This window comes from Pristis pectinata, chromosome 13 (genome assembly GCF_009764475.1).
Source record: "Pristis pectinata isolate sPriPec2 chromosome 13, sPriPec2.1.pri, whole genome shotgun sequence".
In the NCBI taxonomy this organism is placed as follows: Eukaryota; Metazoa; Chordata; class Chondrichthyes; order Rhinopristiformes; family Pristidae; genus Pristis; species Pristis pectinata.
Genome location: NC_067417.1, coordinates 27724954 through 27785901, shown reverse-complemented (window position 1 = coordinate 27785901; position 60948 = coordinate 27724954). Strand labels below are relative to the sequence as shown.

At 37.7% G+C, this 60948-nt stretch overlaps 1 protein-coding gene across 2 annotated transcripts; it reads left to right on the top strand.

Annotated features, from left to right (window-relative positions):
- The first annotated feature begins 233 nt into the window (after nt 1-233).
- Nucleotides 234-47775, top strand: uri1 (URI1 prefoldin like chaperone). 2 transcript variants are annotated; one of them, XM_052028200.1, is made up of 11 exons: nt 234-582; nt 9752-9786; nt 12688-12766; nt 14712-14847; nt 30984-31072; nt 33278-33353; nt 34271-34451; nt 39490-39775; nt 43440-43582; nt 43694-43940; nt 47097-47775. In XM_052028200.1, the coding sequence occupies exons 1-11, from the start codon at nt 499-501 to the stop codon at nt 47289-47291; spliced, it is 1551 nt and encodes a 516-aa protein (XP_051884160.1). In that variant the 5' UTR covers nt 234-498; the 3' UTR covers nt 47292-47775. The 2 variants fall into 2 exon arrangements, with proteins under 2 accessions (XP_051884160.1, XP_051884159.1); XM_052028199.1 differs by having other exon boundaries at nt 34244-34451.
- The last annotated feature ends 13173 nt before the right edge of the window (nt 47776-60948 follow it).

The window sequence follows — 60948 nt, the reverse complement described above, 5'->3', positions numbered from 1 at the left end:
ACCCTTCTTTATGCTGGTCCTTGCCTAGAAATACGTGTTTATCTCCCCCATGCCTTAGGCTATCCCTCCCATGTGGCATAGGCTGCACTCTGAGCATACCCTTCCTCAGTGCCACATGCTGCCACTCTGAATGTAGTCTGCCCCAGTGCCACAGGCTGCCCCTCCCCAGCCATGTGCTGCCTCCCTCCCCTCCCTTCCCCCGCCGCTTGTTTTGGTGCGTGTGCTCCCGGCATTCTCCGGGCGAGGAACATGGCGCGGAGCTGCAGGCGGTGCTGAGACCCGGGGATTCCTTGTCAGCGCCGGGCTGGAGCCCGTGGGATAATAATGCGAGTGTGAAATGTTTCCTGCTGCTACGTCGTGGATGAAAACGCCTGCTCCCTCTATGTGTGCGAGGAGTGAGGAGCTCCGCGGCCGAAGCTTCCACATACACAAACATTTCTTTAGGACTCCCAGTTCCTGAGTGTCTGTGGCTCAGCCGCCCGGCCCGGCCTGAGGGAGATGGCGGACTCGCTGCCCCGCTCCGCCGCCGCCAAGCTGCCCCGCTCGCAGCCACTTTCACGACTCCGAGAAGAGCACGGCAAGGTAAAGGCCTTCGGTAGAGGCTAAGGCAGCAGGTTTGGAGAGCGAGGAGACGGAGCGGCGGCCTTGGTCGGAAGGGGGCGGGGGCCCCAGAGCTGGGCTGGTGTTTAAAGGGGCCGCGCAGCACCAGCCCCGGGTCCCGCTGCAAACAGTTCATTGCCGGCGAGCTCGGAGCAGCTCCGCTACCCTGTGCCTGTCTTCCTCTGGGTGCAGTGCTTGTTTTGTTTTTGCACCCATTTAAACTGTTTTATTTTCGCTGGTTGGTCAGAAATGTTCGATCCGTGTCGCTTAACATTTGATTAAAAGTTACGCATCTCTCTCCCTTTAAAACGACACAAAAATTTGATAGATTCCAGTCGAAACGGTAACTGGTAGGCACCAATTCAATTGCACTTCAACACATTATGCTTCATTTCCGTTTTATCTGCATCGTCAGCTGGGCTGACGAGCAACGTGATGCTTAGCTTTCAATCCTAAATAAAAACACCGGCTACTATTGATAGCTAGTGGAAAGAATTGTATATTAGTATTAGCCTGTAGCCGTGTACGTGAATAGTTTTAATGAAGATAATAGTTTGTGTATTTTAGATATTAGATACTTGCACGTAGGTTACACATCACTTCTTCAACAATTATTTTTCTTTCCAATTCACTTTCTAAATATTTATTATTTCGTTTTTGTTTGAAGCCACTGCTCGACATTTTATTGAGAGGCCCTTTTATTTTAGTGATACTTGCTACGGAGTTTCATGTAGAAACTTGCTGCCAGCCAAATAGAACAGCGCCTTCTGCAGGGCTTCTGCGATTTACGACTGCGATCTGTACAAATAACGATGTATCCACTTAACCAATCAGAAGAACAGGATCGGAACCAGGAAGTGTCAAGTTCATGTAGTTAATTGAAGGCAAGGGAAGGATATTATTGGTCCTGATTTTGCTTTCAATGGTAAAGAGCAGGGTCTGAAACAACAGTATAGGCGACTTCTCTTCCTGATGTATGGCTCTCTGGTGCTCTGTACCAAGCAGGCTCACCGGTAAATCAGATTGAAGCAAAATCAAATAAATGTAGATGCTGAAGATTTGAATTAAAGCAGGGAATGTTGGAATTATTTCAGGTCAGTCAGTGTCTTTGGGAGAGAACCATATAATATCTCAATCCTATTAACATTTGTGCCCTGATTCAAAATATTTTTTGAAGAATTCTTACAGGGGAATAATCCCTAAAAGATGAAATTCTCAACAGTTCAGAGATTTCAAAAAAAATTCCATCTGTGCAGATTTCAACATCACATCCTGTTACTGATGGTAACTTCTGACTGCTCAAGCTTGTAGAAGCATGTTTTTTCACAGAAATTCAGCAGAACCAGTTTAATCATTTTTGTAATCCTAGACTCTTGTGTCTTGGGTGTTTGTATGCACATATATTTCCATGCTAAGCCTATCCAGCAGAGCCTGATCTCTCATCATCTTGTGCCTGATAAGATTAGGGTAGCTAGTGTACCATAGCCACCCTACATTAAAAGAATTAATGCACAAAGTATCTTCCAGTCCTCAGAAGTGGAGTGAAAGTAAGGTGTCCCTGACTGTAAGGGATTGCCTAAAACGTTAGGATGACTCCAGTAGTTGTCAGTTTCATAATGTAATGATGGTGAGTGCTGACAGTTTCATTATCATTACAAGACAAACCTTGGGTCATTTGGGTTAAGTGGGAGGGTTACACAAAAGAAATAGAAAAGTAAAAATATTTGTAAATGTTACCATGTTTGAAATTGCCACCAATTTTTTCTGTCTGGCTTGTTGGTGCCAGTTGAAAAACAACACCTCTGCATAATTCCACAATCCAGCATGAGATCCATTGCCATACAAGTCACAGCTCTTCAATTATTGTTTAAATGCATTGAGGGGTTTCTACAGCTACTACCTTTTAAGATGGTCAGTTCCAGAATCCTATCACCTACTGAATGAAAAAGTCTTACTTTATCTCCACGTTAAGCAGTATACCAATAACATTAAATCTCTGTTTTTGACCCCTCTGGTAAGGGAATTATGCTTTTTCTTATTTATTTCTATCTGGGCCCCTAATAGTTTTATACATCTCAATTAGGTCATCTTAATCTCCTCTCTTTCCAAAGAAAGTATCCAATATTTCTTCATAGCTACAGTTTTCCAGCCCTGACAACATCTTTATGAATCTCTTGTGTACACTCCCCTTTCTTGTAAAGGAAAGACCAGAACTGTATTATCTACTTAAGCTGTGGCCTAACTAGTGTTGTGTTGAATTCTGCCGTAACCTTCCTGCTGTTATATGATACAGATTGGCTAATAAAAGATAGCATTCCTATAGCTTTCCAAATATGTTATCTCATTAATACTTGTCTGCATTAAATTTACCATTTCTCTGTCCAACTTTCCAGACCATCTATATCTTCCTGCAGTTTAAAGCCATTTTTTTGTATCTCTGCAAAGCTTTTTAATCATGATTAAAATCATTGAAATACCTTATTAAAAATAAGGAATTGAATACTGAGTGGAAGCTTGTAGTGGCAGCCACTCAGCCACAGAAGCACCCATCAGTAAGTGCTCCCTGCCACTGAATCAATTTTGGATCCAATGTGCCACTGGTCCTTTAGATCCCGCGGGATATCACTTTTTTGACCAGCCTGCCATGTGGAATCTTGGCAAAAGCCTTGCTAAAATCCATGTAACTACATCAAATGCTCTACCCTCATTGACTCATTATTGCCTCCTCAAAGAATTTAAATGCATTAATTAGATATTACTTTCCATGAGCAAATCTATGCTGACTGTTAATGATTAATCGGTGCCTTTTTAAATAAAGGTTTATACTGTCCCTTAGAATTGGTACACCAAGAAAGTTGAACAAATTGGCCTGTAATTACTGTGTTTCATCTACCTCCTTTATATGTTTGTGTTAGCAATTCCCCAACCCTTTGACACTGCTCAGTAGGCAGAGAAGACTGGAAAAAATGTCAACCTCTGCAATTTTCAACTTTTTTTTTCTTTTAACATGCTGGGATCTTTTCATCCAGGCCTGGTGATTTATCCATTTAAAAAAAATGTTAAACTTCGTAATACTCCTCGTAATATGTTTGTTCTATTCAGTATTCCACAATTACCTACCTTAACTGTAAAAATGGTATCTTTCCCCTCTTTTTTTTGAGGATATTTGCAAAAAAAATTCATTCAGAATCTGGCCCACATCCTCCACCTTCATGCTGTTCAATACGTTTGAATGGGGAGTTAGATGGCAAGATATGGTTTTTTGGTAGCTTGCAGCAGAATGTTGCAGGTTCCATTTTCTGGCAATTAACTGTGCCTGTACAGTCACTGGAAGTTGTTGTTTGATTTTCACAGGCATGAAGGTGAGCTCCATTGGATTTTACTGTTATTAACCTGGGGAAATTTAGTCTATAAAGTTGTAGGTTACAGTTTTCCCAGAGGTAATTTTTCATCAGTTTGTTCACGTTCAGTGGAACTGCTGGTCAACAACCTGAACTGAAAATGGAGTTAAGTTTGTGCTTTGTAACTCAAAATTGATGCCTTTTCTAATTGTAAGAAGGTAACCACAACATATGCTCTAGAGGTCATACCTTAAACATAAAAAAAGCTTCATGGATTTTGTATACACTTACTGTTTTTGTGACTATTGTTGAGTGCCATGACAGGGTTTAGAGAAACAGGAAACTGATTTGAGGGAATTACTGATCTGTATCTAAGGGAGTTGATGTGCAAAAAGGAAATGATGTAATAACTGAAATACTTGTATTAATGAGTGACAATAATTTTCTTAACATTGCAAATAGAAGTTTGATTTTAAATCATTAGAAAATATACTCATAAACTGGCATTTTTCTGAATGGAAGCAACTGAATTGCAATTTACCTGCATAAATAAGGTGGTTCCACTCCATCAATTGTTGCCAATTAGACGATTGTAACATGGGGTATACTGTGTCAGGTTTATTTGGTAAACTATGTAAAAGTAAAAATGTGTAAAGAATGGACAACAAGCAAAAAGGGGCACAACAATAAATGCAAAACTGGTGCCAAATTTGCAGTTGCTGGAAATCTGAAACAAAAATTTAAAAAAAAATGCTGGAAGCAGTGAGTAAACAGGTCAAGGGCACTTCATCTCAAGGCGAAAAGTGAAAAAACAAACACAATTTAAGTTGCAGAGAGGTGGAGGGTTGGAAAGAATGTTTGTCATAGGGTGCAGACCAAATTTGTTCTGTGTTTTCTCCACCCTTCTCTCTCTCTGCAGCTTAAAATATACTAGTCTTCTCACTTTACCAATCCTGATGTGGGGACCATGACTTGAAATGTTGACTCTTTTACTGCCTGCCCTGCTGAGTGGTTCCACTAAATATAGAATGTTCTGCATTCAAACTTGACAGGTTACCAAAGTAATCAATTTATTGTGGCATATAAATAACACAGTTAACAGTTGTTTACTTCCTTTCGTTGTGTAGCTAAGTTCTTGTACTATTAGGATCTTATACCTTGTTTATAATGAATACAAGTTAAATTTAGCATCCAATTTCAAGAAGGCCCTTAATTCATGGCTTACTGTAGAGTCTCTCTTCACTCATTTACTTGCATATTAATTATATACAGACTTTCTGTGTAGCATTTATGGGGTATGGATGGCCTTGGAATTGTTTTTGTGGCATTGAGCTTCTAACATACTGGTTTGACCAAAAAAATGTGCACCTACATTGTGTCATTTCAGCATATTTAGTTTTATTTGTATTACAAATAACATATGGTGAAGCTGTAGGTGTGGAAATTTATTTTGTAAAGATTGAGCTATCTCAATAATGATTTCATTTAAAAAAGAAACCTTTTTGCTCAGTTTTGTTTGTCAACATTGTTTGAAATGTGCATTTAACCTATTTACAGTGAATAACTAAATACATAATATAGAAGACAGTTGGTCTGGTCCTGGTGTTCATGACATATGTATACTTAGAAGTTCAACAATATGTATATTTATTTAATAGTGCAGTTAAAGTTACAATACAATGACCTTCTTTCATATTGGAAGCATAATTCTAACTTAAATATGTTCTGTAGCTTTGTTATAATTGGTGTTAACTATTTGGCTGTTTAAATAAGATTATAAGTTAAAATTCAGTTTACTTTATTTTTTTAAGATTTATCTGCTTTATTTTGGAGTTTTCTTGCAACTGACTAATTGCCTTCAATGCATTTTTTTTAGCTAAACGAATAGGGTTTTACATCAGAGATCTGTTTCATTTGTGCATTGATACACCTAAGCTCTATGCTGGAGTGAGTGTCAAACCCACTCAGAAATGAGAATGTTGCAAACTGAGCCAAGACAGTTTTATTGAGCGTAATGTTGCATCCTTGAAAAGCTTGGTGATTGAGCTTGATTGATAAGTAGTGGGCATATGTGGAACACAAAAGTCCCTGTGTTGTTCCTTGGTCTGTTTTAACAAAGGTGTTATTAGATTTGCTGCATTTCCTTGTCACCTGGACAAGTTGGGAAAAATAGGCATACATGCACACCCCTCATAATTATTCAGTAACCTGTTTGGAAGTACATCAGGTGAAAAGAATGGTTACTGAGGAATAGTGCTGGGATTGATCATCACCCATTGAAGTACGTGCTAGCAAACAATCAATGCCTTTAGTGTCAAGATGTAGTAAATTGATAAGGAGTAAAAAAATAATCAACTTGAATATTAACAATTGCGGTAGGCAAAAGTATTTTACCCGGTTTCACATGTATATCCAGACATTGTACGCAGATAGACTTTGTGTTCAGATTTTCTTGCCATTGCCATACTTTGCTTCTGCATATTTCTTTCTGAAGGGGAGTTTGGTGCTAGCATTTTGTATGATTTAGTTTTTTTTAAATTTAATAGCTGTACCATAGGATCAGAACTGGCTATTAAGGTTGTGTAAATGAAACTTGATTATGCAGAAAAGTCAAAGCAAAAGATATTTCCTAATTAACATTGTATGGTAAGCTGTCACTGATGGTAGCAAAATTCCCTTATAAACATGGACGTTTCAATTATAGCTTAAGCATATTTTACAGTTCATATTTAAAAAGTACATTCTGAAAGTAACATTAAGCACTTGATAAGTAAGGCGTGACTGGTTAGCAGTCCTACATACGGCTTTATAACTGCCTTCATTTAAATTTCTTCCTTTAATGGTTTCTAACAACAAGAAAATACATTGGTAAACAATATTTCAAAGACTTTCATTGGTGGTACTTAGAAGTAGAAGGTGGAATACTTAATAATCAGAAATGGAAGGGAAATTCAGATTTATACCAATAATAGAATGCTATAACACAATATGTTGAAGATTGAGTTGTGATTCACTTCTATATTATTAGAAATATTGATAAATTACATTTCCTTACTCTACTTCATTCTTATCACAGCAAATGACAGTGAAGTTTTATCTCAGACTCCACTATAATTGAAAGAGTAACAGCATTTATATCCCATCTTTCACAACCTCATTATCCCCAAAACTATTTCATAGGCACTAATGTAGTTTTTGAGGTACTCAGTCAGTCCTTGTTATCTGTACAGGATAGGGGCACAGGTATACCTGTTGATAAAAGAAAATGCAGATGACAGTAAGGCCATCTCCTATGTATCCAATAAACCTCCAAATAAAGATAAAAATATCCTGTAATGTTTTAAAAGCGTTAACATTTATAATAAACATGTTAAAGCAATTAAATGCTATCTTAGTTGGAGTCCACCCTCAGATGTAACATGTCTTTATTCACTCTGTGGTGCCAGATACCTTAACTCTAATGGAGTCAGTGGATTTGTAGTAGATTTTAAAAGTTGTGGGAGTTAGTGGGTTTGTAGTAGTCCAGTCCAGATGAAGGGTCTCCACCCGAAACAGCAGCATCCTCCATCGATGCTGCCTGACCTCTTGAGTTCCTCCAGAGTTTTGTATGTTGCTCCAGATTCCAGTATCTGCAGTCTCTTAAATCTAAAATGTCTTGTGGTTCTAATGCATGACCCACTCATCTATTGTTTGCTTCTATCCATGGCTTTTCTCAGCCACTTGGCACATTTCACACCTCTCTTTAGTACATTGTATAAATAGTGTTCAATTTCCAAACCTCTTGTGTGAAGTTGCTGCCTGCAGTCTTTGTTTACACCTTTGCAGCTTGTGATTTCAAAACCCACATCACTGCTTGTAAGTATCAATATATTCATTAGAAGTAGATTGATGGCTAGTTTCTATATTAACTATAAAGCCTCTGGGAAACTATGTGGGATGGGATCTGGGACTGACTTCATAAGTATGTGGATCTGCGGATAGCAAATCCATGGATAACGAGGACTGAGTGCAATGCTTAAGTTTTGAATGCTTTCCTTTACTGGACTACTACTTATATTTGGGTTATTTTGGACTAAAGATGGAGAACAGAGCTTGGTTGATTAAGAGGGGAGTTCTCAGGCACACTATAGAAGCCATTGTGTTTCTACAAGTGAATGCTGATAAGGACTGCATTAAATAGATTAACATAGTTCTTAGGTACACTAGACTAAGCATTGTGCTTCTGTGAAGGAATTCAGATAAGGATTGTATTAAATAGATTGGTGGCCAGAAAAAAATTCACTCTTGACAGATGAGGGGAAGAAGTAGCAAGGTAGGGTGAAGAGGAAGGCTAGGGGTTGCTTGGTGTAAGTGCATACTTCTGTATAACCCAGATTTATATTTGGAAGTTAATTATAGTCTTCCTTTGGGAAGCTCTGGATAAAATTAGTACACCAATAGTATGCTAATAGTACGTATCATTTTTTTTCTCCCTCCTAAGATTGTTCTTGTAATCCCACAGATATCTGTCCTGTTTAGAGCAATATTCAGTGCCATATTCAAGTAGCAAATGTTCATACGAGTCCAGACAGTGATGTCAGCTGTTTAATCACAGAAGGCATTGCAGCTGAACCAATCCTGTCATAACTTGATATCTACATATGCAGTAAGATTTATTGAATGTTGATTAAAACTGGAGTTGTTTTTTTCCCTCCCTTATTTACTGAGGGTTGAGGCCACTTAGAGCCTTCTCCTTCAGCCAGTTCAGTTATGTCGTAACAAATCAGCAATTGAGCAAGATATTATTTAATTCAGCATTTTAGAAAGAATACAATATGGTTTATGTCCTCATGTTGATATGCTATATAATGAACACATTTTAAATCATTTGAACAAGGATCTAATTAACAGACATGCAAGCTTTTGACAGTGCACTGAAATCTTGTGGCTGAAGGACTGTTTATGGAGGTGATGGTCATGAAATAATTTCAAGCATATACAGCTGTTTCGTTTTGTTGTAGGAGGATTTGATGCTGCTTTCCTCTGTGACACATCTCAAATTCTGAAACTTCTTGATCCATGCACAACCTTTTTGGTTTGTTTTTGTTCTTTCTCTAGAAGTTCCTATTCATTCTCTTCCTTTCTGTACAGAATATAAATGAATATAAATCGTTCTAAGGCACTTGTACATATCTGTTATGGTATATATAGAATTTATTTGATAATACACAGGCACCTTTTGTAATTTGTATGCAGCAATATGCTTCTAACCTATTCCTTGTCAGATATGAATGCTCGATATCACCATGCTTAGGATAACAACTAGTTAATAATTTCTTTCTCTGTCTGGATCTTCTATAAAGTACACAATCAACAAAAATGCTGTAGAATTTTAATTGTCAAGTGGTAAATCGATTTACAGATCGTGTGTGGTTTTAATATAGTTTTAATATAACTAACAGGTTGAGCTTATTACGCCAATCAGCATTAACCTAACTTTTGCCTAAAATCTCACTTAAATGAAGTGGCGTACAAGTATTGTAGGATTAACCCTTTGTGAAATGAAAGGAAAGTGGCTTTGCTTCAATAAAAAAATTTCAGTGCTCCAGTAAAATTGATAGGCATATATTTCTGTACCAGTTCTACTGAGGCTTGTTAAATTAATTGAATTAACAAGGATTAGGGCAGACCCATTTGCATTATTTAGTTAAAATCACCTTGAAGATTAATATAACTTCAGATTAAGTTGCAGATTTTTTGTATTTATAGTATGAGCAGTCTCCAAATTCTTAATGTTGCTTTTCATGAGCAGTTGTCTATTTTAATAACAGGTGGTCTCAAGCTGCAAGGAAAAAATCCAGCACTGGTAAGTCCAAACATTTCTTAGTGTTTTTGTTGATGATTTTGCTTGTCAGGTACAAATGATATAATCCTCTTAGTAAATGAATTGTTTTTTGAAAAAAAAAGAAAATTATTGTGTATTTTATGTAGATTAAGTATTGTACATCTTTTGCTGTTTCCTCGCATTTAAACACAATAATATCTTCCCTGTGCTTTACAGTAAACTAGATATCAGTTTATATTATGTAGTGTAGATTATATAAATCAGCATTAATATAAATAATAACTCACCTCAATATTTCTTGTCTAATAATTAATGTCATGTGTTTTGCAAATTGCATAAAAGTTTCAAAGCAATTAACCAAGAAGACTGGCTACTAGTTTTGAATGCTCTTTGGATACTAGAAATAAACACACAAATAAAATATAATTATTTGCAAAACTAACCAATTCATCTTGATATGGAAAGCAGAAATGTGTGTTTCTGATAAAACTTCTGAGATCTATGTTTGCTCTGCATGATGCTAGCTGTTCTAACAGATTTTACATTGCATTAATGACCTACCTGACTGATAATCACAAAATTAACTGGTTATGAAGCACTGATATCATTTCCCTGGCTCACTCCATTTACAGTAACTTTTTATACTGTCTTTTTTTGATACAACTTCACCCTAATGACACTAACATTTTCTTAAAAAACAATTAGATTCTTGGAAAGGTGCATCTCAGTACAGGCCTGCTTAATGGTTACTTTGCCATTGTTCAAAGCACCAGTGTGGTGGACGTATTTATTGAACAATATTACATCTGAGGAGCTGTGAATCATCCAAACCTGGATACATTACTCTTGCTCTGTTCATATCATCTGTATCATTTCTAAATAGCTGAGGCCACTGCCTTGCTTCTTGTGATGTCCTATGTAACAGCTTCGAGCATTGAAAATGCCCACTATTTTTACCATTTCTTGTGAACATTCCTCGAACCATGTTGATGTATTGTCTCAACATTTTGTGCCCCTATTTTGTGTAACAGCCATTATGTGAGACTTTATCAAATGCCTTTGAATTTTTATTTTATCCTTCAATTACCACTATTCTCAGAAAAAACCATTTTTTTTCAAAACCCTCTGCCCTTTTATGAAATCATGTTGTCTCTGCCTAATAATGATCATCTGGATGACTTTTTACTAATCATTTTACAGGAGATTCTGGCATTCCCTGAGAAATGATGTCAGAATAACATTTTCCCTTGCCCACCTTTTTGAATAATGGTACCTTCCAAACCCCTGGAGCTGTTCCAGAACCTAGGGAATTTTGAATAATTGCAATAAATGCATCTATTCTCAGTGCAACCGTCCCTTTCAGAACACAAGTCCAAGGGAATGGATGGGGTTTAGTCTCATTTTTTTTTCTTACCTATGTTAATTATTAAGTTCTTCTCTCTCATTAGCATCTTGGTTCCTCACAACTTCTGGAATGAATGGTGTCTTCTACTGAGAAGACGGAAGTCAGTACTTTCTCCCCATTATAATTTCTCCTATCCCTGCCCTTAAGGGTCACATGATCAAATTTTCTACTTGTACGTTAGAAGTTCTTATAAATTTGTTTTTGTATTTCTTGCTAATTAACTCTCACTCTACTTTCTCCCTCTTTTTCAACTATTCGATTGTCTTTTGTGTTGGCTAAAACCCCCAATCCTCATTCTGGCAACATTACAAGACTTCTAACGTTGTCCTTTCATTGCATCTTTAATTAGCTACAAATTAATTATTTTCCTAAGTACTTAATGACAATAATTCATGAATCAGAACCTTTGTCTCCCACAACACTCTTCAACCCACAAATTTTGAAACTGATCCATTGGCTACTATGCCAAACATTTGGCTCAGGTAGTAATAAGTGGATATTTATTATTATTATAGATATAGATAACCATTGCTATTCTCATTTGGACCAGTGTACCTCAAACTCTCTTAGGAGATGTTCATTCCTGGTTTAACCTTTTTTTCATTCCCACGTTACTGTAATTTCCATTTTATACTCTTTCAATACCAATCACGAGGCGATATCTTTAATTCAAGCACTGGACAGGCAAGATGGCCTTGGGATTCCTGGTTCCATTTGCTGTGGAGAGTGTCTGTACTCCTTATATTAATGGCAACCATTATTGCATCCTTTTTCAATCCCTTTGTTTAAAGATTTTGTTTTAATATCCGGTAAGATATTGGAGAAATCCTCATTCCCTGCTTAGAGGGGTTAGTTGTAGAAGTCTCACTATTAAGTTAGCAAGTCATTTTTTTTCAAGCACTACTGCAGATTTTAGAAGATCATTTAGGTTGACATTTCAATGTGGATGGAGAATGGTGCCCTTACAAGGTCCCATTTTAAACTGAGGCATTAAACTTGGGTATGTCTGCCTGCTTAAGTAGACATAAGCTATAAACTGTTGATCCAATCAGTATTGTAAAACAGCCTGACAGAATCAGCAGTCTGACTGTTCCTACCTGGGTTTCAATTGACTCATATTGCATTGATATAATTGACTAAATTCATCTTTGTTGTTACATTTAAAAAGCAGAGTTATTTCCCAATGTCCTGGCCAACACTTATCCTTCAATAACATAATTTGAATGGTATCTGATCATTAACTTAATTTTTTGTTGTTTTTCACCATATTAAACCAGGTACTCTGTTCACAAAGTGTTTTTTCGTATAAACAAAATTCATATTTTTATAAAAATCCCTTGTGGGCATGTTACTAATCAAGCTTTAATCAATTTCAAAATGGGTGTAATCTCCAATGTATAATTTCCATCATAAAAGCAAGCCCAGTCAAATAGGATTTATAATTTATATTGTACTTGTATAATTCAGTTTATGAGTGCAATTTAAAAAAAATCAAATGTTAATATTTCAATATTTAGGGTTAAAGTACAAAGTGACTATGAAGCACTTCAAGGAAGGCTTAAGACCTTACCTGATAAACTGTCTTATGATGTAATGGTGAGTATGAATTCTTTCAGAAAAGTTTTTTTTCTCCCTAGGGAAATTCTGAAGATATGTTCTGTTTCTTTCTCATGATTGCTTATCTCCCTATAAAAGCTTCTGTTTGACTTTAAGACTTCTAAATTAGGAGCCGTAGCAAGCTATTATTGATTTCCCTGATGAGCTTGTTTGTGATGTGTCAAATTATGCTTTTGTTAGTGGGGGTGGGGGGGTGGAGAGGGAGAGACAGCAGTTTTTCTGAGCTGTGGAGGCGAAAAAAGATGGAAGTCTCCGAGGAAGAAAACAATAGGCTTTGAGGCTTCCACCCAAAGATGATAACATCACATATTGATTGGTTCCTATAAAATACAAAATAGAAACCTGCAAAATCCACCAGAATTTTCATCCATTGATTTTCCTTTTTCTGTTTTGGAGTTAAATTATGGCTTAAGTCATTATTGGCATCAATGACAGTATTTTGACACAATGAACAAGCAGGCAGTTGCCAGTCTTTGTTCTTCTGATATTCTCTGTCGCGTTAAGAAGCTGACTCTGCTGAGTTACGGTTTTAACAGTGCCCACTTGACACACATGCATTCATAGCATAGATTATGAGTAACTTCAATCTATTCACATGCAATAAGTATTGCAGTTAAGCACAATTTTGTTTATCTGATGTAATTAGTATTGGCAATTATCTTGACACCAACCAGGGATGGAAAATGGGATCTTCTTGGTCCTTTAGATGAATTATTGATTATTTTTACTATGAGTCACCAGCAAAACTTCCATCGTGCTTTTACCATGACTTATGTAGTTATGCCTGTTATCATTTTGGCCACTTTACAACTGATTTGTAACATCAGCAAAAAGTTGTTCTTATTTTGGCATTTGAAGCAATTGGCAATGTATTTTGTTGTCATGTTTTAATTTTCTTTCTATGGAACCAGAGACCCCCGACCCCACACAAAATAAAACAGTAATGCAACTTGCTATTCACAAGTCCAGATTAATCCACCAGCTCCCATACTGATCAGAGGACCAGAGTCAAGCGACATCCTGCCCCAGCCCCCTGCCCCACCACTGATCTTATCAGTTGGAGCCTCGTGGTCTCGGACTTTCTGTCTTCTTTCAATGTGCTTTGCACTGGCTGGCCTTTCTCTGGCATAAGGCTAACATTGCTTTGCTGAACTTCAAAATGATAGACCAATGATCAAAATGATCGTTGGGGTACTTCACAACAAAGGATAGCAGAGCTGATTTGTATGCTGATGAATTTCATCTTAGCTGTGTTTTGGATAAACTTAGAAGTATTGGTAAGAATATTTCTTTCTGGAGTCCATTTTGTGTCCAAAAATATGTTATTTTCCCAAGTTGTCAGCATTTCTGGCAAAGCTTCCATTTACCCCTATCTATCCTGCATAACCGAGTGGCTTCCTAGTTCAGAGATCAGTTAAGAACTGTAGGATAGGAGTTACTATAACTCAGACCTGGAAGGTTGGTGAGTTTTCTTCCCTGAAGGATATTATTTGGATTTTTACAGTAATCGTGGTTAGGTAAATTGATGTGCATTTTTGAAAGGAATTGAAATTTTTAAGATGCCATGACAGCGCTTGAAGTTGCTTTCAAAGAATCAACCAAAGTTGGATATTTTGATTGTATTGTTCTCAGTAGCTTAATTTGACAGGGGTAAGAACAATTTTGGGAAATTGCTAGATGCTTATAAATTTTCAGCTCTGTTAGAAAAACAATGTGCTTTTTTGTATTTTTTTATGCTGGCTTGTATTGGATGCACTGACGTTATTATCATTATAAGTTATTATTATTTTTCTAGCACAAATCCCTCATGGGATTTTAGTTTATTTTAATTAAAATACATTGTTTTGTTTGAATGAAGACAGACCATTTAGCTTATGACAATATAGACTTAAACTTTTCTATTTCATAATTGTTTTTGTGACAGGTGCCATTTGGCCCACTTGCATTTATGCCAGGACAGTTAATCCACACAAATGAAGTCACTGTTTTACTAGGTGACAATTGGTTTGCAAAGTGCTCTGCAAAACAAGCTGTTGGCCTGGTGGAGCACAGGAAAAAACGTGAGTCACTCTCAATTTTAAAGCTTGAATTTTGATATTTTGAATGTAGTTGCAAAGACAAGTTTCAGCTGTCTTGCAGCTTTAACTGCATGACTACTGTGTGGGAGAAAAACGGTAGGGTCATGCAGATAACAGACTAATAGTAATTGATTTTCTGGCTGTTTTGATAATCAAGTAAACCTAATTTACTATTGGTTCAATGAGAGTAATGATTTACTAGTGTTAACTAGCCTTGCATCAGCCCACTGGATCTTCAAGTGCTACTAAGTGTTAGTGTTTTATGTGAGGCTGCAGAATAACCACATAGACGCCTAAATTGGTATATGGCCAACTGAATGTCCTTAATGAGCTGGCTATAAGGGAGATTGAGTCAGAATGGTATTTTGAGCTGCAAATTTTAATTGTACAGGAATGTGATTTAAGGAGTATAAAGAAGCTTTAAAAAATTGAATTAATTTTCTTGAATTCTAATTTTTATTCCCCATTACATCCAATTCAAGATGGGCAATCCAAGTAATTTTGAGGATCGGTTCAGAGTATAATCATTTCTGCATTCACACACTGAATAGCTGAAGCTCCATCTACCCCCAAGGACAGGATTGTGACTTTGTGCAGCTTTTGTGCTCCCATTGAGAGGAACTAGCTGCTCAATGTACACATATGCTCAGTCAGAGAGTTTATTATTTTGAAATAACAAGCTTTGGAGAAAACAAACATTTTGGTGCAAAGCACCTGTATCACATGTTACTACATACAGCCTTTGAATAGACTTAGTTCAGTTAATAGTTTACTGAACATCTTAATTTAAACCCAGTGGATGGGATGTTAGCAGTTGCACTTCTTACTGCCAGCACTAACTGGCTTTTCTCCACGTCAACTGCAGTTCACGTGCTGCAACTCTGAGGTTAACTTTCCTGTCTCACACCATTCATTGTCCCTCCACTCCTAATAATCCTGGCAATTCCAAACTGGCTTGGCACATCTGTCATACAAAAAGGAGACCAGGAATCAACTGTGTGTGTTTTTATTAAAGGCAACTGCATTAATCTTAGTTTAAACCCAACATTAATCTTGGATTCTGTATCAGAATCCTTGGAAATGTGAGCCACTGAAGACAAGATGAGCCCTGTGATTCTTCCTCCAGTATCAGTCTTGTCCATGGAACGTTCAGGCCCACAGGATGCAACCCTTCAACAAGCTCCATGGCTTGCCAGCATTCTCCTAGTATCAAAGGGCAGAATCCACTCAGACTCTCAGCCAAACATTGAAATGATAGATTACCCATGGAAACACCAACTCCTGGTGTTGCGTCCTTTGTTTTTGCAGTGAGTGCCTTTATTCCATGTCTAGAAGAAAGCCTCAATATGTTTACAACTATTGGGAGCATTAAGAAAATTTATTTTGAAAGTAAAGTTCTCTTCTTTCGAGTTAGTACACATAAATAGACAACTCCACCAGCTGTGAAATTACAGTGCCTAGGTCCCATTGCATCCCACCCTCCAAACCCTGCACCCCCCCCCCCCCCCCCCCCCCCCCCCCAATCCACATCCAAGTTTCCAGGACTCCCTGTGAACTAAATGATGTTGAAGGGACTGAGTGTTTTCGCAGCAGTTGGTAATACCTGGTAATACTGCTGGCTGTTTAACAGCTTTGAGAAAGGATAAGATTTGGGTGGTTAGAATTGCTACTTAGATCAGAAAGGCTCTGGGCTGGAACAAAAGCTATTGGCCAAGGACAAGCAACAAGTGATCTTGGGCGGCTTGCCAGTCATTGAAGTATCACACCTATTGTACAGTGGATGTGTACCCATTAACTCTGTTCAGTGCAATTATGAATTAATTTGACAAGAGCTTATTTCTCTGTTTTATTGTTTTAATTCTATTAAAAATTGTAAATGTGGAATTGCAAATATTGCCAGCAAGGTGGATAGGGCTATTTGGTTTTACAAAAGACATTTAATGTTGGGCACAAGTTTAATAACCAAAATTAAAATAGCCTTGTGCTGCGAATTGGGAATTGGTTGGAAAATAGGTAGCAGAGAGTAGGGATAGTGTTAGCTGTTTGGGGATGATCATGATCTAAATGTTGTCTCCTGAGAATCTGTACTTGCGCTTTTATCTTTTCATAGAATCATGGAAAATTTATGACACTGAAGAGTCTATTCAGCCCATCATGTTCATGCTGATTAAAAGATAACCAGCCAGATTCATCCCACCTTCTGTCATTAGCATGATGGCCCTGCAAGTTATAGCTTTTCAAGAGCACGTCCATGTATTTTTTTAAGTGTGATGAGGGTTTCTATCCCTACTAACTTTTTAGGCAGTGAATTCCAAACGCCTACTGATCTCTGGGTATAAAAAACCTTTTCCTCATTTCCTTTCTCTTCTATGAATGACTTTTCATCTATGTCTCTAGCTTCTTGACCCTTCTGGTAAGTGAAATATATCCTTCCAGTTTACTGTACATAAGTCCCTCAAAATGTTCAGTGTCTTAATTAAACCTCCCCTTCTCTGCCTCTGTTCCAATAAAAACAACCTTATCTTGTCCATTCTTTTCTTGTGGCTATAATTATAAATCACTTGGATGCAGAGAAAGATTGTTGAATGCAGTAATTTGTTCCTGATACCAGATTAGTACCTGTAGTAAATGTGAGAAGGATGTTAGAAGGAATGGTATTTGGAGTTCAAGGCAGGGAAATATCAGAATGTAACAACAAATGCAAATAATTTGCCTTTCATTCTCTTAACCATAAAATCTCCATTGAAATGAGCTTGCAGATCCTGAATCAGGTCCAACTTGGATCAGGATCCTTAAGTAGATTTCTTAGCACACATGCTTGTGAATCTCACTAAGTTTGTTCTTCCACTACTGGACATTGCGTGGATCTAGCAAGTTCAGGAGATCCACATTCAGATATGTCTATGCAGCTGTCCCAAGCTTCCTGGCCTTCATGTGGGTAGATGTTGGATGTTCGCCATGAGCGGTTGGCATTCCCCAGCAAGATTTGACCCATTTGTTTTCAGTGATTTGCGTTGTCGTTTTAACATTTATTAGACAACTTCTGTCTCCTGCCTAAAGCTGTTTTTAATTCCAGGGATTGCTATATCATTTATAGCAATTAACAAAATATTCCAATACCTTATCCTTTTTCATGACCTCCACGGTTTAACAACAACAGGCATGGTTTTATGTTATTTTTGAAAATGCTTGGTCAAAATCTGTCAAATAGCTCTTGAGTTATTGAATTGTCCAAGTTTGACCTTTGCAGATTCTAAGATTAAATGGCCTCAAGGCTTATCTTTGCAATTGCAACATTACCAATCTGCAGCAGTGTAAAAAGAAGCCTAATTGTCGCCAAAATTTAATGACAGAGCAAACTTCAAAGCTTTATGAATATTTACTTTATCATTTTACTTGAGCATTGCAGTTCATTTAGTGCTACACTTTGACTTTCTGATTGCAGATGAAATTTTACTTTCCTTTACAGCACTAGGTTTTTCTTTACTATTAGTTTTGAAATCTTTTTTAATCATGACCTTTGTTATTATTTGTTACATTGAAAGCAAATGCAAGCTTATACAATCATAGAGACATACAGAACGGAAACAGGCCTTCCGGCCAACCGAATCGTGCCAGCAATCGTGCACCCATTTACACTAAAACATTAATCGCATTTTTAAAATTCTTTCCACATTTCTATTAACTGGCCGCCTGATTCTACCACTCATCTACGTACCAGAGATAATTTACAGTGGTCCATTAACCTACCAAACTGTATGCCTTTGGGATGTGGGAGGAAACCGGAGCACCCAGAGGAAACCCGTGTGAACACAATGAGAATGTGCAGATTCCACATAGACAGCACCAGAAGTCAGGATCGAACTCAGATCTCTGGAGCTCTGAGACAGCAGTTCTACTAGCTACACCACTGTCACATCAAAATTATTTAGCAGTTCCATTTTGTGTCCAAATATGTATGTGTATAATATGTAATATTTGTGCTTGCCTCTTAAATTACAGATCAAATATCTGGTAAGTATCAATAAAATACTACAAATCTGGACAGAAATGAGCAGTCAAATTAATCCTTTCTATTTGACAGCTATCAATATAGTTTTGGAAGAAGCAGGAAATACCAGTTTTGACCTAGAAATGGCATGAACAATCAATGAAATTACACAAACACTTGGGATCTTGAATTTCTCCATTTGAATTTGTTTGCAAAATAATCATTACAGTAATAAAATAAGCTAGGAAAAAAAGGAAAAGCTCTAAATAAAATACTTCCTTAGAACATTGTTTTGACTGGAATTTCAAAATTAAGGCATTTTGATCAAATTTTAGAAGACCTTGATAATTCCACACCTAGAGTACACAAGGAAGGTTCTGTGTACTGTGGAGGGAACGTATCAGAGGTTTATAAACTGATGCCAGGGTAAAGGCATTATCCTTTGAGAGACATTCAGTAGACCAGCCCTAATTCTCAAGAATTTAGAAGAATCAGTGGCGATTTCTTTGAAGCATAAAATTCTTATGGGACTTGAAAGAGTTGATGCTGGAGAATCTAGAGTCTGTCTCATAAGGAGTCAGACATTCCAGACCAAATTAAGCATAAAATTCTTCAGTCAAAGAATTATAAATCTTTGGAATTATTTAACCCAGAGGACAAAGTCCTAAACAACATTTGGGATTAAAATCAATAGATATTTGGAAGTCAAGGGATAATGGTATAATGCAGGAAAGTGCAGTTGAACCATGATTTTATTTCATGGTGAAACAGGTTTGAAGGAACAAATAGCTCACTTTTATAATTCATTATTATGTTTTTTCTGGCCAAACTCTTTATCCACTTAGTCTCATACGCTTCCCTGCTTGTTCCCCATACCTCCTTTACTGATTTCCATGATCCTTGATAACTTAAATCAATTATTCCCAGCCCATCTGTCTGCCCGTCTCTGAATGCTAATGATTTAGCACTCCAAACTTTTGCACAGATTCAGCAGCTCTTTCAGTTGCCTGTTGCGGAGGCTTCCCTGCCCTTCTGAGTTCAAAAAGTTGCAGAAAGAGATAGAAGAACCCATTGTCTTAAGTGAAATAAGAAAGCCATGGAGAGAGAAATATCTCCTGGAGGATAAATGGTCAAGAAAATTCATTTAGGCATAGCTTAAAATTCTGGCTTGCGGCATTTTGGAATTTATTGTCAAGTTTGGATATGTTAATTGGGTAAGGTATTTGCAAATTCGATGTACAAATCTTTAAAAAAAATTAAGTAATTTCCATCTTCCAGTTTGCCCGATTACTCAAACATTTTAATCTTGCTGGTTGCTTTCTCAAAGCACTTTTGTCTTTTCTGTGGATCCACTTTCTCATGGCTATGGTTTCTTCCTGCTATTGATGCCAGTTCTGCTGCATCCAGCATGAGAACTGTTCAACTGTCAGATGACACATTTGCCATAGTCCCTGCACAGCCGTTGCTACACATGAATCTGTATGATTTGTGTGGCCATGTTTTGTGGATTGCTTTCAGCTCTATTTCACACACTAGACTCACTTTTACAAGCTCCTTGTTTAATGATCAGTGTTAGAGTATGATCTCAAACTCTTGTCAAGTGATTTCTGGTCAAAGTAGGCAGAAAGCAAAATGTTACGGCTGGAAGCTTCCTTGCCTTTAGTAGTGTTTTCTTCAGCCTGCTGCTCGTTGGAGATGCTGCCAGACTAAAATGTTCCTGTGTCAATGTGAAGTGATGAGAGATGAATTACCCCTTTATCTGTTTTTGTAACCTAATTGGTCCAATTTTTCTAAAACATTCATTCATCACGCCAATACATGTATAGTCTTAATGCATTCTACATAATAGGTAGTTGCAGTGTAATTCATTGCCCACATTGGAGTTAGTTTCAGGTAATGATTTCTATGCAAATTTTTTTACTGGAAATTATATGCTTCTGCTAATATATTAGATTCCTGTGCAGTCATTCAGTTAACAAAGGTGCTACTTTCATAAGTAGGATTACAATGTACTAACATATACATAGATATTTGAAGCAGGGCCATTTATCCTACTTGTTCCCCACTTGCCCCTTGCACTGATGAACAAAGCTTCACCACTTTTTTTTAAATTGCCCTAATTGCTTAGGTCTTTGCACTGCTGAGAGCACGCCATAGTGAAGCTTTGCACTACTGGGCTGCCAAAGAAGCACCTCAATCACAATTTATTTACAAATTAACATTCCAGAAGATAGGTGACAATTTTTGTAAGCACAGCTGTCTTAAGAGCAGTGCATTGTGCTGCAGATTGTCCTGGATTCAAGGCTTTTGGACAAACCAGGTGCTACATTAGTATCCATTTGAACATGCGGAGCAGGAGTAGGCCACATGAGTCTACTCTGCCATTTAATGATAATTAGATTGTGACGTCAACTCCACATTCCCATGTACCTGTTATAACTTTTCATCCCCAAGAATCTCTCTCTCTTTACCTTTAAATATTCAAAGATTCTGCTTTCATTGCCTTTTGAGAAAGAGAGTTCCAAAGACTCTCAACCCTCTAACTGGAAAGGTTTTACTTCATCAATGTCTTAAATGGATGACCCCTTATTTTTAAACACTCTGGATTCTCATAGAGTCATAGAGAGATGCAGCATGGAAACAGGCCCTTCAGTCCACGAAGCCCACACTAACTGTCAGTCAACCATTTACACTAATTCTGCAGTAATCCCACGTTCTCATTAAAACCCCAGCTCATCTACATGCTAGGGGGCAATTTACAGCAACCAATTAACCTACCAACCCTCGCGTCTTTAAGGTGTGGGAGGAAACTGCGCACCCATGGTCCAGGGAGAACATGCGAATTCCATTCAGATAGCACCCCAGGTCAGGCTTGAATCCAGGTCTCTGGTGCTGTGAGGTAGTGGCTCTACCAGCTGTGCCACTGTGCTGCTCAGTTCTCCCACAAGAGGAAACCTCTCCATGTTCACTTTATTAACTCTTCTAAATTCCAGCAAATATAAGCCTAGCCTGCCCAACCTTTCCTCATTCAAAAACAACATCTCTTATCTCTTGGTAGTCTGCAGCCCAGTGGTCTGAACATTGAATTTTCCAATTTCACATAACCATTGCCTTCTGTATTCCCCTTTCTCTTCCTGATCCATCTCCGATCCTTCTATTTTTGTTCCCCCCTTCCCCTTGTTCCATCCACCTACTACTCACACATTTCATCCACCGGATTCCATCTGTCTGTCATCTTTCCCCTCATGGTTCCTATTATCACCTTACTTGTTCATCAGATTACAACACTCATAGCCTTTGTGTTCCCACTTATCACCCTCCAGCAGCTGTCTCCACCTTTGCGCTCCTCTCCCACCAAATGGCTCCATCTGCCCTTTTTTATTCCTTGGCTGTTTCCACCTATTGGCCCACCTACCACTGTCTCACTTCACCACCTGGTTCCATCCATCTCCCCCACCTCAGTCCACATATCACCTATTGGCCCCAGTCCCACCCCTCTCCTTTATACCGGCTATCTTCCCTCTCCACTATCAGTCAGTCCTGATGTAGGGTCTTGATCCAAAGCATTTACAGTTCTCTCGCTCTCTCTCTTCATTTGCTGAGTTCCTCCAGCAGTTTGTTTTTTTTGTTCCAGCATCTGCAGTCTCTTATACCAACCTTCCTATTTCCAGTTAACCTCTGAATTGCCTCCAGCATATTTACATCCTTCCTTAAATAAGGAGACCAGTACTATACACCATAGTTCAGATGTGTTCTTACCAGTGCTCTCCCTACTTTTGTATTCAATTCCTCCAGCAATAAATGGAGGACTTTCCTAATTACTGTTGTACATGCCAAACGACATTTTGCCGATTGTACACAAGGACTCCCAGATCATTTTGCATCTCAAAGCTCTATCATCTCTTGTCCATTTTGGCAGGAAAAATTTTAAAAATTCTCATTTTTCCACATTTTATTGCATTTGCCAGATCTTTGCCCACTCACTTAACCTGTCTCTTCATAACTTACTTTCCCACCGATCTTTGTGTCATCAGCAACTCAGCAATCTTCAGTGCCTTCATCCAAGTCATCAAAATTAATTTTTAAAAGTTGAGGGCCCGGCACTGATGTACGTGGCACACCACTAGTTACATCTTATCAACCAGAAAACGACCCATTTAGACCCACTCTGCTTCCTATTAGCCAGCCAATATCTATCCATGCCAATATGTTATCTCCTACACTATGGGCTTTCATTTTCCATACTAATTTTCGATGCAATACTTTATCAAATGCCTTCTAGAATTCTAAGTTTAGTATATCCACCAGTTTCCCATTTCCTTCAGCATGTTATTTCTTCAAAGAACTCCAATAAATTCATCAAACACAGTTTCCCTCTTGCAGAATCATGTTGATCTTGCCTGATTACCTTAAATACTTCTAAATGCCCTGCTACAATGTCTTAAGTAATAGTTTCTGACATTTTCTTTATGGCAGCCATCTAGAGTGCAGTTTCCCACTTTCTGTCTCACTTTCTTCTTGAATAAAGGAGTTACATTTACTATTTTCCAATCTAATGGGCCTTTCCCAGAATCTAGGGAATTTTGAAAAATTAACACCTACTATCTTACCAGCCACTCCCTTTGTGATGCTAGGATGCAGTCTTAGTGGACCAAGGGATTGTTACCCTTGGGTCAAGGGATTGTCAATAATTTGTTTGGCACCACTTACTTGGTGATTGTAATTTTCATTGGTTCCTCGCCCCACCCCTTTCTAATTCCTGATTTTTTTGCAGCTATTTTTGGAATGTTTTTTGTATTGGTAAAAGATCTGTTTAATTCATCAGTCATCTCCTTATTTTCCATTATTAATTTCCCAGACTCGCTTTCTATAATATCAATATCTACTTTTTAAAAAAAAATCTATGGAGATTCTGTTTGTGTGTCTTTGGCTAGCTTTAAATCTTTACTCCAATTTTTCCTCTCTTTTTGGTCATTTTTTGCTGTTTTAATATTCTATTCAAAATGACCTGCCACCTGTCTTTATGCAATTATCTTTTTAAGTCTGATACGATCTTTAACTTATGTAGTTAACCACAGCTAGTAGCTCCTCCCCTTAGAATTTTTCTTTCTCATTCTCACTTTAATGTCTGCCATTGCATTACGATTGACTAGTCTCTTGTTCTAATTTGCCAATTCACTTTGGTTTTCTCATAATTGAGGTTACCCAAGTTTAAATCCTTAGCTTCACTCATTCTTTTCCCCCTCCTTCTCCTTTGAATTCACTTTAATCAAAGGGAATAAGCAGAAAGCTTACTGAGGAGGACGAGGTAAAAGAGGGAGAAGAGCTCTGCTTGCAGAGGGTAGTTAACTTCTGGTATTGTCCACCCCAGTGAATTGTGGAGGCAAGATCATTGAGGGTATCTAAAGAGGAAGTAGATAAATTTTTGAAAGATCCAGTAAATGTGGGTTCTGGGGAACTGGCACAGGAGAGGAGATGAAACCTGGGGACCGATCAGCCATGTTCCTATTGAATAGTGTTACAGACTTGAGGGGCTGAGTGCCTACTTGTGTTTCTTTTTCCTTGTGCTTTTATATCCTTGTTCTTAGCTGAAGACCATTGTACCTCAGCACAATCAGGAAGTAATTCTATCTGAACTTCAGTTACAATGATGAGAAGTCTGCACTTCAGTAAGGACTGAAACCTGCCATCTACTGTAGCCAATATTGGAACCTCAGAGCAGCATTGTTCATTATTATTTTATTAAGGTGACAGAAGCTTTGAACTTTTGAGTATCGGACTGCTTCTCGGTTGGAGCTTGAGAAAGTTGCAATGTCTTGCGGCAGCTTGCCATCAACTTGCATCCAAGATGTTACTGACCCTATTCATAGAGTATTGACAGAATTGCCATTCTGCCTTGTCAGAGAGCAGCAACGGGCAGAGTAGGCTCTTGGTTTTGCAAAGCTTGCATGCTTCCCCATGGTGCCAGTGTGATTGACTCTATCCAAGAACATGTAGTTTTGTTGATGATTCATATCAACTTCAAGCTGTGTTAAAACCAAATGGGTTTAATTTCCCTCAAAGTTAAGATGTTTTTGACAGTAGTCAGTACGTCATGCATATCAGTTTCCATCATCTTGGCAGTTGTCTACTGTGCCATCAAGGATGAGTACACGTGCCAATGCAGACATACCACAAAAGATGTGCCACACAAAAAATGATGGAGCAAATTATTAACATTGCTGAAGCAGCACTTTTGCTGCCTGGACTGCTCTGGAAGCAGTGCAGTATCCGGAGGACTTTTGGTAGTCTGGTATCTGGTACGTGCTGCGCAGCCTCACTATTATGAAGCACCAACTAAGTGATAAACAGCTGCTTTGAAGGAAGAGGAGGAAGAAGAGCAAGAGAAAGGGAGAGAGAAATGCAGACTGTCATTTCTCCTGTTGTGCTTCCTTAGAACATTTTATTCCACAGTGATATTAATAAACCCAGTGCCAGTTCCCCACACCTTGCCTCACCTCAATTCCTGTGTATACTTATTGCATTGTAAGAATAAATACAACATACAGTAACTCTTCCAAACTTAATTTATAAATAAAAGAATGCCATAGAAGGATCATCTATTTACATTATATTGTCATTGGTGCTCATGCCTTTGCCTATCTTGCTGCTCATATAAATTAATAAAAACAGAAAATGTTGAAAACACATAACAGGTCTGGCAGCATATGTGGAAAGAGGAACTGGATTAATGTTTCAGATTGAACATCCTTTGGCAGAACTAGGCAAGAGAGAAAATAAAGTTGCAGAGAGTATATGGGAGGGATGGACAGGACAAAGAGAATATGTTTGACATGGTGAGACCAGGATTGTCATAGGAATAAGCTGTTGATGATGTGATTTGGTTGATAGGTTAACCAGGGCAGTTAGAGTGAACATGAGCATAGAACCATAAATGCTGTGAACTGAGGGCAGTTAGAGAAAAAGAACACAAATAAAGGACTGTAAAAGCTGAAAAATACAGAGTTATAGGAAATACCCAGCAGATCACAATATTCTAGTGGTGTGAGAAAAACAGAGCCAAAGTTCTAGCGGAAATGGCAGTTCCGATGCAAACTGAATGCGAGTTACCTGAATTTGTAGAATTTGCTATCATCTGGAAAACAGCAACGTTTCCAGACGGAAGATGAGGTGCTGTTCTTCAAACTTACATTGAGCCTTATAATCCTCAATGCAGTGCAGGAGGCCACAGACAGGTCATAGTGGGAGTGAGATAAAGAATTAAAGTAGCAGGTTACAGGAAGCTCAACATCGCCTCCAACAGTGTACATGGAGACTTTGGTTATTTGTGTCTGGACTGTGTTTGGGACCACAGGTGTGCTGATCTAGTAGACTTTCACTTCCATTCTTGAACGGATGGGTCGCAACCTCTTCATTAAGCCCTGCAAGATTGATGCTGGTTTTCTCCATGCACTTTAACATTCAGCACAGCCTTTCCAACCAGCTTGCTAAAATGAGAAATATTTAATTGTGCATGCTTTTATCACTATATGCAGGCTGTCCCATCAAAGCTCGCATCTAGGTTCACCTCACGAGAACTCTTGTGTGTTTGAGTTGCCACTTACAGTAACCTTGTCTCCTGAGTTCTCTGCAGCCTACCCATTTCATTATCTAAGCAGGTGGCAAGTGAAGTTACTTCTTCATCTTTGCTAACTTCTTACACTACCACTTCCTGGCCAAGTTGTAAATGTTGCCTCTTTGAATGTATGAGATTTGGATTGTTGTAAGGACAGGTGGATGAACATAAAACATATTTGCTACATCAGCTGTGGCCTGAGGGATGTGGCTTCTGAGAAAGGATTACATATGAGGATACAGTCATTTTTCATTTTACTGTTGGTGGCCACTGTCTGAGTACAGTTAATCCAGTGATGGTCACTACATATAATTCCACTGGCAATGCAGACACGGTGTATCAGCGGTGATGGGGTGCCAATCATGAGTGCTGCTTTGTCGTGGATGGTGTTCAGCATTTTGACAGTCCAGGTAAGTGGAGAGAATTCCGTCACACTTTGCGGCTTCAAGGGATGAGTCACTTGCCACAGGATTCTTGGCCTCCAATCTGCCCTTACAGAGGCCAAGTTGAATCACTGGAGAAGTGTTACTCCAAGAATGTTGATGGGTGAGGGAGTTAGCAGTGATAATGTCAAAGATAGGTGGTAAGCCTCCATCTTGTTGGAAATGGTTATTACTTGGGACAAATATTATTTGCCAGTTACCAGCCCAAGCTTGAATGTTGTTTGGGTCTCACTGAATGCAATCATAGATTATTTTCTGAGGAGTTGTGAATGGAATTGAACATAGTGGAATCATCAGAAAACATCCCCATTTCTGATGTTATGATATAAGGAAGGTCACTGAAGAAGCAGCTGAAGAGGTTTGGTCCCAGAACACTACCCTGCGGCTAGAATAATTGACCATCAACGACCACAAGTATCTTCCTCTATGCAAGGGATCACTCCAGCAGTTGGAGTGTTTTCCTCTTGATATCCATTAACATCAGTTTTACTAGAGCAACTTGATGCCAGACTTGGTCGAATACCCGCCCATCAAAGGCAGTCACTCTCACTCATGCCTAGAAATTTATCTCTTTGGTACATGCTTGGACAAAGGCTCTCATGAGATGTAGAGGCAAGTGGTTCTGGCAGCTGGACATTTGGGAGTAAGTGCTGCTTGATAGCACTGTCAGCAACCCCTTACATTGCAGCAGTAATTAGCTGGATTGGATTTGTCTGCTGGTTGTGGACAGAAAATCTGCAGGAAATTTTTAATTTTTAACATTATTTGTTAGTTACCAGTGTGTACTGTACTGGAACAGCCTGACTAGAGGTATGGCTAATTTTGGAACACACATCTTCAGTACTACAGCTGGAATGCTGTCTGGCCCCATAACCTTTGCTGTACCTAATGCTTTCAGCCATTTCTTGATGTCACTGGTAAAATTTGTTGAAAACTGGCCTCTATGATGGTGGGGATCTCAGGAGGAAGATGAGATGCATCTGGCTGAATATGGATACAAATGCTTAAGCCTTATCTTTAGCACTTGCAGGCTCCATCATCATTGATGAGCATGTTGCTTTGAGCCTTGTAGCAGTTAAGTGTATAAATAAGGAAAATTGTGAGGAAGTGAATTATGAGAGTGAAATTAAGTAGGCATCCAAATTTATAGATTATTAGTAGGTGAGTGAAGCTGGTGGATTAGATAGTAGGATGTGTCATTTGTGAAAGGAGTCACCGACCTTGACCACATATGAGGTAATTGAACCATGACACTACAGTATCCAGTTCATGGTTCTGAACACTTTGCATTGATAGCCATGGCTGTTTGCTTCTGCGGCTTTTTGACAGAAACACGACATCTTTTATTGTGTCTGTGGAGAGAACAGATAAGTTAATGTAAGAAGGAAGGTCATCAACCTGTACATTTCTCTATCTTGGTACAGATTGATTGTCAGCATTTCCTGTTTTTATTTCAGATATGTTAATGTTTCAAGCATGCAGTACTTCATCACGATGTTGATGAAGAATATATGCTCACTCAAAATTTAAACAATCATTTGTTTTCAAGCTTATTGAGCTGAAGTGTGTTTCTGGCATTTTTTTGCTTTAGTTTCAGATTTGCTGTGCTTTGCATTTTATTTGTATGAATATTTGTATGGTTTTTCCAAGTTGTCATAGTTGTCAAATCTTCTGGTGATTGAGAGCCTTCAGATGTAATGTAGTGATTGTACAAGTTGAGTATAACCTCTCCACTTTTCAATTCTATCACTTGAGAAATGAACTCTAGTTCTTTGTTTGCCTTTTGTTAATAGTTTTATCAAGATTATTGTCTAATTGAGCCAGCACGAATGGAGGAAGCATGATTACACTGAAAAGTCTGTTAGTTGAAAAGATACATGGTATTGTTTCTTTAAAAAAAGTCTTGGAAGAGATGTCTTGAAATGGCAGTATACCTTTTTTAAAGAAATTATCAAGTTGGATTGATTAATTAAACTATAGAGCTCTTAACAATCTGTGTAGCCCTGTTGTCAAACTATAGAAAATTGAATGCCATATTGTAAGATATTAAGTTTTTGGCTCATCAGGAAAGGTATATTGCATTTGGTGGTGGTAAGTGTAAACTCGACAAAGTTATAACCAAGGGTTCAAGGGTTAAAGGATTAAATTGTGGATAGATTCCATAATAATGGGTTCTATTCATTTGAGTTTACAATGCTGAAGGGTGGATGAAATACTTAAAACTGTTAATGGATACAGTTGGGTAGCTATAGATAAATTTATCCAGGATTGCACACCTGGTAAAATAAGAGTATATTACAGCTAGGCCATTTAAAGGTAGTAAGGAAGCAATTTTTCACAGAAGGTTGTGAAAATCTAGAACTTGTTTTTAAAAAAAATTGAGTGATGTGCCAATTGAAACTTTCAAGACCAAGATCAATATATTTTTGTTACATAAGAATGTCAGGAGGTAAATGATTAGAGAGCGACAGATCACCCATGATATGACTGGTTTGAAGAGCTGAATAGCTCAGTTTTATTTCTATTATTTAGCAATAACCCATTGAAATATTACTAATTAATATTTTCTTTGGGTAAAGTTTAGTCAAAAGTGCTAAATTACTAAAAATATTCCTGTTGCAGAAAATGCTGCTCACAACTGAAAGTGTCCTCTCTTTATAACTTATTTTTTATTAATTTCCTGTAGCAACTTGTTGTGCCTCAATTTAATTTAATATGGTTATAACTAAAGCTGAGACACGAGACTGCAGATGCTGGAATCTGCAGCAACACAGAAAAAGTTGGAGGAACTTAGGTCAGGCAGCATCTATGGAGGGAAATGGACAGTGGTGACATGGGATCTCTACTTTATAAGGTATAGAGTACGGGAGCAAGGAAGTCACAATGAACCTTTAGAGTACTGTTTTAGCATAACTCGAGTGTTGTCTTCTGGGCCCCTTACTCAGGCAAATGTAAGAGCTTTAAAGACAGTGCAGAAGTCTGCTATTAACATTAACCCAGGATTGAGAGAGAGAGACTGGAGAAGTAAGTGTTGTTTTCCTTGGAAAAGGGGAAGTTACAAGCGGATCTGATAGAACATGAGGGGTAAATGGAGAGAAAGTATTCCCATTGGCCAAGGGACCAAGGACTTGGACATAGAATGAGGGTAACTGGCAAAGAACCAAACTAAAATGAGGGTAGACTTAGTTACTCAGTGAGTGTTAAGTATCCAGGATGCACTGCCAGCTATGGTAGTGGAGAAAAATTAAATTGTTGCTTTCAAAAGTGATCTGGACAAGTTTCTGAAGCAAGGAATTTGTAAGGTTATGGGGAGAGGGCAGGGGAATGAGACTAGCTGGGTTGCTCTTACTCAGAGCTTGTATAGACTCAGTGGGATGAATGGCCTCCTTCCCCACTGACCATACTGTGAAAAATGGAGAATTTACCTTCAACATGTGTGGAATCTACATTTGAACTCTTTAATATAGGAAAGGGCACATTAACACTGGAAAAAGTACAAAAAAAGTTTATAAGGATCTTGCTGGAACTGAGGCAATATGAGGAAATATCAAACACTCTGCAGCTCCATTCTCATGAAATGAAAGGACTGAGGGGTGACATAATCAAACTTTAAGATTGTGAAAGGGTTTGATGGGAGTAGATGTTGAAAAGATATTTGCACTTCCATAACAAGGGGCTATGTAATCATAAATTAACCTTCGAGGAAATATCTGGATGAACATCTTTACCCACAGAGTAGTTAGAATGGAAATAGTTTAATGCATTTTTGTGCAAGTTAGTACAAAATGAAGGCAAAAGGAATGGAAGGTTATGGTGGTGTGTTAGGTGGATAGTGATCAAGTTAGCGCATATATACTGGCTTGGATCCTTTGAATTAAATGTTTTATTAATGTGCTGGGCCTTCTCTGAAATTCCATGTAATTTGACAAGTAGTACACAGAGAAACCTGGAGCTGCTAACTTTATAACATACTGGCATCTTTGCCTGCTGCTTGAAACTTTCAATGGATTGAATAAATCGATGCTTTTCTTCATGAATTTAATGTTTATTATTCAATTCTCTGTTTCAGATGTTGAAAAAGCACTGGATGATCTTCATAAAGTTATGAACAACTTTGAATCTAGGATTCAATTCACTGATTTGGATAAACTGGTTAATGTAGGTGATGGTTCTTTTTTTTTTGGTAGGGGGTGGTTCAGTTAACAATAAATGTGTTGTTCTACTTGTTCACCTGAATATATTCTGCATTGTAGGAGACCCTAGAATGCTTATGCTATGCGTAAACAGTGATGTTCAAGAGCCATTTCTGAAACATGGAAATAAATTACATCTACTACTTTAGAGAAGGTGAAACAACACCACTACATATGCACCAGGCTGAATGATAAGGCTTGGTGTACTCCAGAAATAATTGTGCACGTAAAACTAAACTAACAACAGATCTTCAAAGCCATATTTGCTCACTTAATGTAGTAAATACTGAGCCATAATCATACAGCATGGAAACAAGTCCTGCCCACCACAGACTATCATGTACCCATTCTATATCAAAACCATTTTTTTCTCGCATCTCCTCTGTTTTGTCCCCCGGTTCTTCTGCCACACACCTAACTAGGGGTAATTTGCATGAGTCAATTAACCTACCACCTGGCACATCTTTGCAGGTGGGAGGAAACCAGAGCACCCGGAACAAACCCATGTGGCCACAGGAAGAACATTTACACTGGCAGGACAAGGCTAGGATCAAACCGAGGCCTCCGGGGCTGTGAGGCAGTAGTGTTAACTGCTGTGCCACTATGCTTCTCCAATAGTGAACAGTTACTAGTTTTCAAATTAAAAAACAGAAATTGATCTGATTGGTAGGTAGAAAGTATTAATTACAAAATGAATTTTTGAGATGTACATGGGAAACACAATTATGCTAGATGTAGGTTATGTTGAGGAATTCTCAACTCATAATTGCATCCTAGAGCTGCCAATTTATGGAATATTAGAATTGACATAGACAGCTCGTACATACAAGCGAGTGTTTAGGAGACTGGAGGGATGGAGGCATGGGGGGGTGCTGAAGGTATCTTCTACTGGGTGGGAACAAGGAGTTTCCATGTATTTCAGTGTGCCTTCTCCCCCCAACCCTGAACAGCAACAACTGTGCCGAGCAGAGCTGGGAGCACAGAGCAGACTCACTCACTCGCTGAGTCGGTGAGGATGGCTGGCAGCCGTTCTTCCTGTGCCTGCTCACTCTCCTCACAGCTGTGATCATCTCCCACACACTGTTTTTGTTCATTTCCAATTAATGAACTGTTCGTGTTACGAAGTTCTCAGGAACGGAACTCTATCATAATCTGGGGAGGATATTTGTAGATTATTAAAAAGCAAATAAATCTGGAATCTGGAGTACAGGGATACAGATCAGAAGCCAAAGCCTGAACTGGCTCTGTATTGAAATAACAGATTAAGATGGTGCATAGAATGATTCTTTATTCTTTATAACTCCAGATTCTTTATATTCTGCCCTGCTCTCTCACAAATGAGAGAAATTATAATTTTGAATAAAATACAATCCATAGTGTACAGATGTACGTTGTCCATTTTAATTCCAGCATTAAAAAAAATCCTGATACATCATATAATCAAAATGTGCATATTTTAAAAGCTATAGAACACGCAAGATGGCATTTTTTAGTCTCCTTTGATGATTATGGGATAAATTACAGAAAGCATACCTGGATATTTCACATTTTAGTGTTTTTGAAAGCTTTCATTCTGTTAACCAATGTTATCTTTTGCTTTAGTTCAGCGTTCAGTCTCTAAGTGTTTTTTTACACATCACTTAAAATTTCTCATAGCTCTGTATTATCAGTTTCTACCAGTTCTGATTATTTAATCATGTATTATTTATTGCAGTCTAATGTATATCCCTTCTCAAAAATAGGTGTTACAGTTGAAACATAAATCAGCAACCCTAGTTGGAGGCAGGAGAAAAGAAACATTTTTTCTGCTTTCGCAAATTTTGTATCGAACTGTGAACTGAAGGCCCCAGGATGTATTAATTTTCACATGTAAATGCAACAGTTTGCTTGCACCTGTATTTCGTAATACGCTTTGTAACTTGTATTTTATCAGCATTATAATGGAAATTTTCAATTTAATTGGGCCATAGCTCTTCTGCAAACTGGAGTTTTTAACATGCTTTATCATGTTATCTGAAGAGGTATTTGGTTATATTTGAACTACTGAAGAGAAATAAAAAAATAAACTGCAACTAATCTTCTGTGTAATTAATCTTTTCCTCAAATATTCACAGATAAAATGAGTATACAAATCAAACAGAACTTTTATTATATATTCTTTTTTGATTAGGAAAAAGAAGATATTGTAGAAATACATGAGGAAATTCAGAATGAAGATCTAGAAACTAAAGATTTAAATTCTGAAGGTATTTAACATATGTTTCTGCTGTTTATTTCCTGTGAGAGTCTTAGGCTGAAATTTATAAGTGGGAGCCCAAATAATCTTGAGGTGAGGGAAAATAATTTTATACTTATTTTTATACCATATTAATATAGGGATGATTGCTTATTGTCTCAGTCATGTGCATAGGTTGAATCAGTAATGTTGCAACTCTAAATTTGATTTCCTTCTCTACTTTGCCCCCACTCTACTCCATCCTACCCTGTAGTGTCACAACAAATTAGAAAAAATGCACCCAAAGCATCTTATTTTGTAACAGTAAAATGGTGATCTTTTTTGAAAATGAATCTCAAAAACATCCACATTGTAATATCATCTTTGTGATGCATATCTTTTTAAACATTTTTCTTTCATAGATTCAGACATAAATGGTCTGTGTACTAAAACCATTATGATAAAGCATAAAAATTTCAGTAATGGCATTAACATTTCTCCAGTCTGTAAATTTCTATAGAAGTATCTCAGCAAGGGAGCTAAGGCATCTTGTCAACAATACCTGATTAAAACTTATAATGCTTAAAAAACGTTAAAATTATCTGTGGTACTGCGTAAGTTTTGCACACTGTTTAAAGTAGCTTTGAATTATTTCCTAAATACTTCTGCAGCTCGGCAATATATTTAGCTTGTTGATGAATTGATTATTACCAAGATTTCTAAAATATTTAAAATTAGGAATGAACATGAAAATGACCACTTCTTGTATGTATTTTCTTTGTAGATAGGTAGTTTAAAAATGTCAAAGCCTTAAATCATTGAAGCATTTATGGTATCTAATTAGTCGCTTATGGTGGTAATGAAGCATTTATATTATTTTTAAGTGGATACCTGACACTTGAAAATTCTAATTTTGATCAGCTTGCTTAAGTCTTGCTGGTATTGCAGGGAAACACAGAAAAGCACATAAGCCAAAAGAAAACCGCAAGCCCAAAGAGATTTTTGTGGCAGATTTGGAGGCTGGTGATGGTGGCGGAAACTGCAAGTCAGGTGTGTTATCTGAGAAGGAATTGTGGGCGAGGCTGGATGAGCTGGAGAAACAAGAAGAGATGCAGGATGAAATTGATAGGTAATCTGCCATAGTTTATATATTGGTGACTGAAATTTCATTGTCATTATGATTATAAAATATTTTTAAACAATTTTAACCCAATTCATTTTTTAACCAAGGGCAGTATGGTTTATTATTCTTACAGTTATTGCTATTTGTGTTATCATTGTACGTTTCCTATTCTTTTAGCAATGCTATTTGATCTGCTGGAATGGCAAGCTACAAAATTTTGTGTGCTTTGGTTCAATATCATGGAATACCTGACTATATTAGGGAAGCTGATGTTGGAACAGAAATGTATTTTCTATCTTTTTTATCTTCTCATAATGCACTAATATTCAAACATTGGAATGGTGATTTGCTCTCATGATCAAAGGATATTTATACTATGCAGCATGCAGAAGTTTCTCAATATGATTGATGCAGCAATGACATTTTATTACATGGTATTTTGAGTGTATTACTTCTATTCTCAAGCCCAACTCTATCATTATGTACTTAATTATGTGGACATTGACAATCCATGATTATTGTGTTTAATTGCAAAGCTAATTTTGCTGCTAGCATTTTTAAAAAGCAGGATACAACTGAAGATGGTAGGAAAGATGTTTGAGGATGCAGGTAGGTTGTAAGCATTACATGTAGGAGCACTGGGAACAATGCTTAGGCAGTTTTAGAAGAGGATGACTATGTTTTGAGAATTTAGGTCTAGGAGCACTGAGAGAGACTTTTTGCTTTAGAGATTAACATTTTGCAGGATGATGTTGAGTATCTCTTTTTCTGCTTGGAATTTGAATCTTAGTGGCATGTGCCTGTGGGAAGAAGTTTAAGACCTAATGCTTGAAGGGTTGACCCACAGAGTAGTCAAGCAACAGCCTGACAGAGTTGTGCTCACAGAATCAGGCCTAGAGCCAACTTGTCAAAATCCTGCATCACAATCCCTAGGGACTGTTCATCTGGCAGGACAGACCTACCAGAAGTATTGGAGGGACAGATCCTGGGAGTCCTCAACGTTGAACTCAGACATTATGCAGTCTCATAGTATTGTCAAACATAGGTGAGGAAACTTCTTCCTAATTATCACCTACCATCCTCCTTCAGCTGATAAATCAGTTCTCCTCCATGTTGAACAAAACTTGGAAGAAGCATTGAAAAGAGCAAGTGCTCAAAATGTAAAACATTGGCTTGATAGCACTTACCAGTGACTGAGCTGTATGTATCTTGAAGAACACAATTGAAATTCTGTGTCTACGGAAGGTGGTGAGCAAACCAACATGAATAAACCCCAGCCTTGTTCTCACTTGTCTGCTTGTTGCAGGCATAACTTTTCAGAACAGCATTGGTAGAAGTGGTTATCTTGCAGTCCTTGTGGAGATGGCCCCATCTTCACACTGAGGACACTCTCCATTGTATTCTTTGACACTCCATCATGCTAAATGGGATAGACTCAACAGATTTGGCACCTCAAAACTATACACCTATGAGGTGCTGTGGTTCATCAGCAGCAATAGAATTGTTTTCTATCACAACCTGGCTCAGAATATACCACTTTACCATCATTATTGTACAAGGGCATGCCAGGGGTAGCCCAGGGGTACTTAGAAATGATATGCCATCTTAGCAAAGCTGCAACACAGGACTGTTGGTGTGCCAACAAGCAAAAGCAGCATGCAATAGATGGAGCTTAGCAATTTCACAGCTAACAGCTCTGTTACAATGCTGATAAAATACAAGTTATGTAGCGTATTACAAAGCTAAAAGCTCTGTGGTCCTGCTACATCTAGCTGTTAATGATGGTGGACAACTAAACAATTAATGTGAGGATGAGTCTCCCAAGAGCATCCCTATTTTCCAGTAATATGACTGTCAATATTTGGTTGAAGTGTTTGCAGCCATTTTTAACCAGAAGTGCCAAGTGCATGATACATCTTGGCTTCATCCCAACGTCTACACCATCAGAGAAGCCAGTCTTAGGCCAATTCAAGTCATTCCATATGATCTTTAGATTTAGAAATCATGGCTACAACAAAGACTATGGGACCAGGTAACACGCAGTCTACTACTGAAGGCTTATGCTCCAGAATTAACTGTTTTTCTGGTGAGGCTATTCCAGTATAACAATAATACTGACATCCACCCAACAATTGCTCTGCCACATCCAGTCCATGAAGAGGAGGACAAATCCAATCTATGTTGTACTGTCCAATCAATCTATTCTCAATTATCAGTAAAGTGATGGAAGATGTTATGACAGCACTTTTGAGTAGCACTTACCATTAAAATTTATATAAAATAATATATAAAAGTTTACCATTACTTAATTGATGTTTTAAAAATAGAGCTTTTTATGGTCATTTCCAAAGCAAATAGGGGGATGTTGCAGATGTTTGATTTTAACTGCCTAAATGTACTTAAGCCTTATAAAGCCCTTCAAGAAATTATAAAACACAAGTTTCTTTAGGAATTTAAACTACAGTTAGGAAACTTCCTTCTGTTACTTCTCACCTTACTCAAAAACATCTTTATCTGTAGTGCACATTTGCTACCAGTTTTCAAGCACCATGTTCAGCTAGAAGTACTGAGTAGATGATTCATCTTGGCTTCTACCTGAGATCCCCACTATCACAGAAGCCAGGCTTCAGTCAATTTGATCCACACCATGTGGTATCAAGAAATGGCTGAGAGCACTGGATACAGCAAAGACTATGGGACCAGATAGCATCCCAGCAGTAGTACTTATGATCTGCAATCCAGAACTGGGCATCTACCCAAACAGTTCCAGAACAGTTACAGCACGGCATTTACCTGACAATGTGGAAAATTGCCCAAGTATGTTGTGTTAACAAAATTCTAATCCGTCAACCATTCAATCAGTCTTCTCTCAAACATCAGCAAGGAATGAAAACTGTCATTGACTGTGCTATCAAATGGTACTTACTAAAAACCACTCAATAATACCCAGTTTGGCAATCACCCGGTCCACTAAGCTCCAAGTTGCTCCAATGGCACCTCCCAAACCCACAACCTCTACCACTACATGGAAACACCACCATTTGCATGTTTCCCTCCAAGTCCCAAATAAGTAGAAAGCCATAAGTTTAATTAAAGTGGGTAAAATTTACATTATAGATTCCTTGATTTTATGCTGTTAAAATTTATGAAATTGACTGAATGTGTTTTTGCTGTCAGTTACTGTAACTGTTTATCTGCTACTGGTATAGATGTAGAAGTTTAGCTACTATAGAACAAACTTATTAAGTAAAATTAAGAAACTTTGCTTTCATTTGTACATATACAGTAAATTTTAGCCTTAGTATGATAAATGATTGGTCAAAAGACTTGGGTATTTCATTGAATCTTTACCTTATTATCAGATTGTCAGAACTATTGAGGATAATTAACATGAAATATTCAAATTGCTCAGTTGATTTTTTTTCGTTTATGTTCTTTGTGGCCTGTTTTAATACTATACCTCTTTACTCAAGTTTGAGTTTGCCCTGGTGCCTAATTGGTCAAATGCAAGTTTTGTAGTTCCATCGAAGGAACAGACAAAATGTCACCATGTTGGAGGCTCAGTCATCGATTTTATTTTCCTTTTTGCATATTGTATTTGTTAAAGCAAACTCCATTTTGTAAAAGGTGAGTGTAATTATTAGAGTAAGTTAAGCCAAGGTCAAAATGTAATTCCTTTTGTGTTTCATTGAGAAATCAATGATAAAAGTGTTAAAGGGTAAAATAATAAAGAAAAACATTTTTTGAGAACTGTCAAAGATGTGAAATAATGGGAACTTTACAGCCCCTTTAAGTTTGCTCTGTGATTTCGTAAGGTCATGATTGATCTTTTGAGAATGTGAGAAATAGGACCAGGCCATTGAACCTGTTTCCCATTCATCTTCTAGGTCCATGCTATTTTCCTTCAGTGTCCCCATATCCATTGATCCTCTTAATATTCAGAAATCTATTGATCTCTTGTTTTGAATGAGTTCATTGATTGAATTTTTCAGCCTTCCACAGCAGAGAATTCCGAGCATTCACCATCCTCTGCGTGAAAATGTTTTTTTTCTCATCTCAGTCCTGAATGGCTTTATTCTGATACTGTGATGCCTGGTTCTAGACTTTCAAGGTGTTGTATTGTCTGATCCTTCATTCTAAACAAACAGCTAACATTTAATTTCTTCCTCTCTTAAATGATTGGGTCAAATTTACTATCCTCCAACCCACAGGGGTAATTCCGTAATCTGCAGAATTTTAAAATATAATAACCAGAGCATTCATTATTTCCATAGTTTCCTCTTTCAAAACTCTGAAATGTAGATAATTAGTGTTCGGGATTTATAGTCTCACCAACTTTACTATCTCCCTTCAGCCACAAATGGACTACTTTTTCTGTTGGGTTGTTGTGTGTTATTTCTTTAATTGGTAGCTGTTGTCTGTTCATTGTCATACCTTTCAATGTACATTCACAATCCGCCAAAGCCAACTCTTCTTTCATTACTCATGGTTTACTTTATTTGGTTTTAAGGACCTAGTTTCACACTGAACTAATATTAACACCATTATTCTAAAAATATATGAGAATAAAGTTTTCAAAATTATACATTAATAGGCAGAAAACATGCAAGGAAACTAGATGCACAAGGCCCAAAGAGTACTTCAGGAAAATATAATTATTTCCTTGTGCCTTGCTGATTTAAAATTTTTTTGCTGTGTTCCAAAGTGGGAAAACATGTATTTAACATTAAGATCTTTTATTATCTTAATTTCTTTGCACTGAAGAATAACAAACCAAAGTTGATTCTATGTTGTATTCTTTTTGGCACTATTTGTGTATTAGCAAATGCTGTCTAGTCCCCTTTGGTTCACTATCATGGTGTGTGATGTCAATTCAGGCAGCAGTTTCCTCCAGCTGTTGGATATTTTTCCAAAGGAAATAGCTAACTGAGAGTACTGTCAGCTATGCTATGAATTACTATGTAGTGACTAAAGTTTTGAACCAATTATAACCACAGAACAAATTAGTTACTGCTGTTGTAGTAATCCATGATTTTTAATTCAGAATGTCAGACACGGCTAATGGAAATAGTGAAGAAAGTAGCTCCTCTGAAGAAGAGAAAGACAGAAACATAAAACCCAATGCGGATGGGAGACCTCATTGGAAGAATCTTCCAGCTGTACATGAAAGTGACGTTGATGAAGAAGCTGCAGAACTGCATCCACCTGCTGCTCACATTAATAGTTTGGAATACAGGCATAGTCACAAAAATGAATATGATGAGGAAGTTACTGGAGATGATGACAATATTCCTACCATACATTTTACCCACACAGTGGAACCAAAAAGGGTTAGTATTTATAAATATTTAGCCTCTTAATTTTTAATCAATTTGACTTTTAAATCTGTAAGGCACAAACTTAAATTGCGGCTCAGTTTTGAACAAGATGGACCAGGCTGTGGTAAATGGATTTGATTTTTTTAATCAATAGGATTGTTTGTAAATATGAGTGGACATATTTCTTGAGGAAAAAAACACTGAAATCACGTAAGTATTTTCATACTTTTAAGAAGCGTTTTATACCTACTAATAATAATATTAGTTTGAGGCTCCTGTTGAAAATCACATGCTGCCCTACCTCAACTGTCAGCAATACTTTGGAGGACTGGAGAGTGTGTGTGGCAACGCTGTACACGCTTGGCATGGTGTGTGGCAGTGGAAAGGAGAAAGGATGCTTTGCTTTCTTTCACACTAAGACTAAGAGAGGAACAGGCCCTAAATACATGAACCAGTCCAGCACCAGGAGCAGCACCCTCCCCCCCCCAAATGCCTCTTGCCAGCAGAGTGGGCTGATGCCCCGAAACCTCTGCGGGCAGTCAGTCACACCCACTACTTTTCCTGCATTCCTGGGTTCACACACATCAATACCTCTATTTGTTCCCTATTTGTGCCACTGACACTCGCTGCACTGCTTCTCCTTTTTCAAGCAGGCATCCAGAATGCAGTGAGTCTGTGCGCAAGGGGGTAAATAGGCTAGCACTTGGCACTGTTCACCTGGGCCAGAAACTTGCAAGAGACCTAATATTCCAAATGTGCATTTTCTGCAAAATCACATTTCAGGTAGGGCCTTGCAGATCCGACAAAGTTAAAAGCCCAATGAGGAAGCTGACTTCTGGAAACAAAAATTCAAATGCTTTACTAAATGTATTGATCTGATCAAATCCACTTTTGTAAGCTACTAATTAAAGTCACGGAAGCAAAGGAACTGTAGCAGCATGGATGGAATATTGACTTTTTAATAGGAACCAGTAGTTTTTGAAAATCAGAAAGACTGCAGATATTGAAAGTCTGAAATAAAAACAAAATGCCAGGAAAACCCAGCAAGTCAGGTAGCATTTGTGGAAAGAAATAGTTAAGGCTTCAGAATCAGGACTCTCCTTCACAACTGTGAAAGTGACAAATAAGGTAGTTTAGAAGTAGAGAAGGTAAGAGGAGGGCAATGGATGCAACAAAAGGAATTTCTCTGATAGGGCTAAATAATGGGGCCGTTAAGATTTGTACTGCAGGGAAGTATACAGTTCGAGGTACTCAGGTCCAAAACTTTATTTTTATTATTGGGGGGCAATTGCAAGAAAATGGCACTGAAATAAAATACCCGCATTGATTTTGCTGAATGGTGGGGCAATTGCCCTGGTCCCACTCCTGTTTACATTCTTACGTTATCTATTAATAATTTGGATTTTGGATACATGGCACAATTTCCAAATTTTCAGATGGCACAAGAGTTGAAGGCATAGTAATCATGAGGAGCCTTGTTACAGACCTCCAACAGATGTAAACAGGCTGGTGGAATGGACAGATAGGTGACAGATGAAGTTTAATGCTGAGAAATGAGAAAAGTTGCATTTTGGTAGGAAAAATGGGAAGGGCCCGTAAAGGGAGCAATTTTAAAAGAGCCACATGAACAGAGAGATCTGGGGATAATATGAACAGTTTGTTGAAAGTGGCAGGGCAGGTTTAAAAAATGAATTAAAAAATACATATCCTGGGTTTTATAAATAGTGGCATAGAGTACAAAAAGAAAGAAGTCATGATGCACCTTTAAAACACTAGATTGGGCACAATTGGAGTATTGTGTCCAGTTTTGGATACCACACTTTAGGAAGAATATAAAAGCTGTGGAGAGGGTATAGAAGTGCTTTACCAAAATAATTCCAAGGATGAATGGATTGCAAAAGCTGGGACTGTTCTTTGAACAGAGGAGATGGTGAGGAGATGGTAAGGAGATCTGATAGACTTTTAACATCATGAAAGGTATGGATATAGAATGATTGCGATTGGCAAAATAACCAAAAGTAACACGAGGAAAGATGTTCTTACACATGTGGTTAGATTGTGGAATGCAGTGCCAGGGTAGTAGAGGAGGCATATCGGTTATCACATTCAAAAGAGAGTTGGAAGTATCTGAAAGGGAAGAATTTGCAAGGGAATGAAGTGGGGTGGGGGAATAGGACGAGCTGGATCCTCTTGCATGTACTGGTATGAATATGATTGAACATATGGCCTCCGTCCATGTTCATTAATAAACTTAGAAATTTAGAAGGTTAAGAATTGCAGATCAGAGCTATATATAAACTGAACACCACAGGTATTCCTTGTCTCTATTTAATCTGCCAGTGTTTATTCTAAAGTTGGATTGTGATTTCCAGCAACAGAGTTGCATCATGCTGAAATTTCATTTGCTTGCACAATATTTATATCCATTTCATTGAGGTGAACAAATGGGTTTATTATTTTACTGAGTGCATCTTGAATAATTTGAATTCAGGCTTTTGGATAATCTCTTGATTATTCAGTTGCATTAATTAAAAACATTGTGAAGTTAGATGGTTAGTTCGAACCCTATGGTGCTTATTTATCTCGCTCTTCCCATTTTGCAGGTATTAATTCAGAAAACACAGAAGCCTAATTTGCTAGATCTCCATTACTTTTATATTTCAACAGAACCTTTTGGCCTTTCCAGAGCACTGGAGCTCTATTGCCTGTCACATAGATTCTGCTCTGTTCTCGGCTGGGCCAGATATGAACTTGGAGGCCCAAGGAGCTTAAATTTTGTGCATTTTTCTGAATACTAAGGCCCTTTCCTGGTGTATCCTTCAAGTTATATACTCCTTTCCAACTTCATCTGGAACCATATATTACCAGCATAAAAGAGCTGTTTTCAAGAACATTTTCTGTGATTTTAATCTTCACAATACATGGGAGGGAATACCTCTGAGAACAACGTGTGTTTGGTTGATATAAATCTAATATTTACTCAGCTGATTCCAAAGCATTGTGACTAATATAGTCAAAGCACTTACAACATAAGAAGATGTCTTTCAGCTTATTGGTCTGTACTTATGCTAGCACTTATTAGAACTATCTACTATAATCCTATTCCCTGTCATTTTCTCCCATGTCTTTTCTGTGTTTTACTTTGTGTTTAACTCTTTCTTCATGAGATTAATTGTTGGTTGCTTTTATAAAGCAAAAGTTTGCTTTATCCTTCATTTTGATTCTGATCCAGTATTTTTTCTTCTGTTACCACTGCTATTCTAAAAGAAAATACAAAAGTTGTGACAATACAGACAGTGCTTAGGATATTATGACATTATGTATAATGACATTATGTATGTTTACTAAATTAACAGTCTATTACTTCCCTGCTTTTATCCAGTGATGTACTGTTAAGTTTCTTTAACCGGTAGGCCAGAGAAGAAAGATCAGAAACCTTGAAAATAATATGATGCAAACCACATGCTTTAATGTAAAGGCAGACTGAAACACTGATTTAGTCATACCTTGAGGACTTTTATCAATGTTTTAATATAGATTATCAATTTGCATGGATTATTTGCATACTATTAAGGAAATTAAGTAGAAATAAAAAGTTTCTGTTTAGTCTTAAGTTCTTTTTTTAAAATTCTTAATTGTTACTCAACCTTTTGCATTCGAAATTGTATATACCTAGGTAAGAATAAACACTGGCAAAAACACAACCTTGAAATTCAGTGAAAAGAAAGAAGAGGCAAAGCGTAAAAGGAAAAATAGCACTGGCAATGGAAACTCCACTAATGAGCTGCCAAACATCAAAACTCCTGCAGACATTTACAGGTATTTTTAGTTTGTCAAATTTTGAAATGGCACTTTCTCATTTTAGCCTCTTTTTTTTCCAAATTTGTTATCCCCTTTTCATATCATAAGCTTATTTGCTACATTTTGCAGACTTTTTGTTGATGTTGTAAATGGAGAATATATGCCTCGTAAATCTATTCTGAAGTCACGAAGTCGGGAGAACAGTATATGTAGTGATACCAGTGAGAGCAGCACAACAGAGTTTGAAGATCGACGGTGTACCTTACGCTCTCTAAGTCATGAAGAAGCAATACACAGCGATGCTAGTGAATGCAGCATTTTGGAAGAAGATGAACTCATTTCTAGTAAACCTCTTCCTTGGCCAAGCTCACTTGAGGCAAGAGATTTTATTTTAGATTTTATTTTAATAATTTGCTCAATATTCTTGGGAGAACATACTTTCTATGCTTAAATATGTACCTGCAAATTAAATTTGTTGTGATAATTACATATCTTCTAAATGTGTACACAGATGATGGATCAGTATAGAATTTATGCCATGAGTTAGTAAAGGTCTGGTATCGTCACTCATGTAATGTTTCTTGCTAGCAGTGCCATCAAAAATTTGATCGGGGGATTGTAATAGGCTTCAGGAACTAGCAGGTAAACAAGAAAAATAGGCTGACACATGGCAGATGAAATTTAAAGCAGACATATATGCAATGGAATGATTCAATTTGGTAAGAAAAATGAGCAGTGGCAATGCACATTTGCACATTTTTTGAACATCTTCAAACAAGTTGAAACATCTCTTAAAAGCAAGTGGAATCCTTGGCTTTTAAACAAAGACATTGCCTACAAAAAGCAAGGAATTTACATTAAACCTTCATAAAACACTGGAAATCAAAAAAGCTGCAGTCACTGGAAATTTGAAGTAAAAACAGAAAATGCTGGAAACAGCAATTCAAGCAATATTAATGAGAAGAGAAACAGAGTTACATTTCAGATCATAGACCCTGGTAACACATCAGTAGATCAGAACAAGACCACAATCAAGTTAGGAACAGAAATAAGAATAGACGTATTAAGGCACTGACTAGAAGTTAGAGTTTAACAGCTTGCTGGTAATTACTACAGAGCTTCATATATTATGAATAACCAATTTAATGACATTTCCAAAAGGTTGCCAGAGGAAGAGTACATGAATGGGACAGCTACTGAAGTGTTACCAGAAATAGTTCCATTGAGAGTTTAGAGAAAAGAGAATTGGCAAAGGCGCAGTTGTCTGAATGGCCTCACTCTGTTTTGTAAGATTGGTATGCTGTCTTGATTCATGTAAAATTGGAAATTAATTATGTGATTCAGTACTTTCTTGTGAACCACTAATTGAGGGAAAGAAGCTGTTCCATTCATGTACTCTCTCTCTGGCAATCCTTTGGTATGTCACCAAATTGGTTATTCGTAATATATGAACAGCTATAGTAATTACCAGCAGGCTGTTGAACTTCAGCTTTCAGTCCTTTTCTTAATATGTCCATCCTTATTTCCCTTCTGAACTTGATTGTAATCTTGCGAGTAAACTGTATTACCAAGTTCATAATTTTGAAGCCAATTATAAGGTATTACTCCAATGCTTTGATTATGATCACCCAATGCTAAGCAGAGAGCAAGGATCTTCCTGATCTGTAATGCTCATTACCATGTTGAAGTGTTGCCAATTAAAAGCAGCAGACAATGAAACACACAAGACAATGACTTTGTCTAACAACTATACTTCTTTATCAATTAGTTCAAACAACCCAAAGACTCACTACGGGGTTTCAAAGAATTATTTAACTCTTTGGTTTCACAATTCTTTTAGTCCACTACACAACTCTTTAGTCCACTACACAACTTCCAAAACCTACTACTTGTATGTAAATATTACGTGTTTCTAGGTGAACCTGACTGGGGTTCAAAACAGCCAAGTCTTCTCTAAGTCCCTGACTCAGTGTTGTCTTCTACATTTGTTGTTCTCCGGAGTTTTTGCTGCTGGTATCTCGTAAGGCACCTTTTTATACATATCTTTGCATACCTTCCAAACATTGCTTAGTTCTTTATCGCTATTTATGCAGCTGTAATTCCAGTCCTTATCCATATGAGTATATGTTTCTTTAACTTCTTCAAGTTCTTTCTGGCGCCATTCCACAATTACTTCAACCATTTGGTTCCGTAATTATCAGAATGTTTATTTGTGCTTCTTGCGATTTATCAGATTGTCCCTTTCACAAGATGTAAGTTCCCAAAACACCCCATTTGCTTGTTCTGTTCTCCAGATGGTTCACAGTGGAATAACTTAGAGTGGAATGGTTTATCGTGGGATAGTTCACAGTGGGATGTAAAGCTTTGTTCTCAGTTGATATTGACCAGGTGTTGATCATGTGACCTCCCTCCACTGTGCTTCTTTGTTCTTGGTTCCAGCGTTTCTTCCCAGCCAACAGTGTCCTCCCAGAGTTTGATGCAATACTTGACATCTCCCTCTGGCTGTTACAGAAGAATAATTAATGCATTGAACCACCTGCAGCAATGCAGCTTAAAATTCTGGCTTGAACCCATCTGAGTTATACTGCTGGCTGTTTTCTACTTCAAAGCACCTGCATTTTGATGTAGTCAGCACCAAATGCCTTGCAATTTTCAGCACCTCATCCAGATTTGTGAAAAATCAATAAAGGAAAGCAATAGTAAAAGTACTTTGTTAATATGTGCAGATGTTGGTAAAGGACAGAAGCTCATGTTTTTGGTTCTTCTGAGAAGTTGCTGAGTACTTGACCATTGAAGACACTGTAATATCACAGGCATTGATAAAGTAATGAGCCAGATCACATGGATCCCAACATGTGCCTCATGGTGGCTAGCAACGTGGCAGCTTGAAACTCTTGCAGCCATGCGGTAACCAACACAATGCCAACAGCATCGCTCTGCCTCTTCCTCCAGGCGTAGCAGACTGCAAATAATGCAAGGCCGCCTCGATGCTCTTCTGATAGCAAGTGTTCACTGTTTTCAAAAGCCTGGAATGTTCAAATTCTCGAAATAATGTTGTGCTAGGTAGGCCATAGAGCTGAGTAGTCGGGTACAAAGAACATCTGAACTCTTGTGTCTCTAGCACAATCCCAGCTGCTGCGCTGCAGAGTATAGGTGTGGAAGCCCACCATGTGCGGCCTTGTGCACTGCAGCTAGCTAGTTACTAACCAAGCACACTCCAACTACTCATCCAACAGCCCATCTATGTTCTTTGTACCATTGAGACTAAAGAAAAATGCAGTCTCCATTAATTCAAGATATATGTTCCATCTGCAGATAGATGAGAGGTATATTTCACCTTTATTAGATTGCATTGCTACCCTAAAAGAATCTTTTGCTTTCCTCATTAATGAAGATTTTTCATCAGTAAATGAAAGATCAAAATTTGTCAATTTGCAGGTCACAAACAACTATCATTATTGAATATAAAATTATAACTAAAACAGCTTGCTAAATAGATGATGGACCAAGTAATAATTCTTATTTTTGTTAGGCATTTTCCGGTACGGTAGTGGAAAAGGAACCTATCTCACCCACGATAATTCCACATCCGACTATTGCTCATCCTATCCTACCCACGATTCCTGAGAAGAAACTGTCAGAGGAAGAAAGTTTTCTTGAAACTCCACAAGAGCCTCCAAAGAGGGTTTCAAAATTTAAAGCTGCCAGGATGCAACAGAAAAAATGAACTTTCTTCAGCACCATCTGTTTCATATTTTGTGGCTGAATTAAACATTGATAAACAGGATCTTTGCACAGCCCAGGTTTGCACAGAGTCTTGTTTAGTTGCTTGTTTAAAAAAAATCTTTTCAGACTGTGATTTCCAGTACTTTAATAATTTGATTGTTTGTTTCTAGGAAATAAATTGAATGTGAAAGTGATTTTATAAACTTTCCTCAATGCCATATTTTCCAGCATTCATAAGTTCAGTTGTTGGGCAATAAAGCAACTTAGTCAGGTTTCTTGATATATTTAACCTGCTACACTTATTTTAACACGTGGAATAGATTAAGAAGTACTGCAACTGTCTTTTTTCAAGCTGTAAAGATCCTATTTTGTGTAGAATTGTTAAAAGACCTTTGTAAATGTGTTCACCGGAAATTTACAAGCTTTCATCTGTAAATTTGTGTTGTGCATTAGTCTCATTTTAATAAATTTTGCACGACATGGTATACTTTTGTACATTTTTTTAAATATGTTATTTGATGAGATATGATGAAACTATAGAACAAATTGAATGTTAGGGCATGATTGTTACAATTTAAAATATTTAATTGTACCTCTTCCCATTTTATGTGGGAGCTTTGTTTTTAAATCAAAGAGATATCAACTCATTGGGCATGGAGTACTTCTGGATATTTTACAATGGTCGGCTCTTGATGCAGATATAGGTCGCTAATGGCCATTTTTCTAGACAAAAATCCATGCTGCTTCTCCATGTGTCCTTTCACAGCCATCTGCCTTTGGGATCTTGCCACCTTTTTAATAAAATTTTTACCCCTCTTAATCATAAAGTTCAGGGCCATTGTGGGTATTTGCCTATGTTGCATCTTTCTATGATGCAATGAATTGATGAATTCCACAGAATATCCCATTATGGCCTTCTAGAAACATGAATAATGTAATACTAAATGATGTCATTGACTGCAGATTATTTGTGATAAACTTGTAGTAATCCCAAGAATATTTTATATCTGTCATATATAATGCATGCTATATCAACTTTGCTGGGATATATATTTTGTGTTGATTAACCTGTTTTGAAATTGCAATCACAAGAAGTATTTTATTATTTAAAAGCACTTCTATAATACATGTTTTTAATAGGTGGTATCTTCTTTGGAAATAGTATTACTTAACATTAACATTAGATGAAATGCAGTTGTCAGAGATTCATTCCATTAAATGGAAATTTGCTGGTTTACCAATCATCTGATAACTGCTTCTATGGGTGTAAATCTTTGAAAAACAGTGGTCTGATGGATGGATATTTTTCCTATAGTTTATAAGAATTAGGTAAGACTACAAAGCACGAACAAAATATTTTTAGTAGATTATAGCCTGATTAGTAAGTTGGAATTTCTGCAACAGTTCTCGTTTTTTCACTATAACTTGGCAGAAAAGCAAAGAAAGGGTGAAAACAGCCACTTACAAAATTTCCCTAGGCCTGTAGAAATTCTACAGCACTACATTTAATTAAAAATAAAATATTATGTTGTAATCAGATAGGTTTAATTAGTAAGGTCATTTTTATTCATTTTTTTGGAATGGGAGCATTGCTGCCAATGCCAGTTCTTACTGGCCATCTTTAATTGCTCTTGAAAAAATGGTGGTGTGCCATCTTCATGAACTGTGCAGTCCTTCTGGTGAAGCTACTCTCATAATGTTGTTGGGTGGGGAATTTCAGGATTTAGAGACAGCGATGATGAAGGAATTGCGATATACATTAAAATTTTGTTAGTCATGCACATTCAGGACTTTAGAGGTGCCAGACTAGCAAATTTTCTGGACTATTGAATGTTATTCCATTAATACTTGAGCACACTTTTAATTCACAATTTTTAGATGTTATACAGAATGATAACATTTCCAGTGAACCTATTTAGTTTCAAGGGATAATAGGAAATAGAACCAGGTGAATTTCAAGGGAGTGCAGGATCCAGAGCCCCAGTATATAAAGGGGAGTGTGGGAAAGAGGGACCCAGTTTGTGAAAGGGAGCAGACGAATCAGCACCTGCTGAACCGGAAAGTGTCAGATAGTTAAAAGAGGATTATCAAAGTTTTACTGTAGTTCTAAATTAGGGTGGTGTGTAATCTGCAGGGGATCCTACAGGTAGTATTGTTCCAAAGCACTTGCAGTTCTTATCCTTCTTGGTGGAAGAGATTTTGGGTTTGAAGTTGGTGGATGAAGGAGCAGCCTAGATGAGTAACTGCAGCACATTTTGTAGCTGGCACACATTGCAGCCAAGGTACAATGGTGGTGGACAAAGTATCAGACAAGTAGGTGATTTTGTCCTGAATAGTGCTGAATTTTGTTGGAGCCTGGAAAAGTAGAATGCTCACCTTGTTGACAGTGGAAAAACTTAGGGATGCCAGGAGCTGAGTCACTCACGACATGATGACAAGCTTCTGACCTGCTCTCATACCTATAGAATTTATGTTGGCTGTTCCAGTTGAGTTTCTGGTCAATGGTGGCCCCCAGCTTGTTTATCATGGAGAACTTGATAATGTTTTAACATGGGGTAATGTCATGGGATAATGCTTTAAATGTCAAGGGTAGATGGTTCAACACACTATGACAAAGGTCATTGCATGGCATTTTTGTTGCATGAATGTTACCACTTATCAGCCCTAGCTGAATGGTGCCTTGATCTTGGTACATGCAGACACAGATCACTTCATTTACTGAGAAGTCATGGATGAAACTGAATATGGTGCAGTTCTCAGTGAACTTTCACACTCCTGACTAGGATAGCAGAGTCGTCTTGCTAAAACTCAAACTGGGCATTGGTGAGCTGGTTATTCGTGTAAATTCTGCTTAAGAATTAACCATTGATGAGCTGGTTATTCTTCCATCATTTGATGATTAAGTGTAGACTTGGTAGCAATTACCAGGATTTTAGCCTCATTTTTAGTGTACAGGACTTGCCTGAGAAATATTCCACATTATTAGGTGAATGCCATTGTTGTAACTTTACTGGAACAGCTTGGCCATAGACATGGATAATTCCACTGAAAATCTTTGGTACTATAGCTGGGAGTGAAATTGGTGCTGCTTTCATGTTTCAGGATTGATCCCCTTGCTCAATTGCAGTGCCACCTTACCCCTGTACTGTTATCTCAAAGAACAAAATTTTCCCACGTCCACCTCTTTCTCAATTACTTGCTTGCCCTCGCCTTGGTGAATTGCTACAGTATTTTTTGTCGCCCACAAGTGCATGATGTGGAGACTAAATGCTTAGGTTGGAGTGGCAGACATTCAGGCCCCCATAATAATCCTAAAGTGTACCTTTTATGTGGTGGAAGCTTTGGAGAATCAGGAGTGAGTTACTTGGTCCAGAACATACAGCTCAGATTTATCCTGGCAGTCACAATATTTGTGTATTTGATCCAGATAAGCTAGTCAATAGTGACTCAGCATATTGATGGTGGGGGATATGGCAGTGGTAAAGTCATTGAATATCAATGGAAGACAGTTGGGATATCTTCCTGGAGCTGGTCTGTATCTGGCACGTGTTTGATTGGAGCTTGAAAATGGCTTGTTTGATCTTTGTGTGTGTTAAATCCATTTATGGGACATTAATTGGAGTATCTATTGTCCAACCTCCTGTCACCTTGCCCAAAAGGTGTGGCAGATTCCTGACTAGTTTCCAAACATTTGTGACCCCCACTGATGCAATAGAGCTAGTTTTTGTGGCTGCCACCAGCTTTCAGCAAGTGACTGGTTGGATTCCAACAGAACCAAGATTGTAGCCCCTAATAGTCTGTGTTTAAAAGCTCCTTCCTTGTTCTCCCTGGCAAGGTCTGTTGATACTACCTTGTTTCTGTTTGAGTATTTTAAGTTCATTAGCTAGAAATGTGATTGCATAATGCTGTTACAAATAGTGCAAATGGACATTTCCCAGAGTGAAATGGGATAACGACCATTTCTGAAATATTTTTCCTGACTCTGAAATTCAGCCAGGCACTTCTATGAATCACTCTTGCACAACTGCTCCTCATTGAAATGACCATATACTGTGCCTTTAGATGTGCAATGCAATTTCTAGATTATTAATTTGCTAAAAGGACATAACTGGAAGTTTGAATATATAATGTGAAGTAGAATGGTGATCTTCCAAATCAAGCACCAGCTGAGTTATTTTAACCACTGAGGTAACTGCCCAAAAAACTTTTTTGCTAACTTAGTTTAGACTCCCACTATTAAAGGTTTTACAGATATTGAGAAAGTAGATGAGCCTCGAGCCCCAAGCCAAAGGAAGCAACCGAGGAGATTGCTATATTATGCCAATAAACCTGTCATGAGATGTGTACCAGTAGTTTTTTTTCCACCAAACCTTGCTGTATACAGGGTACCAAAATACAATTGATAGTCTGTGGGACAGATTTGGCAGGAAAGGCTATTATTGTAATTTGAATTTCTAAAATCATTTGGCTGAGGTCAACAGATTACAAACCTAATTTCCTTTTTGCATTTGACAGGCCATTAGTGGAGGGGTAACCAACCTTTTTCTTTTAAGGAGGCTGTCTGTCTTTAATTTGGTGTTTTGTATAACTGTGCAAAGGTTTGAATATTAAATATTGAAGATTGACCTGGTGGGTTTCAACACTTCGAGTAACCTGGGAGCTCAAAGAAGTTGCAGACAGCTTCAGAGGAATAGTAATTGCATGTACAAATCTGCAGTCAGACCCCTAGCCTATTGGCATCTCCATTCAAACAGATCCAATCTATGTCCCTCCTTGGGAGAAGGGATTTGAGCAACTTGTGCCACCCCATATCTTCCCAGCTCCTAACACAGCTGCTCATGGTGTTACAGAAAAACTTCCCAGATTTTTGGCTGAAAACTAATTTCTGCCATTATTTGGATCCCTGGTTTGGATTTCTGTCATCACTCCCTGGACAATGATGTGATGGAAGAAATTGTCTCCTTTGGGCTCACCAAAAATTGAATGAGAATTACCATTTTCTACATGATTCATTATGTGCTCTGCTAAAATTTTGTCTTAATAAGTAAAAAAAACACTCAAAATGGGGAAGAAACTGCTGGAAAAATGAAGGTTAAAGGGGCATTGTAGAAGAGGTTTCAAAAACTATGAAGGGTTTGTAAGCAAATTCAGAGATAACATTTCCACAGTGGGTAAGAAGATAAGTAATTCAAGGCCCTCATAAGTCAATTACCAAGAATACTGAAAATGTGGAACTCACAACCACAGGTTGAAGTGAATACTATTGGTGCAAATAAGTGGAGGCAGGAGGCGAAGAAATAGAGGATAATGGTAGTAGATTAGATAGAGAAAGGCAGGAGGAGGCTGGAATGGAGGATAAGTGCAGGCATGGACTGGTTGAGCCTAAATGCCCATTTCTGTGCCTTATACTCTCTCCATAAACAGAAATTGTTGGAAATATATTTCTGGTTAGTGAAGTATCTGAGAAAGAAGGATAGGTTATAACTTTGGGTGGAAGTCTTCATCAGAGTTGAGGGGATCCATAATACATGAAAGGTAATATTTGTACTGTGAAAAGAAGATGTAATTTAAATTAGTACTGATCTACTGCAAATAGCCTTGTTAAAGATCACAATCTAATGAGAATTAGAAACAGAATAACTGTGGAATAAGATTTTATCACAGCTATGGTCATACATTTAAATTATGCATGAAAACTGCAAATCAAAAAATGTTGTACAAAGAAGATAACTACTTGAGGTAAGTGGAAATTCATATAAAAGGGTTGAAACATCCATTGATGCTTAATTCGTCAAAAGTATTATCAGTTTTCTTTTTGATTGATGTGCCAAAGGAACAAAGGGAAAGGTTGTAAGCCTGCTGTGACCTTAAACTATGGAGGAAAACTACACATCTGGAAAGAATCTTAGAGTTATACAACATGGAAACAAACCTCTCGGCTTAAGTCGTTCATGCTGACCAATTGTCTACCTGAGCTAGTCCCATTTGGCTCATATCCCTCCAAACCTAAAGATTTAGGAAAATTTAGTGAGGTTTAAAACATGTGGTATTTAAAAAAAATCTTAGTTTCAGATTAGTCACATTGAATGTAACATAATGCTTAATCTATTTTACTAACAGAGAATTTCTGAGAAAGCGAAAAGTTACAATTCATAAAACAATTTAGTTATAGTGTAACAAAAAGATTGTTGAAGCTTTTCCCCACTTTCCAGCTGTTATCCCAGGAAAGTCTGGTTTCAAGTTAAACAAAAATATACATTCTTCATTTTTGACATTGGCCTTGGTAGGAGTTGGCGCTGTGCCTATTATGATTTCTTTCCAAACAATATGTCAAGAGAACTACTGGTAGCAAAATTGGCCCTCATACTCATTACAATTCAGTAGTTCATAACCAAGCATGGCCGCTAGCCACATGCCTACCCTGTTCAAATATCTCTCTTTCAGCCAGTTCTCTAACCTATTTTTATATGTTGACATTATCTTTTTATCAATCACTAATTCTGTTAGTGTGCTACATCAGCCTCCCAACTGGAATAAAAATACTCTTCTCCAAAACACGAGGGGGACACAGATAAAAGATTAAGTTTTCCAAACACTACCACTTATTTGTTCATTCCATTGGCTTATCAATGTCATTTTAATTCTCAATACTATTTGTTATGATTTTTATGTTAACGTTGTCAACAAAATTGGACACCATTGTTTCTAGATCCCTGTATCCATATCATTTATGTATAAAGTAGACCGAGAATCCTGTAGGACACAACTACCTTTTAAATCACACAGAAAAACTGTCCTTCATCCCTTCCTTCTAACTAAAACAATTGGTTTTACCTTTATTGTGCAATGATTACCAGAAATGTACATTGTCCTTCCAACTGTGGTCTTGCAAAATATTGCATAATTTTGCCATTCTCTCTGGAGACTTGAGGAAGAATTTTATCTCCTAGCATCAATGGCAACTGTCCAGCCTCACCTACACCCTGCCACCCAAATTGCCACCCAACATGAGCAGAAAGAGGCAATTGGAGATTGGGCAGCCTGCTGACACCTGTGGGGATTGGAGGTTCTCTTGATAGTGGAGAAGTCTTGCAAATTCTCTTGGATGGGAATTGATTTTCATGGACACCATAAGCCACGTCTTTAACATGAGATCCAAAGGGTGTATCGCTGTTATTAGCTGTACGAAAGAAAATTGAAACTTAAAGGACCTTTCTCTCCTGCATTTCATGGAACAGGGCAGTTTTATGTGTAGCATATGTCCCTCTCACAGGTAAAAAATATATTGCTATGCTATGTATGAGCACCTCAGAACCCTGAATTAGAACATTAAACTAGTCAATTTATCATGCAGTTATGTGCACTTTCTACCATTGTACTTTGAGGATCAAAGTCCCCCCAAAAGTTATCCAACCATGAAAAATTAGTCATTAGATTCATGGAGGAAACTTACAATATTGATTTAAAAAAGTAGTAAGATTACGTATTGGAAACAATTTGGAGCTCAACAAGGGATTATCGAAATACTGAAAAAAAGTAAGAAGGAATCTGAGAATAAACAAGCAAGAAAAATTAAAGCAAATTGTAAGAACTTCAGTGAGTGCACAAAGGGTGTGGAAAAATATCCATGAGTTCCTCTGAGTCAGTCAAAAGAAGTTATAATCGAGAATAATTGCAATGGCCAAGAGCCTAAATATGTATGTTATTTGTCTTCATAGTAGAAGGCGCAAATAATCTATTAGAAATAGTGGTGAACCAAGAGGTAATAAATGTGAATAATATTCGAAAAGAAAAATGGTAGGAGGAATTAATTGGATAATTGTTAACAAATCCTTTGGTGACAAGGGGTTTTAAATGAGATGGTTTCAGAGATAGTGGATGTATTCCAGAGTCCCCTAGATTTCAGAACAATGCCTGCTGATAGAAAATCTAACTTTTCTCCTCAAAACAAAACCATTTAGCCTGACATTATTAGCAGAGAAATGCAAGAAATTTTCAGGGACTTGTTAGATAAAATGCTTCATTATCATTAAATGACAGTGCAGATTCAACATGCTTTTATGAAAGGAAGGTTAAAATATTGTGCACTACTGTAAATATACTTCAGTTGTGACCTACGCATTTAAAGTATTTTCATTTTTTGAAAGGGGAGTCATATTTGAAAAATCTATTAGAGATACTTTGCAGGTGAACCAGGACAAGTTTCAAAAAGCTTTCAATAAGGTACCAAACACAGGAGTTTAAGGATTGGGAAATGCTGTTTGTTTGGATTGAAGATTGATTAACAGATATTAAATAGAGAGAAAGAATAAATGGGTCACTTATCTGGTGGCCAGTCAGTAACCAGTAAATTATTGGATCAACCTCAGATTTTCCCAATATGTAGAAGAGAGATCAGAGAGAGAGACATCCATGTTTGCAAATTACATGAAGCTAGGTAGGACAGTAAGTTGTGTATGGGACATATAAACTCTATATGGATAAGTAACCTCATTATCAACATTTCAACATAGCTGGAATTATGTAAGGCTTAAATAATAGCATACATAGAGTACATTTTTTGTCTCCTTACTAAGGAACGATAAACTCACCTTGGACCGTAAAATAAAAAAAATCACTGACAAAGATATTGAGAAAGGATGAACAGTGTGTCCTCATTCTTGAAAAGAGTCATTTTTGAGTTTGTTGATAATAGGATATTAGATATAATGTAAGGAAAACTATGGATTAATAACTAAACTGCAGTTAAGCAATTCAGTAAATAAGCAATATAATGCATTGCTTGGCAAAGTGTACTAAAACACACAGACACACATCACGAAAACCAGCCTCCTCTCTATGGATTCTGTCTATACTTCTTGCTGCCTTGGTAAAACAGCCAACATAATCAAAGACCCCACCCACCCCAGACATTCTCTCTTCTCCCCCTCTGACTGAGCAGAAGATACAAAAACCTGAAAGTGCATACCATTAGGCTCAAGGGCAGCTTCTATCCCACTGTTATAAGTCTGTTGAATGGTCCCTTAGTATGATAAGGTGGACTCTTGACCTCACAATCAACCTCATTATGGCCTTGCACCTTATTATCTGCCTGCACCGCACTTTCTCATTAACTGTAACACTTTATTCTGTATCCTGTAATTGTTTTCCTTTGTACTGCCTCAATGCACTTTTGTAATTAAAAATGATCTGTATGGATGGCATGCAAAACAAAGTTTTCACAGTACCTCGGTATATGTGACAATAATAAACCAATTCACCAATTCACACACACACACACACACACACACACACACACACACACACACACACACACACACACACACACACACACACACACACACACATATAAGAGTTTCAGTAAAGTGAATTTTACCCTAAAATAATACTAAAATGAAAAACAAAGGCATGATGGTAAAAGAAGATCGAACTGCCCATATAGAGATATCAGGAAAGGCCTAAAAGAAGTCCTTGTACAATCAAAATCTTTTGTAACTTTAGACAAGGGAGAATGTGTTTCTAGTTGTGGGGGAGATCAAGAACAAAGGCCACTGATTTAAGATAGTCCGCAAGAAATCAAGTAAGGAATTCAGAAGAAAAGTATTCACCCAGCATCCGTGGGACTTGCTACAACAGGGAGCAGTTAGAGCAAATAATGGTGCATTTAACAGGGGACCTTAACTGAAAGTTATGCTGATGGAATTATATTTAGATGAGGGTTAAGTGGAGCATAATCACTAGTATGGACTGGTTAGGCTGAATGGTATATTTTATTGCTGTGAATTTGGTCTAATCATGACCATGAAGAATGAGAGGTCTTCACTAATTTCAAAGAATGAGAGATTTCATTGAAGTGCACAACATTTTTAGGGGGCTCAATGGTGTAGATACTGAGAGCCTGTTTCCTGGGGCTGCAAAGTCTAGAACCAGAGGCTACATTTTCATTGTAAGAATGTGAGTTGATGAGCACTGAGATGGGAAATCTCTTCATTCAGTGGTTTGTGAGATGGATGCTTATTCATTGACTATAATCAGAACTGATATTATAGATTATTTAAAGATGAGAATCAGATAATATGAAGATAAAGTGGAGGGCAGACAGGAAAGATCAGCCATGCTTTTATTATATGACTAAGGAAGCTCATACTGCTTATTCCTGCTCCTACTTCTTACGCTCGTATGCACTTTACCTTTTCAATTAAACATCTCAATGTATTTTACACAAAAAAATTACTTTCCATGCACTAATTACTTTTGAAGCAAAGTGTATTTTATTTAGACAACCATACCTCAATGTTAAATTTAATCTGTGATTTGTCTCCCCAATTACATAGCTGATCTAAAGAGAATCATGCAATTTGAACAATTAAATTTTTTGATCTGTCCTGCTCCTTGACTCATAATAGCCTGTTATCAATTGTAGCAGAGTAATTAGACCACAGTGTCTTACCACTTTGGCCTGCTCAGTAGTCTCTTAATCTCACAGTTGTGGATTTGAGTGCTGTGTTAGGCAGGAGAATATTAATGATATTAAATCATCAAAAACAATGATGAGCCAATAGGCTTTCACATGTATTTGACAGCAGGAATACTTAATTGTGAATTGAAATGCGGTCAAGATCATTCAGTTATGAGGGTCCTTTTTGCTGAAACTATATGAAACAGTTTGACTTTATTCCTGTAGGTGGGAGATTATGATTAGGGTTTGTTCTAAATCCAACTGCAACATCAGACAACATCATTTATTGTATCATTTTCAAACATTTGCCTGGAAATTGGATTTCTCTCCCATTTGGTGCAGAAAATGAGTGCTGCATTTAGCCCTCACAACTAATTGGAGCATTCCCCACTAATTTCAAATCTGGGAAAAGTTACCTTCAAAAATGTGTTAGGAAGGTCTTCAGCCTGATTGCTTCTTTGAAACAAGACCAACACAGTTACTGATGGTAGCTAACTACAGAGATTGCACCTGCTGCATCATTGCTGCTGGGAGTGATGATTTGACTTGACTTAAGGCTGAGACCTGTTTACCATCACTTTATTGTTTGTCTAAGTTTATTGTCATGTGCACAAGTATGGCGAGGTACAGGTATAATGAAAAATTTGTTTCAGCAGCATCACAGGTCCTTAGGTACAGACAACACACAGAATATTAATTCTACATATTTTATACATAAATTACACAAAGTGAAGAGGGTGCAAAAAAAGACTGTGCAAAAACAAGACCGTAGTGCAACAAAAAAGGATGCAATCAGAGACTAGTACATGGTAGTGCAAGAGGTGGTCCATAGTGTTCCATTGCTGAGGTAAGATTAGGGTTGCGTAGGTCAGGTCAAGAACCTGACCGTTGTAGGAAAGTAGCTGTTCCTGAACCTGAAAACAACTATCCTCAAGGCAGCTGTGGAGCAGCAACATGGGGGTTAGGGAAAACACGAGGGAAGGAATTACAAGTCTGCAGTGTGTTGGGCCACATCCCCATGTCTCTCCCTTGCAATCATTAGCACAGTTTGAATCTGATGTCATGAGTGGCTCCAAGACACTGCAAGTTGTGCAAAAAATGCACAGCATTAAAAACTCAAGCAGACTGATGCAGACAATATCACATCAATGATCCACTGAGAGCCATTTAGTTCGTGTCTCCTAGCTGATTTGTAGCAAGGCTTGTGCCAACTTCCTAGGAGCTAAAAACAGAAGTCATAGGTTGCACATTATTGCTTCAATTACTGTTGGTAAGGTAAAAGTGAGCAGCGGGCATGCTGATGATGTCATAATGTGTGCAAACGTTGCCAACACAATCAATTATGTTAGGGGAATCACACTCCCAGTGCACTGGTCCATTTGAGACACAAGAGACAGCAGATGCTGGAATATGGAGCAAGAAACAAACTGCTGGAGGAACTCAGTGGGCCAAACAGCATCTGTCGGAGGAAAGGAATTGTTGTGTTTCGGGTAAAAACCTTGCATTAGGACCTGATGCCCTGATGCAGGGTTTCAACCTGAAACATTGACAACTCCTTTCCTCCCACAGGTGCTGCTCGACCTGCTGAGTTCCTCCAGCAGGTTGTTGCACTGGTCCCATTTCTTGCTGATTGAGATTTCAACAGGACATGGTTGCCATTGCTTTAAAACACATGTACCGCGAGTATTATGCACTAGCATAATATGAATGCTAGTTGGTCCAATTTATAGATTATCAAATGTGTCTTAAACAGGTCTCTTGATCCTGGGCAATAAATTGATGTCATAGCATAACTTTCTCCTTCTCACACATCTTAATACGGACTGGACCAGCCCCAAGAATACAGAAGGTTGAACAGCAGTAGGAGGCTAAGTGCTCTGTGGCAAATGGCTCATCTCTAGACTTCTAAGGCCTCTCTACATTTCCATAGGTCACTAGAATATTGTTGCGTCCAGCAACGATCAAAAAACCTGACAACATTCAGGATCGTCCATCTACTGATTTAATCGTTCACCTCTTCCACTTCATCATATCTGGCTATAGTGTTTATTATCCACAAGATGCACTACTTTAGTGCCCAAAATCATCACCTCCATTAGCTGGAAGAACAAGAGCAACACATGCATCACTTCCAAGTTCCACACCATTCTGCTACAGATAATTTTTACTGTTCCTTCACCGGTACTGATTGAGATCCTGGAATTCCTCATCTAAAAGCATTATGGGAGTACCTTCATCACATGGACTGGAAAAGTTCAAGGCTGCTCATGAAAGGCAGCTAAGGAAGGGTAGTCTTGCCAGTTACACTTATATCCTGAGAATGAATAAATAAAATACCCGTTCATTTTTTTCAAGACTTTTTATTTCAATAGTTCTGTTTACTTAATGAAACATACATCATGCAACTGTATTGGATTCCCTGCCTAAAGACAGTAATTATGAATCTGGGAAGATACACATTTGATAATTCATTAAATATTGTACGTTGTATTCTTACATTCTTTAAATGTCACCCACTGCAAGATTATATTTTATCATTATTTCCTATACTATAGCCTACTAATGGAGTAAGGTAAATTTCTGTTAAAATTAACTATCTGTGAGTTTTTTAAGAAAGCTGCAGGTTACTCCTTTTGCTGCCAGGTGGCAGCAGTGGGTAACTGCAACATCGATCAGCACTTGTCAGTGACACAAATCCTTACCCACTTCCAGTCTAGGCATGACATGTGACTGAAGTACTCTAATACTTGTCTAGTCTGAGTTGTTTCCTAGCAACCTCTTTTGCCTCATTAATACCCTTCTTGATTTTACTCCTACAAACTGTGGCAATTGTACTTTAAGATTTGTTGTCCCACTGCTACTGCAGGATTGAGGTTAGTGACAACATCATGAGATGCACTCAAGTATAAAAGGCTCAGGCTCAGTGATATAAATGCATATTGGCACTACCAATCAATGTTTTTGCTTCACACCTTCAATTTGAACCTAAAAGTCAAAGAATATGCATTTTTGCAATATTTTCACGTTATTGACAGAGGGTGAAATTAAGTGCACAGCATGACTGAATGCTTTCTAATAGTCAGTTGAAGGCAAAAAGAGCTCAAACGAAAGCAGCCATGATTTTGCTTGCTCATTATCTACTCAATTTCCTAATTTTTAATTTAGTGTTTTCAAAGTGTTATATGACACCTTGATGTAG

Bases quoted from the DNA above. Each gene is read 5' to 3' on its own strand.
- uri1 (XM_052028199.1), top strand. From the start codon at position 499: ATGGCGGACTCGCTGCCCCGCTCCGCCGCCGCCAAGCTGCCCCGCTCG. The intron at 9,787-12,687 runs GTAAGTCCAAAC...TTCAATATTTAG, and splicing joins AAGGAAAAAATCCAGCACTG to GGTTAAAGTACAAAGTGACT. The intron at 14,848-30,983 runs GTGAGTCACTCT...TCTCTGTTTCAG, and splicing joins GGTGGAGCACAGGAAAAAAC to ATGTTGAAAAAGCACTGGAT.